The sequence below is a fragment of the Artibeus jamaicensis genome, unplaced genomic scaffold (genome assembly GCF_021234435.1).
Source record: "Artibeus jamaicensis isolate MK-2021 breed Jamaican fruit bat unplaced genomic scaffold, CSHL_Jam_final contig_444, whole genome shotgun sequence".
NCBI classification, from domain to species: Eukaryota; Metazoa; Chordata; class Mammalia; order Chiroptera; family Phyllostomidae; genus Artibeus; species Artibeus jamaicensis.
The window spans coordinates 760929-824059 of record NW_026521831.1 but is presented as its reverse complement, the minus strand read 5'-3'; the positions used below and the strand labels follow the sequence as shown (position 1 = coordinate 824059).

General features: G+C 68.1%; 1 protein-coding gene across 2 annotated transcripts; it reads left to right on the top strand.

The window, feature by feature from the left end:
• Positions 1-7552: 7552 nt before the first annotated feature.
• KIF26A (kinesin family member 26A) lies at positions 7553-39078 on the top strand. Of its 2 annotated transcripts, XM_053666109.1 has the most exons (16): positions 7553-7753; positions 8107-8352; positions 17991-18443; positions 23369-23559; positions 28304-28493; positions 31321-31536; positions 32021-32114; positions 32382-32644; positions 32771-32930; positions 33017-33158; positions 33362-33524; positions 33901-36604; positions 37112-37314; positions 37420-37440; positions 37790-37940; positions 38051-39078. In XM_053666109.1, exons 1-16 carry the CDS (start codon positions 7712-7714, stop codon positions 38230-38232), a joined length of 5421 nt encoding a protein of 1806 aa, XP_053522084.1. In that variant the 5' UTR covers positions 7553-7711; the 3' UTR covers positions 38233-39078. The 2 variants fall into 2 exon arrangements, with proteins under 2 accessions (XP_053522084.1, XP_053522085.1); XM_053666110.1 differs by lacking the exons at positions 7553-7753; positions 8107-8352; positions 17991-18443 and adding an exon at positions 21844-22003.
• The last annotated feature ends 24053 nt before the right edge of the window (positions 39079-63131 follow it).

The following is a 63131-nucleotide window of genomic DNA, read 5'->3' as shown; positions in this document are numbered from 1 at the left end:
ACCTCTATGGCCACGCACGAGGGGAGCGTGGCGAGGCCAGTGCCTGCGGACACTCGGGCTGGAGGGGCTGGAGGTGAGCGGCTGCTCCAGACGCCGCTGGAGGCGCTACCCGCCCCTCCCCCGCCCCCAACCCCTCCTCATTCACCCGGGGGACTGGCCAACACTGGGACCCTTCTCTGTGTGGCACCGCAGCCACACATAGGTGCACACCTGCTGATATCCACAAAGCCACCTGTGTACGGGGCTCCGATCTCCGCGGACCCCGAGCTGAGCCGGACCCCGCTCCTGCCCCGGACGGCGGTGGGCGTGTTTTGCATGAAAAATCCGCCCAGAAGGCTCCTTGGGAGGCCCGGAGGCCATTTCTGGCGCAGGGATGCGGCTGCCCTGAAGGCTTCTCCAGAGCGGTCCAGATCACCCCCGCCCGCACCGGGCCTGGGACTCCGTGGAGCGGCCCCGAGCGCCCCTCCGCCCGCGCCAGGCCCGTCCTCGGGCAGGAGGCTGGGCCGGGACTGAGACGTGAGGCCGCAGAGGGGGCGGCAGGAGGAAACGGGGAAGGAGGTCAGGCCTGTGGGGTGGGGTGGCAGGGCCTCTTGGCACTCCCCTCGCTCCCAGGGGTCTAAGAGGAGCCCCGTCCCGCCCCGCGCCTCAGTTTCCCCATCTGCACCAGAGGGAAACCGAGCCAGGTGATCTCAAAAAGTTTTCCTTTGACCGTGGCCAAGGCACGCCACCTGCTGGCCGCAGTTGGAAGTGTCCCCATTCCAGATGGCTCCCCAGAGCCCTGGCTCACCCTTCTGACCCTGGGCGGTTGGGGAGGAGGGGTCTGCTCCTGTTACCTGTCCACCCCCTGCCCAGGACCAGGCCACGAGTGGCAGGAGTGCCAGGATGGGGCTGGGAGCCTTCCCGGAAGGGGCGGCGCCTGGCCAGCTCTGAGGGAGAAGTCTCGGCAAAGAGGACACGCAGCCTGCAAGGGTTTGGGTGTTGGGGGCCTGGACAGGAGTTCAGGCAGCGGGACCCTCGCATGGGAGGGGGTGGGGGGCCATGTGCCCAGGGAGCAGGGGATCTGCACCCCAGGCCTCACAGGCTGGCTGAGGGCTGTGGCTTTAGGCTCAGAAGTTCTCCTTGGGGCTGGGCGCCCCCTGGGACCAGTGCCAGGGTCTGCCCTGTCACAGTGAAGGGGTTTGGGGGGGTAACCCAGTGCCGCACACTTCCCTTCTGACCATCTGGGAAGACACAGATTGAGCAGGAACAGCCATGTGGGCCAGGACGTGTCCTCGGGCGGGCCAGCTGCCCGGCCTGACCTGGGCTGGGCCGGCTGGGCCTGGCGGAGTCACCCCAGGGTCAGGGCCTGGCGCGGTGGCCCTGCTCTGGGGGGTGGGAGGGAGCAGCCAGCACAGAGACCTGAGCTGGGGGGATGCGCAGGCAGGGGACAGAGGGCAGGGGTCCCTGCAGTGGGAGCCCACACAGGAGCACCAGGGACACGCGTGCCTGGGCCCACTTTCCTTTTTCAACTAGTACCCGTGGGTTCTGGGGACACAGCGCATGCTCTGACCGGGACGGCAGGGGAGGGAATGTGAGGTGAGTCCCTAATAGGCCCCAGGGAGGAGGCCAAACGCCTGGAGGGGGAGGGCTGGGGAACGCCGTGGGGGCGGGGCGTGTAGGTAGGGTGGTGGGACGGCTTCGCTGAGGGGCCTTCTGGAAGAAGAGGACGTAGAAGACGTCGGGATGTCTGGGGAGCGGCACCCCGCAGAGGGGCTGCTGGGCAGGTTTAGGGACACCTTCCCAGGCCGTGCAGCGGTCAGGCAGCCTTGCCCAGCCCTGGGCTCAGCAGCTCCGGGCACCCGCCCGGACTGGGAAGCACAGGAGCCCAGCAGAGCCAGGGACCGACCTCTCCGCCTTCTCAGGTTTGGCCCTGGCTGCAGTGCGGCGACCAGCATGGGAGTGAGGCGAGGGGGTTGTGGCGGAGGCCCAGCTCCCGGGTGGGGCTGCTGCTCCCCGGCAGGGTTGGTGGCTGAGACGGGTGTGAGCCATGCAGGCTGTGCAAAGAGCTCCGACTCTGGACACACAAGAAGGGACGGGGCACAGGAGGTGCTGACGCGTGGAATCCGGGGGGTGGCGACAGCGAGCAGGAGCCAGGACGCCTCCAGGGCGATGGAGCCAAGCGGATGAAAGCCCCGTCCGGAACTGGTCCCACCGGGTCGAGGAGGGACGACGGAGGGCGCTGGCCGAGGTGCTGAAACCACGGTGCCCCTGGTGCTCTAGAGCTCGGCCTGGGGCAGCTCCTGGAATGCGGGCGGGCAGAGGCCAGGAGGGCCGGCTTGGTGACCGGCCCACGGAGGGACGGCCGGCCCTCCAGACTCTCTCGCCACTTGACAAGCCCTAATCCTGCTGCCGGCTGTGGGGCTGTTCTGCCCTCCACAGCAGCAGCCCTGTGGCTAAAGGGATGGGGATGATGCAGAGCGGAGTGGTCACCAGCACAGACTGGACGCAGACGCCTGGGGTGAATTCTGGCAAGTCACTTCACCCCTCTGTGCCTCAGTTTCCTCATCAGTAAAATGGGGGTCATGCAATGCCCCTCCTGGTGTGGTTGTGAGGGTTAAGTGAATTCTGTCGAGTGGGTGAAATGGAGCCCAGTCCATAGTAAATGTTCGTGGGTGCTGCCCTGGCAGATGGGCCCCCACCCCCAGCAGCAGACACCCCCGAAGAAGGATGGGTGTAGGCACAGCAACCCCCTCCCACCTGAAGCCTGCCCTCAGAGCCAGGGCGAGGGCGCAGCCAGAGTGGGAGGGGCTGGTTGGGATCAGGGTGGGCTTCCCTCTCAGACAGGCTGGGCTCCTAGGCGCCCTGCCCCCACCCAGCCCCAGCCCACTTCTGGGAGTGGGGCAACCGGGCGGCGGGAGGAGCTGACCAGACCCGAGGGAGTGTGGGCAGCCCCAGCCCTCTGGAGCTGAGAGCAGGGTCTCGTCCCCTCCCACCCTTGGAAGGGGCGGGAGGTCCGCCCCAAGCCAACTGTGGTCCTAGTGGGTGGGCTGCTTAGGCACCCGAGCCTTCCGATGGCCTTGCGGACAGTCCCACGACAGGCAGAGCCACGCAGGAAGATGCAGCGTGGAAGTGAAGCCCCTCCCTGAGCCCACCCCTCCTCTCCCCAGAGGGGACAACCCTCACCTGTGTCCCTGCAGCCCCTGGAAAGTTCTGGGCCTTCTGGGAACAGCCGTCTGCTGCAAACACAAGCCCCACGGTCCTGGGCCTGGGGTCCGGGGAGACTTTCCAGGAGCCCTCCGTTTTTGACCTGTGTCCACCGAGGACAGAGTGTGAAGATTGGTTGTCCCCTTCCCTTGTGGTCCAGTCTCTGTCCTCACAGCAATGACCGCTGCCCAGTGCTCACCTCCCACCTGCGCTGTGGCGCACGTGCAGGGCGCCTTCCCGGCTTCCCAGTTTGCTGGCTGCAAGGACTGGCCGCTTCCTGGGAGTGCTGGCTGGGGCAGGCCCAGGAGGGACTGGACTGCGTGTGGGGTCCCCAGTGTCCCCAGCAGGTGGGGGTGACGTGGTGGTATAAGGACTCAGGTATCCCCATGCCTGGTGCAGGAAAGCTGACTGCTCCAGCACAGTGTCCCCCTCCTTCATGAAACACTGCCCCCCACTCCGCATCTGATTGGAAGCGGAGTCCAGCGATTAATCCTGTCTGAGTTGCACTTTGCGAGAGCCTCTCCGTGGTGCTCCCTTGGCCTAGATTTCCCTGGGGACAGCGCTGACCACCGCCGTGGGCCTGGAAGATTAAATGTGAAAAAATCTCCACCATGACTTTAATCAACCCGCTGAGACGGGGAATGGCCTGCACCCAGGAGAGCCTGGTCAACCCTAGGAAGCCCCTCCCCGAGGCCCCAGGTCCTGGAGGAGAGGAGGGAGGGTCAGGACAGAGCTCCAGGGGAGCCCGTGGTGCAGGAGGGAGGGGGTGGGGGCCCCCGGGCGGGCCTCCTGGAGCCTAGCTCCTCCCAATCCGGCTGCAGGGACCTGGAGGAGGGGGCTGGAAAGGGACAGGGAAAGGAAGGGACTGGGGGGACTCTGGGTTCCCCTCACGGCTTGACCGGTCTCTGGCCCAGATCAGCAGCAGCTGAGGGGCAGCTCCACTCAGGGTCTTTCCTGACCTGAGGCCTAGGTGGGGACCCTGTGGCCCGAAGATGTGTTTATGATGGAGGTGGGGGGCAGGAGGCAGGTGGGTGGAGACAGTCCTTTCGGCTGCCGTTTGGGGGAGTCAGGAGAGCAGCCCGGTGAGTGGGGGTGGGGTGGAGAGGTTCTCCGGTCCTTCCCAGGGGACAGAAAGGGCGCAGGGCTGGCCCCCAACCTGGCACCCCTGCCGAGCCGTCACCATCCTGCCCTCTGTTCACTGCGCATGCGGCGCTGACCTCCAGGCCGCCCTTCTCCAGACTTGTCCTCGCCTTGACGTTTACCTTTTAGGGCCCGTTCAAGGCCCCGTTCCCCTGGGCAGTGCTCCCTGACACCCCCTTAACCTCCCAAGCCCCCGTGGGCCTCGGTTATTTAGGGTGACCCTGACTGTCTGCTCCCGTCTCCCCAGGCAGGGGGCGCCCGCCAGCACAGGAGACCCAGGGCCGCGCACAGCAAGAGCGCGGGATCCGGGTCTGAGTTGGTATCCGGTAAGAACGCCCCCATCCCAGATTCCTACCGAGATTTGGCAGCGCCAGGAGACTAGCCCGAATCCTCCAGCGGCGGAGAGTTACTGAAACGACCGGAAGGAGTCCCGGGCAGGGGCAGAGAAGGCCGCGGGTGGCGGTGGAATCCGGGTTTTGGAGTGGTGGCACAGAGAGGGGCAGAGGTCCCCTGCAAAGCTCTGGGGTCCTGGTGGGCCTTGGGGGTCCACAGGCTGAGGCTGGGGCGTCAGATGGGGGCTAGCGAGGAGCTCCCTGGAGCATGGGCAGAATTTGGAGTTCAAGGTCACTGTGCTCTGTACACGTGTTCAGGGACTGGGACCCCAAAGCGCAGAGTCCTCTGGACCGACTGCAAGGGGGGGGGCTCGACACGGCCCCTGCCGGTAGAGGTTTCTCGGGGTCCAGCTCAGCGGCTCAGACCCCTCCATGTGCCTCCAGGCCAGAGCACCAGGCAGAGCACGCGAGGCAGGGGAGTGACGACCCGCAGCTAGTGGGGCCCTTGTCCCCTTCCGCCGCACCTCCTCCCCGCCGCGTGTCGGGGTGTCTGACTCGCCGCCGGAGCGAAGGGGGCGCTGTCGATGCAGACGGGCGGGGCCGGAGAGCGGGAGCGCGCGGCGCAAAGCGAGCGCAGGTGCCGCGGGCACGGGCCGCGGAGGATTGGGGGCCTGGCGGGCAGCCGTGCGCCGTGCGGATCGCGGCGGCGGCGGGCACGCGGCCAGTGAGCGCGCGGGCGGGGAGGCGGCGGTGGCGGCGGAGGAGCTCAGAGCCGCTCCCCGCTCTTCCATGGCGCTGCCCGGGTCGCCGGAGCCGCCCCACGGCGCGCCCCGCAAGGCGCCCAGCCTGCTGGAGATGGGGGCGCTCTGCCTGGATTCGGAGATCATCCTGGGCTTCACCAGCCACCTCCTGCGGCGGCGAGCGAAGGTGAGGGCCGGGCGGCGGGACGCGGCTGGTGGCAGAGGCGCTGTCCCGCGACTTTGCGGTGCGTCTCCTGCAGCTCAGGGAAGGAAGAGCAGGTTCTGAGCAGAGTCCCACAGCCCAGGCCGTAGACTCGTTGGTTCACTTTCCCCCACGCGTGCTACTCCATCTCCTTCTCCCCCAAAGGCTGCGTCCTAGGAGGAGAGCGCAGCGCCCAGACCCCGGGTCCCACCACTGCGCCGTGCTGGGGTGGGCGAGGCAAGAAGTCGAGGTCTGGTGGCTGAGCCCGAGTCCCTGAGGTGACTCCAGTTCCCGTGCCTGCAGGGCTGTGTCCCGGCCCCCTTTGGGGACCCGGGTGTGTGGTGTGAGCGTGTGGTCTTCGAAGTGTCGCAGTGGTGAGGACTACCTAAGTTGCGGGTGTGGCTGGCCCTGGGCGTAAGACCGTGGCTCCGCGCCAGCGTTTCTGGGAGCGCATGTGGGTAGTGAGTGTGTGTGGCAGAGCGCCGCGATCCCGGGCCCAGTGTGTGCCTGTGTGTGGCCCGAAGCAGTTGAGGGGCTGGGCCAGTGCTGTCTTGCAGGCGATGGGGGTGGCGGCGCCGGTGGTGTCCTGAGGTACCTAGACCCAGAGTGGTCCTTCCTAAGGCTGCGACGAGACAGGAGATGGGAAGTGGGTGGAAAGGGGCTGGAGGCTGGGGGACCGCAGAGTGAGACTGGGGAGCCCTTGCCCACTTTATACCCCTAACCTCGCCACATGGCCGGTCAGAAACGACTCGGAAAGCCAAGGGCAGATGATCCGCCCCTCTTTTGGGGGGAGTTCGTACACGGGTGGGGGGGGGCTTTCCAAATAAAAGGGAGTTGAGCAAAGAAGGTAGTTTTGAAGGGCTCGGGAGGTGCGGGGAGCGATTCGAATCTGTATGAGGGTCTCGTGTGTGTGCGGGGAGCCGCAGGTCGCGCTCTCCGCCTGGACCACAGCCCGCCAGCGAGCCCTGCTCCGACTCGGCTCCTTCTGGTGCTCGGGGCGCGCCTACTCGCCTGGGACGCGTGGCGCCAGGTCTCTCTCCAGGCCCCTGGTGCGCGGTGGCCAGCAGGGGTCGCTCGCGTCACGGGAAGGCAGGCGGCCGCGCCCTCACAGCCTGACCCCGGTTTCGAGCTGACCCGGAATGGGGATCCAGAATCACCCGCTGCCTTGGTTAGCTGCGATACTTAGGGCTGGGTTGGAGCGGGAGCAACTGGTCGCCGGAGAGGCGGGGGCGACCTCCCAGTCGGAGACAAACAGGCAATTAATTCCGGAGCTGAGTTCCCATCTGCCAGGCCGGCCAACAGGTCCCGCGCACACCCCCGGGGCCGGCCGCGCCGCCTTCTCCCGCTTCCCGGGCCCAGAGCGCGCACACCCACTTTTTCCGCACACGCGCGGTTGCACAGACACGCGTGCCGCCCGCAGACACGCCTAGACGCAGATCCACGGCCAGGGGCACTGCACGGTCCGGGGCCAGACGGCGGAGTCACTCAACCCCGCGCGACAGTTATACTCAAAGGGTGGCCAGAGACACACGGAATGCACTGGATTTGTAGGGGAAAGAAACTGGGGTCCGGGGGCTGGGGTTCGGCCCCTTCCTCGCCCCCCCACGATGTGGGCTTTGGGCGAGACCTTCCCCGCCGGGGCCTCAGTTTCTCGCGTGTGAAGTGAAAAGTGGATTGGTGACTCCCAGGAGACGCGCAGACCCCAGTGTCCCGGCACAAGAGCAGGAAGGCGCATGCGCGAGCGCGTACCTTGTTTTAAAGGGGCCCCCTGCGCCCCTCCCTGGGGCTGTGACTGGCTTAACAAGTTGGGGTCCTGGGAGTGGGAGGGGCCGCGCCGCTGGGCTGGATCCCTTCCCCCAAGCACTGCGGAGCGGAAGGCTCGGGCGGGACGGTCCCCCGGCGCCCCGCCCCCACCGGCCCGGGCCCCGCCCCCCCCCCCGAACGCGCTGGCCGTCGCCTGCGCGAGCTCTCTGTCACTCGCCCGCCCGCGTCGCCAACTTCGGAGCGGACAGTGGGGCCATGGGGGCGCACCCGGGACGTATCACGTAGCCGCGGCATCCTCGGACCGCCCGCGCGGCTCCAAGCTCCCGCCCAGCTCTTCCTGCGTCTGGGCCATGGGCAGCCACGGCGCCCCCATGTGCGCGGCGCACCCCGCGGTACGCACGGTCGGGCCCGGAGAAGGAGCCCGGCGGCGGGCGCCGCGGAACGGGGCTCATAACGCCGAGACTGGCGAGGGGTGCGCGGCGCCCCCTAGGGGCCGGGCCTGGAGGGAGCGCGGGGCCAGCCGGGTCTCCGGCCGGGTCTCCGACCCGGAGGGACTTGAGCCTAACCTCCCTGGATTGAAGCAGAGGGCGGGCGGCGGGTCCTCGCCCAGCGCTCCTAACTTTGTGAGAGTGCGCCAACTCCGGGGCCTGTGGCCAGCTGAGGTCTGGAGCCCCCGGTGCTGGGCCTCGGGATGGTGCCGCAGAGGCTTAGGCTCACTGTCCTCTTCTGCACCTACTTCCTGCAGGTGGCCGAGGGTGGCCTGGCCCGGGAGCCGCTGCAGCTCCTGGAGGTACCGCCCCGCAAGAGGCTGCCGGTCGGGCCCGAGCAGGACCCTTGTGGCAGCCGCCCTGCTCCTGAGGGCGCTGGGGCAGGCTCAGAGCAGGGCCACTCTGCCGGTGGAGGCAGCTGGTGCCGCCACTGCCACACGAAGCTCGCCGAGCTCAAGCGACAGGCGTGGAAGCTGGTCAGCGGGTCCGGGACACCGCTTCGGGTAAGTGAGTGACCTTTCCCTGGGCTGCCCCTCTGGGCAGGGCCCATGTTGAGACTTGGCAGACCGTGGGTCCCCGAGGGAGGCGAGGTTTCACCGAGTGGCTTTAGCCAGTCCCTTCGCCTCTCCGGGCCTCAGTTTCCCCATCTGTAAATGTGTATGAGTTGGGGGGTGAAGTGGGGCGGCTGGAGAGGGGTTGGGTGGGCGTTTCTGCGAGAGTGCGGAAGTCCTGCAGCTGGACCCGCGGTCTGTGTTCAGGAGGGGAGGGACAGAGGGAGGTCCCCGGCGGGGACCCCACCCAAGGCAGGACAGTGCCTGTCGTGCTGGAGGCAAGGGTTACTTGGTCTGTTGTTGCCCTTGGGCCACCTGGGACTGCAGCCAGGTGTCTGGAAATTGTGCAGCTGGAGGGCTTGGAGACCAGAGGGTGGGCCCCGCCCCCCCTATCCTATCTTTGTGCAGTGGGGCCCAGGCGGTCCAGATCTGCCACTGTGGGCGGCGAGCAACCCATCTGGGAGTTGTGCGGCCAGGCCCCTGGGCTCCTGGGTGTCCCTCCCAGCTGCCAAGGTGTTGCCAGGGCGGGGGCGCCCTGCAGCCCGTGGGCTGGCCTGGGCCTGGGAAGGAGCAGGGGCCATTGTTGAGGAACAATGTGCCTGGAAGTCAGCGAGGCTGCGGAGGCGGGGTCTGCAGAGGAAGCCCTTCCCGCCCGACCTTCAGCCTTTCTGAAGGCGTTCCTGGAAGTCCGAATAATCCCTGCCGAATCTAAATATAGCTCTCCAAGGAGGCCCTGCGGCCGGAGGGTGGGGGGACCCTGGGCTCCTGGGGTCCCACCGCTCCCTGCCCAGAGCAGGCAGGGTGGTGGGAGTCTGGTTTCTGTCCTGGGTACTCTAGGGGGCAGAGGGAGGGGACACGGGGCCTGTCCTGTCCTGTGGTGTGGCTGGACCCTCTGCCCTGCCTGCTGTCTGCCCAGCCCCCGCCCCATCCGCCGGAGTCTGGTCGAGCAGACACCCAGGCCCTTGGGCCCTCAGGAGGATGTGGCTGGGGACGGACTCAAGGGCCTCTCAGTTGCAGGGCCATCTTGCCCCATCAGGCGAGACCGAGGTCAGAGAGCAGAGGGACTTCGTGACTGAGCTGGGCTTTGCCTTGTGGCACCAGGCCCGTGACCAGCTGGTTGCAGGTGGGCAGGGGATCCTGATGGAGGGAGCTGCAGGTCACACCCGTTGCTGGTGAATTCCAGAGCCCCTCTAGGGGGTCTGGTGGTCTCTTCCGGTAGCCAGCTCGTCAGGGAAGCCCCGGACCACTCCCCTCCCACCTCCCCTGGCCTTTCCCGGGTTTGCTGTTTGACCGTGCATACCCCCTGTGCCCGGTGGGGGCTCACCCCCTTCCCCTGCCTTTCCTGGCGCCCTGTGGCCGAGCAGCCCAGCAGGCCGGGTGTCCCCCTCTTCTTCCACCTTCAGTGGGTGTGGCCGCTTCGGGGCTGGGCTGGGGTGCTGTCCAGTGTGCAGGGCACTGAGTGAGCCGAGGGAGGGGAGGTTCACATCCACCGTTGGTCTAGAGGAGGTGGAAACAGAGCCGTGGGGACTTGGGGGTTGGACCTGCCACCCTGGGACCCTGGCGGGCGTCCCAGCCAACCTGAAGCCTGCCCCCCGAGCTGCCTGCAGGGAAGGCAGGGAAGGCAGGGAGGTGGCATTGGACCTCACGCAGCTGCTTCTGCTTTGGGTCTGGGAGGGAGGGGGGGCTTCGTGGGGCAGCAGGGGTGGGGCTGCTGTTCTGGACGCTCCCTGGGGGCCTTTACCCGTTCTCCTCGCGAGATGAGTTTCGGGGGGACGGCACCTCACGCTTACAGAGGAGGGTGCCTGTGTTTCCCCCCTTAGACCTGGGGGCTTGCTGGGTGCTGAGGCTGGGGAGGGGGTGGAGCTGGGGCCCTCCTGCCAGCAGACAGCTCCCTGCATGGGGCCCTGGGCAGATCTGCTGAGAGCCGGCCTCAGGGGTCACGGCTGTAACACTCCTTCAGTGGCCGGGGGGCAGGGGAAGTGGCCGTCCAGTGGCCTGAGTGCGAAGCCATGTCGCCCTGCACCTTCTCCTCCCTGCCTCGGTCCCCCTCTGGGCAGCGTGGGCGGCTGCGGTCCCTGCCCAGGGCCCTGTTCACATGAGGGTCGTGCCCCACCCCCTTTCTGAGCCTTGCCGCCCTGGCATGGGGGAGGGGCATGTGCTCTGCCCCCCGGGTTGGGGTCTGGGACACTGTCCTTCCTGAGCTGAGCAGGACTTGGGCGGGGGGCAGACACCCAGGCTGAGCGCCCTCTCCGGGCCCCCCACTGTGCCACCCTCTGCTCTTGCCAGGGTCCAGCGACCCCTTTAGAGCCCTCATAAGGCCTGGAGCCAGGCCCTCTGGACCGGCCTCCTGTGGCCTCCATGGGCCACTGTCCTGGGTGCTGCAGCAGACGTCCTGCCTCCCTGGAGCCCCGGCTGCCGCAGGCGATGCGGCCGGTGCCTGCCCCCTGCTCTGCGTGCCTCTGGCAAGTCTCTGCTGGTGCGTGTGGGGACCAGGGCCAGGCCTCCCCCTTCAGCGGCACCTGAGTGCCCAGCTTAGCCCGGCCCCTCCGCCCTCCGGCAGAGCCCGCAGACCCTCTCACTGTGTGCTGACCTGGCCCCTGGCCCCTGGCCCTGCCCAGCCGGCCAGGTAAGGGCTCCGTTCTGTCACCTCTTCCTACAGTGGTTTGTCACAAGTGCCCCTTTTTTGGAAGCCCAGGCCCCTGTCCCTCCCGTGTGCATCTGGCAGGACCTCGGCTGGGCCAGCTGATGCCCAGTGCGAGGGCGCCTGTGCGGCTGACCGCGCAGGGGACACAGGCCCCGCTGACCTGCGCGCTGTGAGTTCTCGGCACAGGGCTCTGGCGGCGCCCACCTGCATCCCGGTCCCCCCCTTCCCATCTCACCCCAACCCCCTCTGGGCGGCCCTCCCGGCCCTTTTCACTGGCCTCGGCCACTGTGTGGAGTCGGTGTCCAGTGTCCTGCCCCCAGGGATGTTTGTGAACGATGCAGTGGCCAGGCTCTTCCTTCCTTGCCCGCTGTGTCCCCCACGACTGCTGGGCTGATCCGGCTCCCCGACCCCCCCCACGGGGGGGTGGCCCCAAGGAGGATGCCGTCCCTGCTCCTGGCAGCAGCGGGGTAGGGGGTCCAGCTGCCACCGACGCGTCGACTTCTCCAGAGATCCGTGACGTTGTGACATTCGACTTTCTTTCGAGGTGTCAATACAGGTGCTGAATTGATTAGCGGGGGACGTGATCGATTCTCATTTGGCTGTTGCAGACCTCTGCCCCCCACACAGGGGTCTTGTCCTCCCTGCCCCTTCGATGGCCCCTCCCACCGTGAGGCCCACGCACCCGCGATGGGCCCGGCCCTGGGGCTGGAGGCCTGTGGGCCCTCTGCCCGTCTCTGGGGCCTGGCTGGGGGTGGCAGTCCCCCAGGGAGCCTTCCCAGCCCTCGGCGTCCACGGCTCTGGTGTGTGACGGTCCTGGCTCTGTCCCGTGACCCAGGGTGGCAGGGCTCAGCCCAGCCGGTGGGGGCCAGGTGTGGCCTGGGGTCAGAATCCCTGGGCCCAAGCGCCACCAGCTGCGGGGACCACCCAGCGGCAGGGCCAGGGTGGCTGCCTTGGGGCTCCTCAGCCAACCCCCAGCTGGGCCGGGTGCTGGCAGCTGCAGTGGCAGCCGGGGGGTGCGAAAGGGGGGGCACGCCTGGGGCTGGCTGCTGGGCAGCCTCCCAGCTGGCAGGGGACCCGATGACTCAGCTGGGAAGGGACCTGTCATCTGCCGGGCTTCCAGGCTCCCGGCCACTCTGGGCACTGAACCCAGCTGGGCAGAGGCAGCCGGTCAGGCCTGGCCTCCCACTCAGCCTCGGGGACCGTAGCTGCCCCCCCGCCCCGCCTCCCGAAGTGGATGGCAGGCTAGTCAGTGCCCTTGTTCCCTTGTGTCTAGTGACGAAAGTGAAGGCCTCTTGGGCTCGCCTTGTGTCTGCGTCGGTTTGGGTTCAGGCGTGGGAGTGGGCGGGGGGATGGGACGGAGCAGGAGGAGCCTGTGGGCCCCGTGGGAACGGAGGTGGGGCGTGTCGGCTGCTCTGGTTCTGGGTCCCGGAGCACTGGCAGGGCGGGGCCTGCATTGGGACTGACTAGCTTCACTTGCTGAGTGGTGGGGGTCAGGGAGGGGGAGGCTGCAGGGCACCCCCAAACCTCAGGCTCTTCACAGCCTGGCAGGGGTGGGGGGCGAGGGTGTGGGAGGATTGAGGGCATCGGCCTGGGCCCCTCTTAAGCGTGCCTCTGGCCCCCGCCAGTGTCCTGACAGGATCTCATGCTCGGGACCCTTTTCTGAAATGGCAAAGTCTAGTCTCCACTGTCCTTGGCCAGCGGCAGGCAAGCCCATGGCTCCCTGCTCCCGCTAAGCACTCGGGTCTCCTCGCGTGTCTCGTGGGAACCAGTCACTGCATCTCTGGGCACCGGGCTCTGTCTTTGATTCACGCCGCAGGTTCCTGGGAGCCACCGCGCCGGCTCTGGGCGGGAAGGCATGGGCAGCAGCCAGTGAACGGGGTAAGAAGTGGCCGTTCGGCCCCTGGTGTCTGGCCAAGAGCTTCTCTCTGTGTAGCAGAAGGCAGTGGCCCTCGGGGCCCGGCCGCCCCTTGTCAGGTTCCTGGTGCAACCAGGAGGGGTGGCTGGGCTCTTGTGGGCCCCTGAGTGCCTCTCAAGGTCCTCCCTTCCCTGCAGGTGACCGTGCCTGGTGAGCGGGCCTCCTGGGCTGGGGGGCAGTGCCCTGCCTTTCCTTTTCAGGGCCTTGGGCTCCCCATCTGTGAACAGGGACCTCAGGCTCACCGAGTTGCTGTCCTTGCTCCTCCAGGGCGGGGACACTCTCCCTGTTGGCCTCGCGGGCTGTGACGGGGCCCCGACGGGGCCAGGCGGCCTCAGCACTGCCCACGGGCTCCTGGTGCTCCGTGGGGGGCCCCGGTAGCGTCCCAGGCTTCCACTGCGGGGCAGGGTGGGTGGGCTCAGCCGGGCACCCAGGCTGGTGGGTTGTGGTGTGCGCCCGTGCTCAGGTGGCCGGCCCTGCACTGCCACCCGAGTGCCCCTCTGACCCCCGCCTCATGTCCTGGTGGGGGCGGGTGGGCCGCAGGGCTGGCCCTTCCCTAAATGTCCTGCCCTGGGCCACCCTATCCCAGTCCTCCTCCTCCCCCTCGGCCTCCTGGATTCCCCACCAGCCCCCTACACTCGGCCTGTTCCAGACCCAAGGGACTGCTGGGCAGCCATCCTGGCTTGGCCGGCTCGACCGCTGCCTTTTGCTCCACCACAGGCCCCTGGTCTGTCTCCGGAGCCCCCTCTGCTCAGCACCCCCACGCCTGTGCCTTCCCCACCTGGAGCCCCGCCTCTGCAGCTCCTGCTGAGTGGCCTGAGCCCGGCGCCTCGGCCTCTCTGAGCCTCAGTCTGTGAGGCGGGCAGGCTCATGGCAGCCAGCACCTAAGGTGGCCCCTGGGGGTGGGCGTCTGGAGACGGTGGTCCTGGTACTCTGAGGGGCTTGCCCAGCCAACACAGGGGCTGAGGGAGCCTGGGGGTGCCTGGTGGTGGTGAGTCTGGGTGTCGGGTCTCGGGATGGTGCCAGGGGCCCCTTTTGCCCGATGTCTGTCTGTCTTCTCTGCTGGCTGACCGGTGTCCTCCCACCCTGGCAGGGGGACCTGCTATAGCCCATGATCCTATGAGGAGGCTGAGGTCCCCCCCGGGGGGCCGCAGCCCACACCCACAGAGCTGGGCTGAAGTGTGTCTGGGGGAGGCCCAGCCCCCCTCTGAGTGGCAGGTGCCCTGTTGGAGCTGCCTCCCGGCCACCCCCCAGCCAGGGCCACCCTGCTGGTCTGGCCTTCAGTCCCCCCGGGGGCCCTCCAGTGGCACTGGGTCCAGGACAGGGAGGCCATTGAGGAGGGGAGGCCTCAGTGAGCTGCTGTCCGCCCTGAGCTGCCCAGCCGGCTGGCGCCTGGCACGGACCCTGGGGACCGGCGCTGGACGGTGCGGGTGGGCTGGGCCCCCGCTCCCCGCCCCCTCCACTGACAGAGAAGGGAGCCCGAGTCAGCGCGAGCCCTCAGACCCGGGGGCCGGACGGTCCCCAGAGTCCTGGCTGGTGGGGCTCTGACTGTGGGTCTGCAGGTCCTTCTCGTGGGACCAGAGGACTGGGGTGGGGGTGAGGCCTTGGGCTGGGTGGGCACTGGGGTCCTGGGCAGCCCAGTGGCCTGCCACAGCCTGGTGGTTTCTAGGCTGGAAAACTGAGCCCTGACCCCTGGCCTCCTCGACCCACGGCCCCCGTCCCGCCAGGCTGCACGCGACGTGGGAATGTCCCTGTCCCGGATGGCGGAGCCCGAGAGGCGGTGTCTGGGGGCCCTTCCTGGACCTGTTGCCAACTCCGGAAACAGCGGCTGCTCAGGGTCACGGCCTGCATGCTCCATGTGGCGGGGGAGGGGAGCCCTGGGCTCAGGCGTCGCCCCCCCCCCGCAGCACTGCCAGTGGGTGCTGGAGCCCCCTTTCTAAAGATGGGGTGATGGGGGGCCCAGGGAGGGTCCTCGCACAGCCCTGAGTCTTGGGGCTCCCCTAGTTGAGGAGAAGACTCCTCCCAGCCCTCTTGCGTTGGCCTCACTTGTGGGGGTCTGGTCGGCTCCTGTCCCGGCTGCAGGGCTGGGCCCTCGGGCCTGGGCTCGGGAGGGTCTCCTGGCAGAGCCGACGGCCGCTCGTGTCCGGCAAAGCCCTTCAGGGCCCTCGGTGCAGGGAAAATGGAAGGATTTTTTAAGGCCGCTTAGAGGCCCCGGAAATGCCATGAAGAATGGGACGTCACTTTCGAGGTGGGGGCTCTCCAGACCCCACGGTGGCACACTGGGCAGGCGCTGAGCAGTGCTGAACTGAGTCAAATTAAGAAAAACATTTTCCAGGTGCAAGTACAATATCTGTTCCATTAGCCCGTACAGAAGAAATTAAAAGCAGTCCTTTGCAGGGGCATAATTACTTTCGAAGGTGCTGGGCTCTGGGGGGAGAGGTGGGCGATGGGCCAGGTGGGGCTGAACTTTCAGGACCTGATGTAGCTGAGGCCAGGGCTGTGACCCCAGGGGGCTGGGACCTGTGGACCACTCCCCCCCCCCCCCCCCCACGGCTGGGAGAGACCAGGCCCCTGGGAACCGGTGGGGAAGGGCCGGAGGCCCGGCGCCTCCCCCGTGGGCAGTGCTGAGGCCCTGTGGGAGGCACCTCATGCCCCCCCCCCCGCCCTAGTGGGGTCAGTGCCAGCCCCTGGGGGAAAGCCCCGCCCTGAGAGCTGGGCTGTGGTGCTGGGTGGAGAGCCCCGCTGTCGCTGTCGGTCTGTCCAGCCCACAGATTGCTGGTCCCCCGGCTGGCGGCTCCGAGAGACTCCTGTGCAGTGAGGAGCCCGTGCCCCCCGGGGCCTGCTCCAGCCTGTGCTGCCAGCCTGCGGGGGGCTCAGGCAGGCCCCTCCTCTCCGGCCTCTGCTGTGTCGGGTGTGTGGGGGGGTCTCCTGGTGTGGGGTGGGGGCCCTGGCTTATCTGGGTGGGGCCTTCTGCAGCTTGTGAAGCCGGACCCAGTACCCCCGGTGGCTGTCGGGGAGGAGGGCTGGGGGCTGTGAGCGTGAACCCCCCCGGAGCAGGTGACCAGGCAGCCTTCGGCTTGTCTTTCTGTGACAGGGTGGGGGATGGGTGGTGGTGGGGATGGTGGTTTTGACCATCAGTGCCCCAGGCCTGGGTGGCCAGGCCTCCCTGGCAGCTGCTGTCTCAATTCCTGGGGACACAGATGGGGGGGGCTGCGCTGCTTCCCTGCCCCTCCCCCAGCCTCTGTGCCTGTGGCTGTGTCGGGTGGGGGTCTGGTGGGCTTCCAGGCCAGCCCCTCTTCCTGCCTCCCCCGGTGCAGCCCGAGTGGTGGGGCCGGGCACCCCAGAGGTCCGAGGTCCCCAGAGATGGGCGGATGCCCCAGAACAATGGGCTGTGGGGGCAGGGTCCCCGCCCTCCAAGTCGGCTAATGGCTCCGGCAGGCACTTCCTGCCCCTAGCAGGCCACCGTGCTCGGCCTCCCGCTGAGTGGAAAGACCGGAGTAATCAGAGCCGGGGCCTGGAAACCGGGGAGGGGAGGGAGGGACGGCGTCTGGATTCCATCTGTGGCCCGACTGCCAACCCCGTGGAGGTTCCGGAGCCCTTCCAGGGGCCTGTCCCCGCAGGGCTGTCAAGGGAGGGGTGTTCGCTGACTCGAACCAGGCGCTGGGCTTTGAGGGGGGGGCTCCAGCCTGGGCCCGAGGAAACCCAGGCCTCCCCACGCGGCCCCCATCTGGTGGCTTGGTCTGCTTGGCCCGGGGGGTGGGGGGGCCGTGAACAGGCCTGTGGCTTATGCTACCTGGAGTGTGGGGTGGTGCTGGGGACCTGGGCACAAGAAGGGACAGCAGGCTTGAGCTGTCCTGACGGTGTCCCCTCACAGCAAGGCTGCCCTGCTCAGTGGTCATGCACGCCAGCCTTCCCAGGTGCCTGTGGACTGGGGTCGGCCACCACCAGGCAGGCTTGGGGCACCAGGGTGGGTGCAGAAGATTCGCCCCCTCATCTGAGAACTGGTCGCATGGGGGTTTGGGGGCCCAAGGCCCTTGGTGGTCAGCAGGGCAGCTGGATCCCAGCAGGCCGACTCCTGGGTGGTGTGTCGGTGGCGAGCAGGCAGCCAGGGAGGGAGGGCGGGCTCTGCTCCATCTGCAGCAGGTTCAGACTGGGGGCAGGGGGTGGGGGCGGCCGGCCAGGCAACCGGCTGGCCGACGTGGAGATGCAGGCTGGAGTGTGCAGTCTGTTCTGTTGGGGGGCCCTGAGCGAGTCCTGGGTGGTCGTGGCGGTAGCTGGCTGGGCTGGTGCTCCGCCCCGGTGGTGCCCCGGCGGTGCCCCGGCGGGTGGTGCAGCAGAGTCGGTGGCGGGAGGGACGGGACGTGGACCCTCCAGTGAGGCTCCTCCAGAGCCGTCCCTTCCTCCAGGAAGCCCTCCTTACCCTCTGTGGGCACCAGGCTCTCGGGTGGGGAGACCCGTGGTCCCCAGAACAGGGCAGGTGCCGGGCTGCAGGGGTGGGCAGCCGTCAGCGCAGCCTCTGCGCCCTGTCTGTGCCCACGTTGACGGAGTGTGGCAGGTCCAAGCCGGGCCTCCTGCCTCCCTGCCGGCCAGCACAGGGGGCCCCAGGCCTGCGAGGTCACATGGCAGAGTCACCGCACGGGTCTCCTGCCGCCCAGCCCGCCTCGGCCGGGCCACACAGGGCGGCTCTGGAGGCTTTTCCCCAGGCCCTGGGGTGCTGAGCGAACCCCGCCCTGTGGGAGGCGGGCGTCAGGTCCCATTCCTCTCACCCCCCACCCCCTCCGCACCCTCGCAGCTTGCGGCCTGGCCGTCGGGCAGCGTGCAGGTGTCTCGTCAGCCGCGGCGAGTGGCGATGGTGGGCAGGCAGCAGAGTCAAGGCCGCCGTGGGCCCTGCCATTCAGCTCCAACGATTGCTCTCCTGTCGGGCACGTGCAGTGGAACCGCGGGGCCGGGTTAATCGTTCTGGGCTGGGGGGCGGGAGCGGGCGGCGGGTCCAGGCGTCCAGGCTCTGACCGCCTCTGTCCCTTGCTCCCCCAGGACCCCTGCCTCTCCTCGCTGCTGCTGGACCAGCTCCCGGCACCCGGCTCCTTGTCCTCACACCGCCCGGAGGGCGGGCACCGCTGCAGCGTCTGTGCCGCTCACCTGCACCAGCTCACGCGGGAGGCCCTGCGGCTGCTGCAGGCCCCCGCCAGCCGGGGGGACCCCGACGCCCACCCTGGAGGCCCGGGCCTGGCGCCCTCCGGCCCCGGTGCCACAGACAGCCCTCGGGATGTGCCAGTGGTGTTGGGCCTGGCTGGCAGGCAGCCAGGCCAGGCGGCACCGGACGGGAGGAAGGCGCTGGCCTGGCCCTCCAGGCCCAGCGTCCAGGTGTCTGTGGCGCCTGCCGGCCTGGGCGGGGCGCTGAGCACGGTCACCATCCAGGCCCAGCAGTGCCTGGAGGGCATGTGGAGTGTCTCTAGGGTTGGCGGCCTCCTGCCCGCCTCCTGCCTGGTGAGTGTCCTGAGTGGGCTGGCGGCCGCCTCCTGGATGCCGGGCGGGGTGTGGGCAGCATGGCCGAGGGGGTCCCCTCCTGGAGGTGCATGTCCACCTGTCATTGGCCATGTGGGGGCTGTGGGCATCGGAGGGCGCCCCCAGACAGTCCTCAGGCCCACGTCCAGTTCTCTGCAAGGTCACTGGTGGGCCGTGTCCTCTCCTGTCTCCCAGGGCACTGCACCCACCCCATGCCCACCCAGCACCGGCAGGTGTGGTCTGGTGGGGCGGTCTCTCCCATTTCCTGGACCCCTTGTGGCACTGGGGTCCCGTGGGCTCCTGGGGCGAGGTCTGATCTTCGTCATCGGGAGCACTTCCTGGTGGGGAAGACCCCAGTTGCCCCTCCCCCTCCGAGTTCCCCCGTCCACAGTGCAAAGCTGCCCCTCGGGGGACCCAGGCTGCCCCACCAAGGCCGCCCCTCTGGCCCAGCAGGTGGTCGTCACAGCATGGCCTCTGTGGGGCCAGCCCTGGGCAGCAGTGGGTGCTGTGGGTGCTGTGGGCACCACAGGCCAGGGGCCCAAGCCGGCCTTTCCCCTAGTCCAGAGTGAAGCCAGCTCTGGAGGGGAGGTTTGCTTGTGGGGGCCTCTCCCAAGTGTCTGCTGTGTCCCCCAGTCTGCCGTCCAGGAGAGGGGGTTTCCTGGGGCACCGGGGCGATAACATGGGCAAACAGCTCGGGAGCGCTGGGCAGCTTCCTGAAGAAGGTGGCATGGATCTGGGCCTGCAGGGAGGCACCAGGGATGGCGTGCCTGGTGTGGGGCATGGTGGGGACAGCGGAGGCCCCTGGAGAGAGACAGAGGCTCCCAACCTGGGGCAGGAGCCAAGGGCACGTCTTGCAGGGGTCTTGAATGCCAGGTGGGAAGGGTCAGGCCTTCAACCGGGGGTGCTGGGGTGGGGGAGGGACGAGGGGGGCGGCGGGATGCAGGCCGTTTGCTGGGGGGGCCCTGCAGGTGGCCCACACGCGTGGGGGATTGAGGCTCCTTCTCCGTGCTGTGGGTCGGCTGATAGTGTTCCGGCAGCTGGGAGAGGGTTTGTGACTGGACGGCAGCCCTGGAGATCGACCGGGAGATTGTTAGAGCCCTGGGCAGAACCCCAGGATTCGGATGCGGTGACTTCCCCGAACCCGTGCTCCGGTCCTTAGCAGAGGCCCTGGAGTGTCTCAGCGCTGGGAGTCGGGCCTCGGAACTGGAGGCTTCTGTGGGGACCTCGAGTCTCCTACTGCCCATCAGCGGCCCTGGGCACGTGGTCTCCAGGCAAATGTGGGTGTGGGCCTCGGGCTGGCGGCCCACCTGGTCCAGGTCAGGGAGAGGAGGGGCCAGACGGGAGGGCGCCGGCCCTGCCACGGGGGTGGCCTGTGGAGGTGGGACCAGGATCCCAGTGGCTGGGAGCCAGCGCTGTGGCCTGCCAGCGGCATGCTGGGGGCCGGTCTCTGGGGGAGGCAGCCCTCAGCCAGCTGCAGCCCAGTTCCCGAGACACAGAGGGTGGCCCTTTCCAGAGTGTTCTCCTCCCCAGTGCCTGGTGAGCCCTCCTGGGGCTGTGGGACCGCCCAGCGGGGCACCCCGCTCTCGCCTTCCAGACTGGGTCAGGTGCCCGTGGGAGCCGGGCGCTGGGCAGTGGCCATGGGACGCCCCGCAGGTCCCCTGCCTGGCTCCTTTCCCTGGGGCATGGCTGTGAGCCTCGGGGTGTCTCCCCCCCACCAACAGGGGGCCAGTCCATTGCTCATTGGACAGCCAGATGTCCTGGGACCGGGGCCCCAGCCTCCTGACCCCACAGTAAGCTGGAGGCGGCTCCGGCTGGGGCAGCTGGCCTGGGCCAGTGGTATTGTGCTGCCGCCAGGGCCAGGCCGGTGGGGCCTGTGACAGTCCTCCTGAGTCCTGTGGGCACGGGCCAGGCCCTGCCCGGGGCTCACAGTCCGGGGAGGACCCAGAGCAGGGGGCCTCTGCCGGCGCTGGGGGCTGGGCCATGGAGGCCCAGCCTGGAAGGGAAGGGTGGAGGGCTTCCTGGAGGGGGTGCTGCCTGCCACTTTGACGTGCAGAGTGGGAGGTGAGGTCCTTTCTGTGGAGGCCCAAGGCTTCCTCTGTCCCCAGAAGTTGGGTGGCACAGGCTTGGGGATGTTGCTCCTGCTGCCCCCCCCACGCCGGCCCCGCCTCCCTGCAGGCGTGGGCTGTGTCCCTGGTGGGTGCCTGCCGGGCCTCGGGTGAGGCTGGGACGGTGGGGGATGGGGAACACTGTGCTTGGGTTCTGGCCGGGTCTCTAACGCGACCCATGCTGCTGCCCCCTCTGGACTCAGTTTCCCCACAGTGGAGTGGAGGTGGGATAGGATGGCCCCTCTCCTGAGTGAGGCTGCAGCAAAGCTGCTTCTGTGACGGGGCTGGGATGAGGCACCTGCAGGCGCAGCACCTTCCTGGCTGGGGCCCCCGGGTCACCAGGCGGAACTCAGAGGGGTGGCTGGCTCTGCTTCCCTGGGGCCCTGGGGCCTGACGCATGACCGCCGGGCACTGCCCCCTGGGCCCCACGCAAGGCTGAGGTGGAGTCTGCAAGATGCCACTGGGCCGCCCCTCCCCCCTTCCCCTCCACTTCCCCCGCCCCCGTCCTGGCATGAATTGCCCGCAGGGCGGGGTCTCTCCTGAGGCTCTGATTCCCGCTGCCCTTCCCGCCCCAGAATCCAGCCCACCAGGGCTTCAGGCCTGGAGGGTCCCTAGGAGATGGGCTAGTGTGCTGCTGCCCCCCTCCTCCCCTGCCGTGGGCGTCCGTGAGACCAGGGCGTGGGCCCAGCAGACGCCTCTGCCAGGCAGGCCCCCCGGGTTGCGCCTCACGCTCTCCTCTTGCTTTTCTTTCGTTGCTGCCCTGGCACCTCCATCACATGTTCTGTTTGGCCACCCGCCCCCCCATCTCCTATCCCCATGTCGTGGTCATCCCCCCACGCCGCTCCCCCCGCCCTTCGGCTTCTTCTGGCGCGGGTCTGCTTCTGGCAGGAGTCCGCAGCGGCCGTCCTGGTGGCCGGAGCCGCGGCTCGGCAGCAAGTGGGACGGTGGAGCCGAGGCGCGTGCTGGACGCCCAGCACAGGTCAGTGTGGGCGCTCGGCCGCCGGCTCGCGGGGTGGCTGGTGCTGTCGCGGCTGCAGGCGGAGGTGTCTGCCTGAGCAGGCGGGTGGCTGGGCCTGGCGGGCACCGGGCCGTGGGTGGGGCACAGCCCTCCCCGCCGGTGGCAGGCGTGGCCGGACGCGGATCTGCTGCGCCTGCTGCAGGGCTGCCCCGGGTCGGAGCCGGCGTGGGCCGCAGGGCCTCGGCCGGGCGGTGGGCTGCGCACGGCGGGTCTCACTATGCCCTGTGCTGCCCTGCAGTGCAGGCCCCGGTGGTGACATCAACGTGACGTCACCGTAAGGCCCCTCCTGCACCGCTCTGCTGGACAGAAGAGCAGAGAGCGTTGCAGGGAGCAGCTGTTGGGTGGTGGAAAGGGAACTCGCTTCCGGGTCTCGTTGCCCAGGTCTGGGCCGGGCTGACCCTCCTTCCAGAACGTTCCCCGTGAGTTGCACCCCACTCTGCTCCCTCAGCCCCATGCCCCTCGGTGTGGGGCCCACCTCCCAGCTGCGGCTGGCTCTGTCTCAGGCCTGTGTCCCCACCAGGCCCTGGCCCCTGGAGGGCATGTTTATGGGACACTGGTATGTGCCAGGCAAGCTGCCAGGCATGGGGACCCTGCCCCGCCCTGCCCCAGGCACCAGAGAAAGCAGGTGGAACAGGAGCCTGGGGGCTGACGCATCCAGCACCTTGCTCTGGGTGAAACGGGAGCCGAGAGGGGCCGGGGGGCCCGCAGGAGGCGGTGGGGGGCAGACAGGGCTCCTTGGGCGAGTCTGGGGAAGGCCGGGAGGAGAGGCCGTGGCTCCGAGGGAGCCCCTGGGCAGGGGCCAGGCTGGCGTGCCGGTACAACTCCCAGTGAGGGCCTGGCCGCTACCTGCCTTCTGGAAGCCCGGGGGGCTCGGCTGGTGCCCTGGGGGGCGCTTGGCTTCCATCCAGACTAAGGTTAGGGGGCGTCTGTGGACATTCCTTGGCAGACATGTTGTTTTCTGTGTCTTGAGAGGAGTTTGGAAGCGGATGCTGACCACAGGCTGGGGGGCCCCTGCACTGTGGTGAGGAGTGGTGCCCCCCCGAGGTGCAGGGCCTGCTTCCAGAACATTCCTCCTGGGGTCTCTGTGACTTGTTCTGCTGATGTGCCCCCGGAACCTGTCACTAGGCCCAGAGGAGGCCGGACCCCCCCGGACAGGGCTGCCCCTGGGCTCCTCACCGCAGGCCCCCTGCCAGGTCCTCCTGAGGGCGTCCTGGGCAGTGGCTGTGGCCAGCATTTGGGGCTGGCCCGTGGTGCCCGGGGAGCTGGGGACGCACAGGGCCCTCGGGGCGGGCGCGGGGGTGGCCTGGCTGAGGCCTGGGGTCCGGGGCGCAGACGCATGACTTGCGGCGGCCGCTGTGCCGCTGGCTGGCGCCGTCCGGAGCGCGTAATCTCGTTTGAGCTCCTTAGGAGGCTGCCCTCCTCTCTGGGATTTACTTCGGCTAATTAGTGGGAAATGCCAGGATAGCATTTCAGACGCGGGCAGGTCGTGCGTTACATACTCGGGGTGATTAGCGCTTGTGACAAATATTTATTGTGGTTTCTTCCCTCATTATGTCTCAGGTCCTCCCGGGGGACAGCCCAGGGAGGGGCATGGGGTCCCTGTCCATCTGTCCTGACCAGCGTGGCCACTGCGTTTCTGGGGCTGGATGGGGGGGGGGGGCAGAGTTGGGCGGCAGGCATTTCTTACCCCGGGGCAGAGCGCCCGGCCCCCAGCTGCAGGGTCCTCTGCGCCCAGGACAGCGGGCCCCTGTCTGTCGCTCACACGGTTCCCTCCTTCCCTGCAGGCAGAAGCAGCGGTGGCCGCGGTAGCGGTGGCAGACACGGTCCGAGATGGCCCTCCCGCCCTGGGCCCTGACGGTGTGTCCAAGATGTGGGGTCGCGGCGGGGCCTGCACGACCGCCCTGGTCTCCCCGGTCCCGGGCACCCCGGCCGGGGGCTCCACTGGCCCGTCGGCCGCAGCCTCCTTCTTCATCAGGTACGAGCCCCCGAGCCTGTGAGCAGGGCCCGTGCCTGGCTCCGGGCAGCTGGGGCGAGGACGTCTGTGGGGACCCCGGCTCCTGGGCCTGGGGGCCTCCCTGGGAGAGCCGGGACCTTGCCGCTGCCGAGTTGGTGGAAGGAAGGCCGTGGGGGCCGTGCTGGGCTCCAGGGCACCCTGGTGATGGCAGGATCCGGCAGAGGCCTCGCACCCCAAGAGCGGGGTGTAACCCAGCCACTGGTCGCTGTCCCACGGGCAGCCCCTCGGCGCAAATAGGCTTGTCTGTGAATCGTGCCTGGTGGCGGGACTGGCAGCTGCAGGGGCCGCGTGGCCTGGCTGCGTGATGGGGGCGTTGTCAGGTGCAGGGCTGGGGAGCGGCTTGCAGGCAGAGCTTGCTGCCCCCATCAGGTGCTGGGATTCCGCTGGGACTGATTGCGGGGCTGGTGAAGGGCCTGTCTGGGCAGCCTAGGAGCCGGGTGCCGGGGGTGGGTCCGGCAGGGACCCAGCAGCTGAGAACACCCCTCCCAGCTGGTCTCTGCCCTGGCTGCCCACAGCGGCCACGCTCCGTCTGGCCCCAGCTGCCCCACTGTCCCTGCCTGAGACCCTCTGCAAAGGCAGCCGGCCAGGGCCCCAGGTTCAGGGGCCACCGCGGCTCAGCTGCAGCCCCGTGGCCCCACAGGGCAAGCACGCCTTTTGTCCTGAGCCCGACAAGGTTGCGCTGGCCTTGGGAAGTTACCATAGAAACAGGCACACGGGCCAGGACTGGGAGGCAGGTTCTCCGGGCGTCTGCCGGGAGGGCGATGCTGGCTGCCGTTCCTTCCATTCTGTTGGACGCCCCCGAATCGCAGCAGCTTCCTGAAGGGCTGTGGGCCCAGTGCAGGGGGCAGGCGTCCCAGCCGGGAATGCTGTGTGTCCCCAGCTCCGACCTGACGTGGGCCCGGGGCGCTGCTCTTGGGGTTGCGGCCCTTGGTCAGCAGGTAAAATGGGGCACTCTGCAGCTGACCCTTCCCATGTTTTGTGGGGGCCGCCGCTCAGAGAGGGAACTGGCTTGTCCAGAGTCCCCAGGAGACCTGGAGCTGCTGGGCCCCGCCCGGAGTGCCTCAGGTACCCCCCCCAGTTGTGCTCCATGACATGCTGGTGGGGGAGGGGTCTGGGCAGGTGGCCTGATGGCTGCAGGGCGGGGTCATGAGGCCAGTGCTGTCCTCGGTGCTGGGCTCCAGGAGGGGGGCTTTGAAGGGTGAGTAGGAGTCTGCCAGGGGAGGCAGAGTGGTGTGCGGTTAGGAGTTGGGTTCCCTGCAGGCCCTCCACGCCGGGAGACCGAGGAGGGGTGTGTTCCCTGGGCGCTCCGGTGCCGGGGGCCTCGTGGGCACCCGTGGGGGCCAGACGGAGCCCAGAAGGGAGGCGGTGCCCTGTGTGCACCACTCGGCTGAGTCTGCCCAGGAGCTCGGCACTGCGGCCACAGGCTCAGCTGAGAGTGCGGTGCCCTGGCCCTGAGCAGAGTCCTGGAGAGTGTGGCCCTGGTGGGCCAGGCGCCTGAAATAACATCTTCCCCAGAGGTTCTGGGGACCTTGACCTCCCCTCTCCTGAATGCTCCTGCTCCCGCCCTGGTGCCTCGGGCCTTCCTGCCCCTGCGGCCGCATCTGCTCCCCGACGCCTCCCTCAGCCCTCTCTCCCGCCTGCCCCTCTGGGTCGTTCTGGGGGTCACTGCTCTGCATCTAGACGCCCCAGCAGGTGTGGGGCAGGGGCGCTGCTCTCCTAGGCCCCCTCCCCGCCCCAGCACAGCCTCGGTGGGCCCCTCCCTGGTGTCTGCCTGGACGGTGGGCCTGGCACCTAGCCGAGGTCCAGAGCTGGAATGGGTGCTGCCCAGAGGCGTGTGGGCAGCTCTAGCTGGGCACCCAGGGCAGGAGGGCATCGCTCCCCCGCGAGGTGGGGCTGAGAGGCCCTCCCCACCTCTGGGTGACGTGGGAAACGCCAGCTGTGGCAGGCCAGGCTCCGGGATGCTGGGGCCTGGTCCCTGGCTTCAGCAGAGCCCACGAGTCTGAACAGGCCCGAGTCTCCTCAGGGCCATCAGGGCAGGCGCCTGGACGTCCCGTCTGGTTCTGGAAGAGGCAGTGTGTCTGTGTGTGAAGAGTAAAACATGTCTCTTCCCTTTTCCATGAATCAGTGACCAGGGCTGGCGAGCGGGGAAAGGCCGCTGGGATTGACCTGAGGTTCCGGTGGGCGGCCTGGGGGCCCACTTGTGTGATCACCCGCTCACGGCCGGGTCCCATCTCCCCGGGGCCCAGGCCTGGCTGGGCAAACGCCTGTCCTCCAGAGTCCCTGCCGGGGGTCCTGGAGGGCAGGGCCTTGTGAACCAGGTCTCAGGACTGTGGTGCGGGCGGGTTCCTGCCGTATGTAGTAGGGGTTATGGGGTCCGGGGAAGCCCTGCATGGGGCATCAGGGCAGGCTTCCCGGAGGAGGTGTTCTCTGAGAGTGAGGAGGGCTCTGCATGCAAGTGAGCTCCTGCTTTCCCAAGTGCTCTTTTCAGAGGCAGACGCTCAGGCCGGCCCGGGCCCCAGCTCGTGTCTCTGCTCCCCGCACTCCGCACCTCCGCGGGTCCGCCGCCGCGAACCCCCTCTCCCCAGCGTGCAGCGGGCAGTCGTGGGCCCCGGAATGGCATCGCGTGGCCTTCCAGTTTCTGGGAGGCCTGGTGCCACTGCCGCCTCCACCTCCATCCACCCCCACTGCTCGGAAACGGGGTCTGTGCCCCCAGAAGGCTGGGGCCCCCCAGGACAGCACTGGCCCGCCCACCACAGGCCCCCAGAAGCCCCACCAGGCTGGGCCAGAAACTAAAAGACCACACGGCACCAGGTGGCTGGAGGGTCTGTCCCAGCTCCCGGGGGCCTGGGTTCCGTCAGCCGGGAGGGTGCCTGGGAGCCGCCCCCATCGGGTGAGCCTGTGGGGGCAGGGCCCCGGGGGCCAGGCCCAGGACGGGACAGGGTGGGGAGCAGAGGCGCCCTGAGTTAGGTCAGACCTCGGGGCGGAGACGGCTGGCTGCTGAGATTCCAGACCCTGGGGCCAGCCTGACCTCAGAGGACTGGGCTGGAGTCCACCCAAGTGGGACTGGGCGTGTCCAGCACCCTCCCTGCCTGTGTCCACGGGGCGTGGCCCACCCTCTGGTCTTGGCTTCTGCAGAATGGAGGCTCCAAACGGTGTCACTTGGCACCTTTCCCCGGCCCACCCCTCGCCTCCCCCATCAGCCCAGGCCCCGTGTGCCCTGAGGCTTGGGGGTGTGGGTTCAGGATGCTTTGCCTCCCACAGCCTCAGGGTCCCTGGCCGACCCCGTGCAACTTGGGGGACAGGGAGCCAGCTTTGGGGCTGGGGGCACACCTCCGCCGTGGCTGCTGCTGATTTCTACTGTAGACCCAAGGCTGAGCCGACGCCCTCCAGCTCTGGCTGGTGCGCCCCCAAACCCCAGGACCAGGTCCTGCTTCTGGCTCACAGGCGGGGCTCCTTGGCCTTTGCAGGCCAAGGTCAGGCCCAGGCCCCTCTTCCTTCCCTAGCTGCCCTGCCCCATCCCAGTAGGTGCCCCCCACCCCACCCTGAGCAGAGCCCCCCAGAGCGGGTGGGGCCACCCTCTGGACTCAGCTGTCCTGCAAGTCGGGCCACAGCCCCTCCCCCCGGGGGTTGGTGGAGGCTCCCTGAAGCCCACAGGGGCTGGGCCCGGGGTGGGGGGCGGGGGCCAGGGCAGGCTCTGAGACAACAGCCTGGCCTCCTCGGTCCGGCCCCGCCCTGCTGGCTGCCCCCAACCCCCGCTGCTGTCACTCATCACGTGGTGGTTGAGTTTGGCCCTGCCCTGCCCGCCCCAGAGCTGGCCCTGTGCCAGGGCGTGGACCCCAGCAGAGTGGGCAGCAGAGGGGGATGAGTGGGGACAAGGGGCTCTTCTGTGCGGGGAGTGCAGGCAGGCATCGGGTCGGCACCCACTGTGGCCAAGGGTGCCCCGTGCTGTCCGGGCCCCTCCTGGGTGCTGGCTTGCAGGGTTTCGCTTGGGGACTGCACCCCACCCCGCCTGCCCGGCCCCAGTAGCGTTGCCGCCACTGCTGCCATTCTATTAAGTACCCACCACGTGTCGTAGATTACTTTTATTTTCCACGATGACACCTCACCAGGAGGAGAACCGTCCCTGGGGTCCCTTAAAAGACACGTCCTATTAAAGATGAAAGAACTTAAATAAGACGCTGGCTGTAGATCTCACCGCGTGGGAGGCGGCGCCAGGCGGGTCAGCCCTCCCGTGGCCCTGGCCAGAGGGCAGTGTGGGCTGAGGACTGGGGCTTTGGGGGGGCAGCAAGCCCTGCGGGTGCAGGGAGGGGGGAGCCTGGCCGGCAGGTTCCCTTTCCCTCCCCCAGGGCTGAGCTCCTTCCCTCCAGCCCTTTCCTGGCGGGGCTGTGGGGGCATCGGGGGCTGCACCCGTGTGGAGGGGCCCCGGGTGGTCAGGTCAGCCCGTGTCACGGGAAGGGGAGGCACAGAGCAGCTGTGTCAGCACGCCTGGGTCACACAGCCTGTGAGCAGCTGGCGTGTCCTGCTCCCCACAGGAGCTGCAGGGTTGGGGACCCAGGGCAGAGGGAGGCGCTCTGTGGCTGTCTGTCCCCTGGCTGCCGTCGGGACCCCCACCTCACCAGGGGAGGAGCGACGCTGGGGCTGCGCGGCTGGGGACGGGCAGGGACAGCCCTGAGCCCCGTCCGCCCTCCCCCCACCCCCTCCCCAGGGCTGTCCAGAAGCTCAGCCTGGCCTCCAAGCGCAAGAAGCCCCACCCTCCACCAGCCCCTGCCAGCCGGGGTACCTCCACCTACCCCACGGACTTCAGTGGGGCCCTGCAGCTGTGGCCGCCCCCTGTGCCCCCCTGCCTGCTCAGGGCCTCTGCCAAGGCCAAGGACAACCTCAGCAGTGTTGGAAAGGTAGGCCCAGGCCTGATTTGAGGACGGCCCCTCTGGGGTGGGGGAACGAGGCCAGGGGTGTTTGAGCAGGTGCGGGGGTGGGTACACAAGACAGAAGACCCTTGCTTCCTTCCTCCGGGTTGGATGAGGTGGTCAGCAGGGCTGCAGGTGGGGAGACTGAGCCCAGCCAACCTTGGTGGCTCAAGGTGGCCGCAGGGAGCCTGGGAGACTGGGGCGGGGGTCCCGGGGCTGGGTGCTGGTCTCAGGGTGGGCTGGGACAGCCAGGGGCTTCCTGGGACTAGGTGTTGGGGTCTTACCCAAGGACCCCTCTCTGCCTCACCTCTGCGGGCATGCGCCCTCAGGTGGGGCTGGGGGCAAGGGCGGGACCCTTGGCTCTCCAGAGAGCAGGCAGACCCCAGCCGCAGGTCACCCCGGGAAGAAGGGGGAACGGGAGTTGGTTCAGATGGGGAAACCGAGGCCCACAGGGACCGAGGGCCTCACCCAGTCTGGGGACAGCCTGGCTGGGTCCGGGCCACCCTGGCTCTGGCCCCCACCGCCTGCCTCCAAGGCTGCGTTTCATCCTCGCTCTGAGTTGGGTGCTGGTAACTATTCCGAAACCTGGGTCAGGGCCCCGGTGTGTGTGGGCCCGTCTCGGGCTGGGCTCTTCGTGCCCACGGAGGCCTCTCGTCGGTGCCCCCAGGAGCTTGCTGCGGGCGGTGGGGACCTCCGCTCTGCCCCGGCCAGAGGGGGAAGCTGCCAACAGGACAGGGCGACTGGCTCTGGGGAGTGGCTTTCGACAGCTGCGGGCCTGGCTTTGACCTTGGCCTGGTCACTTGGCCTGCCGGTGTCGTCTGGGCTTCACCTGCAGGCGGTGGGGACAGGGCGGGCTGGTGTCCGGGGTCGGTGGCTGGACGGCTGTGCACTGCAACCCACACTCGGGTTCTCGCAGGGGGACTTGGGGTGCGGGTGGGCCCTCACCCAGGGTGGGGTGCTGCCTTCCTGTGGGAGACGCTCCCTCCGCCCCGGGCCACCAGTCAGTCCTGTCCCCACCCACCCAGGGCCCCTCTCTGCCTGCTGTTTGCAGCAACGTCACAGGCAGACATGCCTCCTGAGAGGCACGTAACATTGTCACAGAAAGGAAGTCAGATCACGCTCGGTTCCTGACACGAATGTGCTGCTTAGAGTAATTCATCATCTTGCCGTCTTAAAAGACCCCGTGTGGTGGGCGAGGGTGCCCCTCCCCCGGCGCCTGGGCCGCCTCTTAGGAGTGGAAGCCCTTTTTTCATGCAAAATATGTCTTTTCCTAACCAGCAGCTGTTCAGTGGGGCTTTGCGACATCTGAACAGTGACAGGGCGGGGAGACTGCTGAGACTGTCTCGTTCGAGGACTGGTTTCCCTGAGGCCAGGGCAGGACTCGCGCAGACAATGGCCTGTGCATTCGGCGCGGGCGGTGCAAGGGGCAGGCTGGCCCGGGACATCCCCACAGCGGCTGCTTTTCCTGCCAGCAGCTCCCCGCTCTTGCATCCGCAGGGCCCATTGGGCTCCTGAAGTGGCCGAGAGTTCACGCAGAAAACAATAGCCCCACATGAGCGGCCAGGACGCACGCCGTGAGCGTGGCCACGGTGTTTGGACATGAAGTCGTTTTGCTCGGGCTTCGGGGAAGAAAAGAACCGACTCGGGGCAGTGGAGCCAGCGGGTGGGGGGCGAGGTCGGGAAGTGCTCTCCGCGCCCCGGGGGCCCACGGCGTGCTGCCCCCGGTGAACCGATCCTGCGGGTGTGATGTACCTGCCACCTGAGTGGGTTCTGTGAAACTGAGTCTGTGAAAGTCAGTGGCTCTGAGACGGGTTACGCGGTTCACACGGGGGACTCGGGGCCGGACAGAGGGGCCCAGCCCGGAGCCACGGCTGCTCCCAGGAGGACTCTCCCCACGGCCCTGCTGCTTACAGGAGCCGCTGTCTCGGGTCGTTTCGATGCAGCTTTGGGGGCGTCTTGGTTCCTGGTCCCCTGGTCCCCTGGTCCCCTGCCTCCCGCAGCCTCCTGTCCTCATGGCCCCAGGCAGTGGGGGTGGGGGACCGGACTCCAGGAAGCTGAACCTGGGGGGGGGAGCACATTTCTGTGTCTGTTTCTGTGTTTTGTGGAAGTGAGAGCAGAGCCGCCTGTTGGCTGACTCAGACGCCCCCTCCTGCCGGGCTCTGTCTCTGCCCCTGCCCCGCGCCCCGGCCGTCCTGGCCCCCGTGGCCTCCCGGCCTCTCCCCGGCCTGTCCTACCGGAGGCCTGGAGTCTCTTCTCAGGCAGGACGATCATCTCCCTCCGCCTGTCTTTCCGGCTCCCCAGGCCCAGGACCCTGGCGTCTCCTGGGGTTGGGGACTTGCTCTCCTGGGGTGTCAGGCCCCAGCCTGGCCCCCTCTGGGCCTCTGTTTCCTGCTGCCCGCCCCCCCCCCCAGCCGGGTTGCGGTGGCAGCTGTGCTCTGGCCCTGAGTGTCCCTCTGCCGTTGGGTCCGCGTCCCTGCCCCAGCCCGGGGACGCCCCTCCCCGAGCCCAGCTGCACTTGGTTCACTGCGCTGGAGGGGCCCAGGGTGGTCAGGGGGCCTGCCTTTGGGGGGTCTGGCTATTCCCTCTGTTGGCCCCCGCCCCTCCTCGCCCTGCCCTCAGATTCGGGGTGTGGGGCTTCAGGAGACCGCCTCAGGCCGGGCGACCTCTCTGACCACATTTCCTGTGGGCGGTGGACCTGGGGGAGGGGCGGCTGTGTGGCCACTCCACCTGGGAAGATGGCAGAACTGTGACTGCCCTGGAATGTTCCATGCCCCTGGGGTCCACTCCCTGTGTCGCCCCCTCCCGCCGCCTCCAGGTGAAAGTTGTGCTGCGCGTCTGGCCGGCCCAGGGGGCCCCATGCTCGGCCGAATCGCCACCGTCCTTCTTGAAGGTGGACCCACGGAAGAAGCAGGTGACCCTTTATGACCGGGCCACTGGGCCCCCGGGCGGCACAGGTTCCCGGCTCGCAGTGACCCCCGCAGTCCCTAAGATGTTTGCCTTCGATGCCGTTTTCCCCCCGGACTCGGAGCAGGTGAGGGTGAGGGGGCCTTGGGGACACAGGTGGCGGGGGCAGGTGCAGCCCTCGGACGGGGGGCGGGGACGGGGGCTGGGAGTCTCCCTCCCTCACGCTCCTCCGCCCGCCCTTGGGGCGGCTGCTTGGGCCACAGCCTGGTTCTCAGGTCGCCTTTGGGGCGGGAGGAGCTTCCGCCCAGAGGGGCACTGGCTTCAGGAAAGTCCTCTGCATCGTCCTGTGGGAGCTGGGGCCACGCGTGTCCTGTGCTTGGGGCCCCTGGGCATCCGTGACAGTAGTGTGTGACTCGTGTGTGTGCTGCATGTGCCATCAACGTGTGTCTGGCTGGTTCATGCATGTGTTGTGCACATCCGTGTCCTGTCCATGCGTGTTCCGTGTGCACACAGAGGGAGGTCTCTTTGTGTCCTTGGTCCTGGCTACCCTGTGAGCCGACCTGCTTACCCCTCCTTGACCCTGGTGCGGGCCTGGCTCTGTCCCCCCCCAGGCTGAGGTCTGCTCGGGGACGGTGGCTGATGTGCTGCAGTCAGTGGTCAGCGGGACCGACGGCTGCATCTTTTCCTTCGGCCCCACAAGCCTGGGTGAGTACCCTCCATCGTCCGCTCTGCGGTTCCTGGGCCCCGCGTCCGAGTGGGGGGGGACGCGGGCATGTCCCTCCCCGGCAGTGGGTGGGAAGCTGGAGCCCTGCTGGCCTGGCAGCCAGGGGTCCTCAGAGCAGGTCCGAGCTGGGGCCTGGGGGCGCCCAGTTGGCTCTGAGAGCCCCGGCTGGGCCAGCGAGGCGGCGGTCGGGTCAGGAGCTCCGTGGCATTTATGGTGAGCGTGGGGCCTGACCGCGCTGCGGCCCTCAGGGACATCTCACACCATGATCGGGAAGGACAGCTCGCCCCACAGCCTGGGCGTCACCCCCTGTGCCATCTCCTGGCTCTTCCGGCTCATCGGGGAGCGCAGGCAGCGGACAGGCACCCGATTCTCCGTCCGCGTCTCCGCCGTGGAGGTGTGCAGCCGGGACCAGAGCCTGCGCGACCTGCTGGCCGAGGTGGCTGCCGCCAGCCTCCAGGATGCCCGGTCTCCCGGTGTGTGCCTGCGGGAGGACCCCGTCTGTGGGACGCAGGTACGCCCACACCTCCGCCTGGCCTCTGCGTGGTGGGGAGCCGGGGCTGCGGGGGTTGCTGGGAGGCTGCGGGGGCCGCGGCTCGGCCTGACCACTGAGGCACCGCTGTCCCCTCTGCCGGCCCAGCTCCAGAACCAGAGTGAGCTGCGGGCGCCCACGGCGGAGAAGGCAGCCTTCTACCTGGACGCCGCCCTGGCGGCCCGCAGCCCCAGCCCAGCCAGCTCCCACCTGCTCTTCACACTGCACGTGTACCAGTACCGCGTGGAGAAGTGCGGCAGCGGGGGAAGTAGGTGACCCGTGGCCTGCGGCTGGGGGCGGGGGCTGGGCCGTGGTCCTGGGGCGAAGCCTCACCCGCCCGTCCTGTGCTTGCAGTGTCTGGAGGCCGCAGCCGCCTGCACCTCCTTGACCTGGGTGGCTGCGAGGGGGCTCCTGGCGGCCCCCTGGGCCTGTCCCTGTCTGCCTTGGGCGCTGTCATATTGGCCCTGCTCAGCGGAGCCAAGCACGTGCCCCACAGGTAAGCGGTGGGTGTCTCGGGGGGACCAGCAAGTGCAGGTTGGGCAGGTCCCGTGTGTTGCCCTGGACTCTTCCTTCCTCATTGTCCCTCCACCTCACCCCCCAAGGCCTGGCTGGGCAGTGAGACAGGCGCTGTGTCTGGGGAGGGGCCCACGCCCTCCCTGCAGCCCAGCCTTGCGCCCTGACCCCCACCCCCACCCCCAGGGACCACAGGCTCACCCTGCTGCTGCGGGAGGCCCTGGCCGCCGCCACCTGCCACACCACCATGATCGTGCATGTCTCCGACGCGCCCGCCCACCACGCCGAGACACTCAGCGCCGCACAGCTGGCCGCTCGCGTCCACCGCCTGCGAAGGAAGAAGGTCAAGGTGGGTTCCCTCCTCCGCCTGCCCTGCCCGCCCCGAGGCCCAGGGGCTTGTGTTCGCCAGGCTTCTGCCCTGCGCTTGGGGTGAGCCCAGACTCCCCGAGCCCTGCCCCGCCCTCCCGGCCCCGCCCAGAGCAGGTGGGCGGCTGTGTCCGAGGCCACCTGCTGTCCCAGCAGGACCGGAGTAGCTCACGGGGCCTTTCCATAGCCTGGCCTCCACCTGCCTGGCCCAAAGGGGAGGCGGTGGGTGGGGGCTCAGAGGGGCTTGGTGGGGCCCCCAGGGCTGGGACGTTTACCTGGAAGCTGCCCGGACCTGAGAGGCGGGGCGGGCGGGGGCGCTGGGGGGACCGACGCTCACCCCGGGCCTGCTCTGCCCTCAGTGCGCCTCCAGCTCCTCCGGCGGTGACAGCTCCTGTGAGGAGGGCTGCGCCCGCCCCGCCGCCGCCCCGCCTCTCTTCCACCCCCGCCCCGGGGCCCGCCTGGCCCCCAGCCCGCCCCGAGACCCCGACTACTCATCCAGCAGTGAGCAGTCCTGCGACACGGTTGTTTACGTGGGGCCCGGCGGGGCAGCGCTGTCGGACCGCGAGCTCACGGACGGGGAGGGCCCGCCGGACTCTGTGCCCATCGTCCCTGCGCTGAGCCGCCGCCGGCCCTCCGGGGGCCCTCGGGACGCGGACCACTTCCGCTGTGGCACCTTCGCGGAGCTGCAGGAGCGGCTGGACTGCATTGACGGCAGCGAGGGCCCCTCGGGAGCCCTGGCCAGCCCTGCCCGAGGCAGCAGGAAGCCCTCCCCACCCGAGGCTGCTGCCCCCAGGGTGGCTGCGGACGCCCCACTGGCTGTCAACGCACCTCACCCCAGCCCCGGCCCAGACGCCCACCGGGCTGCCCCAGAGCCGGATAGCGGCGCCGGACCTGAGCTGCTTGGGCTGGACAAGGCCCCGGGCGGTGGTGGCAGGAGGCCGCTTCCCAGCCCAGCCCCTCCGCCCCCTGGACAGTGGGATGGGGGCCAAGCCCCCACTGAGCCCGAGGGCAGGGGTGCTGATCCCGCAGTCCGGACGCCCCCGGTGGGCATGAGTGGGGTGGGGGGCTGCTCCCGTTTGCCCACGAGGGGCCGTCTGGAGCGGGGCCTGCTGACCACCACAGTGACCCTGCAGCAGCCCGTGGAGCTGAACGGTGAGGACGAGCTGGTGTTCACGCTGGTGGAGGAGCTGGCCCTGGGCGGCCGCCCCGCCAGCCTGGCCAGCTTCAGCAGCGACTGCTCGCTGCAGGCCCTGGCCTCGGGCTCGAGGCCGGTGAGCATCATCAGCAGCATCAACGACGAGTTCGACGCCTACACCTCGCAGGCTGCCGGCTCCTCCGGGAGCTCCAGTCTCTGCGAGGTCGGCGCCTGCACCGCCGACAGCCCCCGCCCCGCGCCGCAGCCGTGCTCACGGGCCAGCCCGGACCCCCTCCGCCCCGACTCCCCAGCGGGGCCCAGCCCTCTGCGCCCCCGGATCCCGGACAGCTCCCCGGGGCACAACTCACCAGACGGCCTTGGCGCTGTGGCTGTGGCAGCCACCGCCCGAGTGGGCAGGGAGCCCCAGGCCACGTCCCCACGCAGGGCAGCCCCTTTGCAGACCATCCACTCCAGCCTCCCCCGGAAATCCAGGACCACTGCGGCGGCCAGTTGCCCAGGCGGCCCTCACCTGGCCCTGATCCCACCTGGCCCTGCGGGGCAGTTCGAGGACCCCTGGCTTCTCCAGGCAGATGGCCGTGGCCCCCTCCAGGTGACCTCTGCCAGCAGGTCCCCCAGCCCGGCCCCGGTGCTGGCTTGTGCCCAGAGGGTGGTGGATGGCTGTGAGGTGGCAGCCAGGGCGGCCCCCGCGCCGGAGGCTGTGGCCCAGGTCCCAGTGCTGCGAAGGGGGGCCACCACACTGGGGGTGACCACGGGGGCCGCGCCCTGCGGGCATGTCCCAGTTGAGTCAGAGGCCTGCTTGGGTGGCCCGAGGGCCACCTCCAGCAGCAAGAGGAGTGTGGGCCCCCGGGGGGGTTTGCTCCTGAGGCCTGGCGGGTCGGCGCCCCCAGCCCCGCCCGTGCGCAAGTCCAGCCTGGAGCACAAGACCGGCCCGTCGCCCACGCCTCCTCCCCCCGGGGGTCTAGCCTGGCCCGGGGCTGCTGCCCCCGTCCTTGGGGAGGAGGAGGCCAGGCCCAGCGGTCGGGCCGATCACTCCGTCTCCAAGGCCACGTCCAGCCTGAAGGCCCGAGCAGGGAAGGCGGAGGCCGCGTACCGGCCTGCCGCCCACGGCTCTCTGGAGCGGGGCGAGGGCCTGGCCCCCGGCAGCGGCAGGGCCAGGGAAGCCGGTGGAAGGCCCACCCGGGCTGTGCCTAGGTTGGGAGTGCCACCCTCCAGCCCTGCACCCGGGCCTGCTCCCGCCTACAGGGGCAGCCCTGCCAGGGGTGTGGGGGCCCCTAAGCCCCCAGCTGGTGGGGGCAAGGGCCGTAGCCTGGTGGGTGGCGGGTCAAGGGCTCTGGGCCCTTCTGCAAAGCCTCTGGCCCCTGCGGCAGGCCGGACACCCAGCGGTCCTGCAGCGGGTCCCAGGGCAGCACCTCGGGCCAACCCTGGCATCGGGGCCAAGGTCAGCCGGGGCACCATCATGGGCACCAAGCAGGCCCTCCGGGCCGCCCACAGCCGCGTGGACGAGCTGGCGGCCGGGGGCGCCCGGGGCAGAGGCGGCCCCTCCTGGGGCTCGGCCGACTCGGACAGTGGCAACGACAGCGGCGTGAATGTGGGCGAGGAGCGGCCCCCGGCCGGCCCCCTGCTGCCCTCGCCCTACAGCAAGGTGACAGCCCCACGGCGTCCCCAGCGCTACAGCAGCGGCCACGGCAGCGACAACAGCAGCGTGCTGAGTGGGGAGCTGCCCCCGGCCATGGGCCGCACGGCGTTGTTCTACCACAGCGGCGGCAGCAGCGGCTACGAGAGCATGATGCGTGACAGCGAGGCCACTGGCAGCGCCTCCTCCGCCCCCGACTCCATGAGCGACAGTGGAGCCGCGTCCCCGGGCTCCCGCGCCCGCAGCCTCAAGTCCCCCAAGAAGAGGGCCACAGGTGGGTGGGGCTGCCTCCCTGGACACACCCTCCGCAGCTCGCAGCTCGGAGGTGCCTGGTGGCTGGGCGTGACCTTGGGCAGTCCTGTCGGTGCACCCCCCATGGTTCATAAACATGCCCTGGGTGCACCCCTCTGCCGGAGAGGCTGGTCTCCATCCCCGCAGGGTGGACAGGCCAGGGCTGGGGGCCAGGGACCAGCTGCCTGGAAGCCCCCTGCCTTCATTCCCTGAACCTCCTGTCTCTGGGACCGGGCGGGGTGGGCTCATCCTTCATGCCGTGTGTGGTTGTGAGGCCCCGGCCGTGGGCTGATGTGCAGGGAGGGGCTGGCACACTGTTGGGCGGAGCTAGGGTGGGGTTGCAAGCGGGGAGGTGGGGGCCAGGCTGAGGAGTCTGCCCCCGCCAGGGGCTGGGAGTGAGGGTTGGTGGGCTCCACGGGGCAGTCGTGGTTCGGAGCCCGTGCCCTTTCCCCCGTCCGGACCCCGTCATCCAGCGCCCGGCTCTGCTCAGGTCTGCAGCGGAGACGGCTGATCCCAGCCCCGCTGCCCGACGCTGCCACCCTGAGCCGCAAGCCCAACCTTCCTGGGCAGTGGGTAGACCTGCCCCCGCCCCTGGGAGCCTCGCTGAAGGAGCCCTTCGAGATCAAGGTGTACGAGATCGACGACGTGCAGCGCCTGCAGCGACACCGGCCGCCTCCTCGGGCAGAGCTGGAGGTCAGCGAGGGGGGCAGGTGTGGGGGGGGGCCCTGGCAGGGCAGGGGCTGCCCTGGGGGTGTGGCCGGGCAGGCCTCCGAGCTCACCCTCCCCCCTTGTCCACAGCCCTCCCAGGACGTGGAGAAGGTAGGGACTGGCCCTGCACCCGCGGTGACCCCGATGCTCCCCTTGGGCAGAGAGCGGGCGGTGGAGAGGTCCTGAGGCCGCCCCTGTTCCCCGGAGTCCCACTTGGGGGAGTTCCCACCACTGTGCCCACCCATCCTGGGCCCAGGTTCCACACTGTCGGGGTGCTCGGGAGCCCCACCTGGTGCTGCACAGCCTGTGGGGCCCGGCGCCCACTCCTGCCCACCTTCGAGGCCCCCTGCGTGTCTGCCCAAGCCAGTAGGGTGGAGGGGCTCCCGGGCAAGGCCAGGGGTGGCGGGAGCCGCTGGGAGTCCTCCATGCCTGGGGCCCGCGTGCCGTCCCCCATCCCCAGGGCCCAGTGTGCGCCAGCGTGAAGGTGCGGCTGGCGGAGCGTCAGCAGCAGAAGCTCCGAGATGTGCGGGCCAAGCGGGAGCTGCTCTGTGCGGAGCTGGCTGCGACCCAGGGCCGGCTGATGCTGGAGCCCGGCCGCTGGCGGGCACAGTGTGAGTCCCCCACCCACAGGCCCCCTGCCCCCCTGCCCCTGCCCGCCCTGCACCCGGAGCCCGGGGCTCCAGGCCGCCGGGCCTGACCAGCGGTCGCGGTCCCTCCCCAGTCGAGGTGGACCCCACGCTGGAGCCCGAGTCCGTGGAGCACCTGGAGGCCCTGGAGCGCGCAACGGCCGCCCTGGAGCGGCACGTGAACCTGTGCAAGGCCCACGTCATGATGGTCACCTGCTTCGACATCAGCGTCACCACGCCAGCCGCCACCCCGGGGCCACGGGAGGTGGACGTCTGAGGCTGGGGACTTGGGGAGGGGATGTGTGGGGCGGGAGGATGGCAGGTGAGATGGACGGTGGATGTGTCGGGGGCTGGAGGGACGTGGACGCAGAGGCCCCGGCGCAGAGCCGGGCGCTCGGAGTGGCCGGGACATGAGGGAGCGGCGTGGATGGAGGGTGAGTGAGCGGGAGGCGAGGGGACTGTCCCCACCCAGACAGCGACGCAAGTGCCTTTGACCTGGACGAGGACTTCTCTTCCTTGTTCGTTTGGTGCTGAGAACACGAGCCACCAGCAGCTGGAGGCCGGCCTCGTTCCTCGGGGTCCAGGCATCTGACACAGCAGGTCTGGGCAGCTGCGGCCGGGCCCCCGGCCCCTTTCCACCCCCAGGATGGCTTTCCTGGGCACGGGATGCCCCGACCTGCTCGGTCCCCAGGACACGGGAGGGCAGTGCCCGGGGCTGAGCCCAAGCCACACAGCGCCTTCTTCTGCGGCAGGAACTCTTACCAAAACCACGCGCAGAAACGAGAACTGACACACAGGAGGGGTTGCAGGTTTTGGCAGGTCTTGTCGGGTGTGTATTTTTATACTATTTTGCCTACAAGTGCGGCATTTGCAGCGGGAGTTTGAAAACAAACGGTTTATGTTTCTACAGTTTTCTACGGAAGGTGTCCCTCCGCTCTTTCTGGGGGACGCCCTGGGCGGGAACCAAAGGGGAGCCTGCTGACGCTCCGTGTTCCCGCCTCGGCAGGCTCTTTTCGACCACTGTGCGTTTTTTGGGGGCGTCTGCATTTTTGTACAGACGTGCGGACGACATCCTGCCGTGGCTCTTACTTGTGAATAAACGGTGCATCGATCGTCCTGTGGCTCTGAGTCGCCGGCCACTCTGCCCTCCTCTGAGGGTCCCGAGGGAGGGGGTGGTCCGGGTGCCCTCAGGGATCCTCCGGCTCCCCCTTCGCCCCCCAACCGCCTTTTGCAAGAGGTAGGTGTGTGCACACCGCAGGCGCTTCAGGCTTCGGGTCCCGGAGCCAGCGGCAGGCCGCCCGGCACGGCTGGCCTCTGCTGGGGGCTGGGCCCTCTGGGGGTCCACCGGGGTCCTGGACCCTGGTGTCCCTCACCTGGCGTGGGTAGCCTTCTCGTCTCCGATGGCTGCCGTGGGCCCTTGTGATCGGCGTGACCCAGCAGCTCCACTCAGCCTCTCCGCAAGTCCGGGTCCCTGCTCCTGCCCCACCTGGTCCGAACACCGCACCCGGGCGCCCTCCCCGCCCCGTCCTCCTCTGGCCACAGGCTGCTCTGACGTTGGCCTGGCCCTGGGCACCACGATGCTGCCCACGGCCCGTCTGAGTCCTGTCCCCAGGCTCCAGGCCCCTCAGGGACCCCCAGCCCCTTCCGGGCAGTGAGTGTGGGACTGCTCCTTGGTGGCCCTGCTGCCCCCTCCACCTGGCGGCCACACCTTGTGCGGTCTAGCCCATCCCCCACCCGATGGGGCGCTGGGAGGTGGGGCGAGGTCTGAGTCGGCACTGCACCCCGACGTGGGCCGCGGGGCTGGGCACCAGCGATGGCTCTGGTGAAGAAGGAAGGGGGGAGGGAGGGAGGGGGGAAGGGGCGAAGGACCGAGTCTTCGCCAGGGGGCTCCCAGCCGCGGGCCGAAGCAGCTCCGGGACCCTGGGCACCGATTTCGCGCTGCCTTCCTGGACACCCCTTGTCATCCTCAGATGGGCCTGGTGGCCCCGTGGCCCCCCGTGGCTCAGGCCACAGCCACCAGTGCCGTGTCACCAGCCCCAGGCTGCCTCCTCGCTCTGCTGCCGATGGCACTTGGGCCCCCAGCCTGTGAGACTGGGTGGCATGTCAGCTGGTCTCTGGGAGGACCCTCACGCCCCCAGCTGTCCCTCCCTTGCTGTTCCGAGGCCAGATGCCACCCCCGCCAGATTTGGGGTGGGATGGAGAGATGGATTCTATGTGGGGACATCAGACGTTGGGAACAGGACTCGACATCTGAGCGGAGGGTCTGGGAAGCCCACTTCGTCCAGCCTGCTGTGACCCAGCGTCTGGCTAGGGCCGTGCAGGGGGCTGTGGAGGCCCCTGTGAGCCCGGCTTCGCTGTGAGGGCTGTGACCTTGCTCTCGGCGAGCCCCACGCCGCCTCACTGGGCCTCGTGGGGGCTGGTGTGGGGGCTGACTGGGTGGTCTCTTCCTTCACAGGGAACATCCCCTGCTCCCTCCTGGGCCCCTCAGTCGGTCACTGGCGGGCCCAGAGCCTGCGCCTCCCTGGGGGCCTTCTCCGGCACTGTCCTAGTCTGGCCTCTTGGGGCAGCCGCTGGCCGATCGGGGCCAGACCAACGGGGCTGGCTCCCCACCCTCAGGCACCGGTGCAGGGGTGGCGGGTCTGCTTCTCTGGATGGGAACCCTGCCCCGCGGTGGCCGGGAGCCTGCGCTGCCTTTCACCTGGGACATCAGAGCCCTCAGCCGCATCGTGCAGGCCGGGGCCCCGAGGGGAGCGGCCTAGATGCCCGTGGATGGGAAAGGTGCGGGCCCAGCTGTGGGCTGGGAGGGACCCAGGCCGTCCCACTCGGGGCCGCCTCCTGCTGGCTAAGGTCTGAGAAAACAGCCCCAGAGTGGCTCTGTGGGGCCCTTCTCCTTGGGACCCCGGTGGGGCCGGGGTCAGCCCAGGCCTGGGGGCAGGGGTGGGAGCCGCGGCCTGGGAGCCGGAGGGAGGAACCTTCCCTGGGCGATGGGGGGACCAGGTCCACACTGGCCCGGTGGTGTCTCTCACAGCCGGCCTGCTCCTTGGCAAGGTGCCCTCCCTGTCTCACTCTGCGCGTCTGGCCCACCCCCGCCCTGTGCCCCTGGAGGCCATGTGGGGAGGCAGCGTCCAGCCGGGGTCAGGCCGGGCTGGGTGAGCAGGGGCAGGGCACACGGGGCCCAGGAGGTGTCTGGGACCAGGCGGGCACCATGCGCTTGCCCTGCGGGACTAGAGTTGCCCCGCCGGCTGGCTCCCAGGTGCCCACCTGTCCTGGGTCTGGTGTCCTTCAGGGCCCTGGGGAGCAGCATGGAGCTTTCTGAGTAGGGGGTTTGGGCCCCCTCCCGTGGTCACTGCCACACAGGCTGGGGAGGGGCTGGCAGCCATGACCCTGGAGACGGTGATGTCTGTGTAGTGTGGAGACCCTGGTGTCGGGGACGGGGCACAGAGGCAGTGGGCCTGGCAGGCAGCCTGGGGACCCTGGAGGCTGATCCACACCTCCTCCCTCCTGGGCGCGGGCCTCTCCTGACCCATGTCCCCCGGGGAAGTCAGGTGGGGCTCCCTCTGGGCCTGAGCCCTGCAGGCGTGGGGGCGGGGAAGCCTGGGGAGGCCGAGGTGAAGGGTCCTAAACGAACAGAGGGTCCAGCACCAGTGCCCACCCGCCCTGCCCCCCTCAGGACACCTGGCACTCCCTGAGGTCTGGGGCAGGGGGCCCAGGAGTGCAGTGGCCTCGTTTCCTCCTCTGTCCCAGCCCCAGTCTTCCCCCAGTGCCCCTGGGAGTGCTGTCCTGCTGTCTCAGGGCCCCAGCCCCAGGGTCCCAGGGGAGTCTGGGGCCCTCGGGACCTCCCTGCAGCCCTGGGGTGGGGACCCTGCTCCTAGACGCAGCCCCTGACCGCCACCCCTCACCCCAGCGGGGCACCAAGGGGCCCTGGGGGTGGGGCTGGGCCCTGGAGCCTGCGCCCAGCAAACAGGAAGCTGGAGGGTGACTTCTCCAGACATTGTGCTGCCCGGCGGGACCCAGGCCCCACGTCCACACAGGAAGGGCAGGGCGGGGTGGGCGGGCCCCCCTGGCTGGGCAGGAAGCGCTTCCTCTGGCTGGGCCGGCAGCGGGGGGTGGGGCGGGGGTCCGTGCAGACCCGGAGTCCTTGCACCCCCACTTTATGGTGTGGCTGGGGACACTGAGGCCCAGTTGGGGGACGATCTGTCCACCAGACGGGACAGGGCAATGCTGTGTCCCCTCCCCAGAGTCCCTTGTGGTCTGGCATGAGGGCGGGTGAGGGCACGGGGTTGTGTGAGGTCTCGGGAAGGGCCTTATGGGAGGGGTGGGAACAGAGGGGGGAGCCCGTGGGGAGGGGCCGCCAGAGCCTTTCCGACCAGGCTGAACCCACAGGTGCCCTCCTGGGCCTTCTCCACACAGGCCGGCTCTCAGTGCCACTGGGAAGCCCTCGGGCAGGTCTTCCTCCTTCCCCTCCCCTCCCCCCCTCACCTTCCAAAGGGCCCCCACCCGGAGAAGCAGGGTCAGCAGGCAGCCACCCCCGGCCGCGCCGCGGTGACTGTGTCTATTTCACGGCCGTCTGTCGAAAGCGACTCTTAGGTGGACGGGAAGCTTGTGCACCCCAGGCGGGGGTCCTCAGTCGCCTTGTCCCACGCGAGTGCGGGTGGAGGCCTGTGGTCAGTCAGAGGCCTGCGTTGGGTCCCTCTCATGAGCTGAAGCCCAGGCTGTTCCCGTGTCCCCTCGGCCCGTCCACTGGCTGGCGTCTCGCTCAGGCCTGCCCCCGCCTCCCGTGGCCAACGCCCCCGCCGGCCTGGACTCCTGGGCAGCTGCCGGGCAGCAGGGGTGTAACTTGATACCTCGGAACCGGGGAACGGCGTTACCGCGTTACCGTGGCTGCTGGCGGCCCTTGCAGCTGGCTGGAGTGGAGTTCAAGTCCTGTCCGTCCAGCACAGAGGTGCCTGCCCAGGGCGGCCCAGCCCAGACGAGGTGCCCGCTTCCTGGCCTGGCCCTTCCGCTGTACATGGCTATTCCCTGCCCTCTGGGCTCCCCCTGGACATCAAGCCGCCCTGCGCCTGGGCCTCCTGCGCTGGAGAGTGTGGCCTCAGGGCAGCCGGCCTGGGCCTGTCCCGAGGGGGCTCGGGGCACAGGAACCCCTCATCTCTGAGTAACACCCCCTAGAGGCTGGGGTCTGAGGCCGAGCAGGTCCCCTCGTGGTCACAGACCTCGTAGTCACAGGCCTCGTGCTACCTGAAGGGGAATGTGGGTACAGGAGGTGGCCGCAGTGCTGACAATGTCACAGTAATTGCCAGCATGACCTGGCAGCCTGGCCCAGCCCCGGGGCCAGAGCAGGGGCAGTGACGTCCGAAGAAGCCACAGGGCGGTTCCCGAATGAGGTCACCCCGTACCTGCCTTCACACTGTCATCACCTGGGAAATGCTAGGTCAGCGGGGACACGCCACCTGCCTCCCGGCAGCCAGGCCCCTCTCCTGCCGCCCTGCCACCCTCCTGTCTCCAGGGACGGCCTTCTGCTCAGCCCCAGCAGCTACCACTTCTCCCCGCTGTCCGGGAGGGAAGACGGGGTCCAGGTTAATAACCTGCTTTACCTGCCTCTGAAGCGGCCCCTCTCCTGCCACGGGACCCCTGCACAGCTGGGGGCAGGGACCAGGGTTCTGGGGGCAGGGGGTCGTGCTGGACCCCTGGGGGTGGGTCCTGAGCAGGCCCCCGTCCTGCATCTGATGTCCCCTCCTGCAGAAGGGGGCTCGGCCTGGCTGCCTCTGCCTTGGCCCCAGACGTGGGGGCTGGGCCTCTCTGGTCCCCAGTGAATCCCTCCTGCTCCCCCCACAGTGCAGAGACCAGGCCGTATTTCTTGCTGCCTCTGGGGCGGTGGGAGAGTGGGCCCTCCTGGCAGAGGGGTGATGCTCTAAATCCAGCGCCAACACTGATTTGTGGGCCTGCCCGTGCCGGCGCCGGGCTTGCTGGCATCTTTATGACGCAGGCTGAGCCTCGGCCGCTGCTGGGATGGTGTGGGAGTGATCTACAGCCTGCCCGCCCGCCCGGAGCCAGGCCCGACTCAGGACACGGCTTCTGTTGCTCCAGGAGCCTTAAGATGTAGCTTCAGGGAGGAGTTTTCAGGGGACACATTCATCCGTGGGGGCGTCCCAGCTCCCTGTGTCCAGTGCTGGGCTTAGCCAAGGGGCACAGATGAGAGAGACCCAGGCTTCCTGGGTGTAGGAGGTGATGCCTGTTGGCTGCAGCAGGTGGGCTCGGGGCGCTGGCCTGTGGTCGTTCCACACTGGGATGCTTTTTTCTTTTTTAAATTTTTAGAGAGGGGAAGAGAGGAAAAGAAACATCAGTGTGTGGTTGCTTCTCAAGCGCCCCTTATTGGGGACCTGGCCCACAATGTGGGCATGTGCCCTGACTGGGAATCGAACTGGTGACCTTTCGGTTCTCAGGCTGGTGCTTGATCCACTGAGCTGCACCAGCCAGGCCTCACACTGTGCTTCTGAAAGCAGCTGCCGGGTCCAGCTCCAGTCTGCCTAGGTTCGAATCCTGGCTCTGCCTGCTCACCCAGGAAGGTGTGGCACTGAGGCAACTGGGCGGGGTCGCTGTGCGTGTCTCGTGTTTGGTGGGCACTGCCTCCGTTTCAGTGTCAGGAGCACCATGAGACCCTGCCCCTCCAGGGCGTGCAGGCGCCTCAGTCCTGAGGGTCAAGGCTCAGCCAGGAGCAGGCGGGGCCCAGGGCCCAGTGTGGCCAGCAGGCCGGGCGGGAGGGTGGCGCTCCCGGGCCTGATTTGCTGCACATCACGCTGGTCTGGGGGAGGCTCCGTCCTGGGAAGACTCCAGTGAGGCCTGCGGTTGCTGACGAGCCACGAAGGACAGACCTCGGCAGGAAGCGTGCCTCTCCCAGAAGGCCAGGCACACCCACACCCAGGATCCATGCACACGCACAGACGTGCACACCGTGTATGTGCTCACATGGGTGCACTCACGCATCCACACACACGTGCACATAGGTGCCTCCGGGCACTTGGTGCCCTGGCCCTTTGTCCCCAGAGCAGCTCCGTGCCTGAAGCTGGGCCGGCCAGAGCACCTGGGCCCGGGGGTCAGGGAGCGACTGGGGAGGCAGCTTGAGGTGGGGGAGGGCCAGGTACGGAGGGAGAGAAGGGGGTGGTGGAGGTGGGGAGAGAGGTCCGCCCACCCCACTCCTGCAGGAAATCCCGAGCCACACTCCGGCCTAGGCCCCTGCCCCGCCTTCCTGCCTGACCGCGGGGCTGCCCTGGGTGTCCCCCAGGGCCTGGAGGGAGCTGGGACAACCTCCAGTGCTGAAGGGGGGTGAGGGGCCTTCCTTCAGGTGAAGGAAGGTGTGAGCTCGGAGATGGCAGCTCGCCCAGATGGCAGGCATCCTGCTCTTGGTGCCAATGTATGGGGCGCGAAGGTGGCGCGGGGGCAGGGTGCTTAGACGGTGCAGATGGGCCCACCGCCCGCCTGTGCCGGGCTGCAGGAGGGGGTGGACCGGGTGCTCTCCCCGCTGCCGGGAAGGTGGCCTCCTGCTGCCCCCCTGGAGTCCGGGGCCCGCCCCCTCCCTTCTCCTCCTGTCCGGAAGCCCCTTAGCACCCCCCCAGGCCCGTCCCGCCCCAGGTGTCCCTGCTCTGTTCCTCCGGTGGCCCTCTTCCCTCTACACTCTCCCTCAGGACCACCTCCTTCCTGCTGGCTATTCATGGCCACTCGGGATGCTGGGGCCCCCACACCCCAGATCTTTGGTTCCATCGGCACTTCCATCAGGTCCCTGGACTCCCCAGACCTGCGGGGTCAAGGTGAGGGCCCCCTCTTCCCTGCACACCCTCTCTCACTATGAGACCTTCCCCCATGGTCCCCCCTTCCCCTGCCGACTGGGCCCCACCCCCAGGCTCTCAGCCTCTCTGTCCTGGGGAGGGAAGAGTGGAAGGGTGTCCCTCCGAGGCGTTCAGGCCAGGTGCCCCCTTGTTCACAGAGAACTTTGTCTCGTGAGCCCTGCCTGCTCCTTTCAGCTGGTTCCGGGCCAACACTGTCTGCCTGCTGACCTGCCTCTGACATGGGCCAGCACGATCCCGGGGTGAAGGCCGTGTCTCTGCGTCTCCCACCGGCCACTCTGCCTGGTGTGGACCCCCCCACTTATGGACTGCCTGGCCACAGCCCAGACCCGGTGTCCAGGGTGGGGAGCGAGGAGGTGGGCGAAGCGGGAGGCTGGACTGTGGGGCTGCCAGCCGTGTTTGGGGCTTCAGGTGGCCCAGGGGACATGGATGGCCATAGGCGGACACTGTGGGTGGAGCCGGGAATCTGTCCTTCACTCGGTGGGCCCGGAGGTGCGGAGGTGGGGGCTGTGCTGGGAGCTGCCCCTCCCCAAGCAGGAGTGGCCGAGTTTGCGGGGCCTCTTGTGAGCTGTTGTGAAGCACACTTGTCCTGAAACGCCGTACGTAGAAGAAGGCGACCCGGTTCTGTCCGCTTCCGGGTGCAACAGGCTGAGGGGACCCCAGCCCAAGGGGCTGACTGAAGGGGCTCCTGGCGAGTGAGTAAAATGGCCCCCGGTTCGCCCCGGGGCGAGAGAGACGGGGCAGCAGTGGCCACACCCAGACTCTGTCCTCATCTGCCCAGTGTCCCGGATGGCGGCTGCGGTGTGGGCGGTGCACCCTCCAGGGGCGACCCTGCAGGGCTTAGTGTCGATGTGCTCTGGTGTGACTTGCGTGCACGTCCCTGGCAGTGGTGTTACAGCAGACCGTGTGTGTGTGCTGTTCCTCTTCACCAACGCATCTTGGGCCAGGCGGGAGGAAGAGAGAAGATGGGGTGGGGGGTGGCTAATCAGGGACAGAACTTGCCAAGGAGAAGGGCCAAGAGGTGGGGGAGCAGGCGGGGAGCCAGGGCCCTGGAGCTGGGCAGCGGTGGCATTTCCTGTGTGGACAGAGTGGGGCTTGCTCTGTCCGGTTTCCCTCCAGGCCATCTCTGTCCATCCCTCATCCTTTGGTGTGACAGGGGACAGCCACCAGGACCCCTTTATGGGCACCTGCCCCCCAACAGGCTGCCTGCCTTTGCCTGTCCCCACCGGGCCAGGCACCCCCACTGGGCACCCTGCGAGGAGTGGGCGTCTGGCGTGAGCGTCCTCTGCACAGCTATAACCCGCGTGTCAGTGTGGAGCGGGCAGCACCCAAGGGCTCTGACTCTGGGGGTCACACAGGCCCCCGCTCGCCTGGAGTCGGGTACCTGGAGGGCGAGCGAGGTGTGCGAGGCGTCACACTGTGGCGGAGCCCCCGGGGCACCAAGGGGAACCTGAGCCACAGGAGGGGGGCAAACAGACAGGCAGGGCAGGGCCGGGCGTCGCTGTCCGGGCGGGTAACACAGGCCGGGTGCTGGCCCTGCGCCTGGTGGGGCTCCGCCTCTACCGCGCTGGAAGGGCCGCAGGGCCGAGCTGGGAGCCTTCTGTCCTTCCCTTGCCGAAGAGAGGGCGCGGCTGCTGTTTCCATGCCTGCCTTTCATTCATTCATTCATTCATTCATTCATTTGCTGGTGCGACCCTTGCCCTCCTGGGGCCACGCCCCCGCCCGGTGCCCGCCCACCTAGCCGCCCTCGCTTCCCCTCCGGGGTCCACAGACACCCAGTCGGACTCTCCTGCTTCCTACCCGCGCAGCTCTGCGCCCTGCAGCCTGCCGCGACTCGCCTCATCCCCACTTGTCCCTGCAGCCATTGGCTCAGTGAGCCTTCCGTCCTGTCCTCCGGTCCTTCCGTCACCCACCAGCCGACTCACTCCCCCATCAGTGTATTCATTCACCCACCCGTTCACCCCCTACCCCACTCCCGTCTCACCTGACGGCACTTAGAGCTACTTGGCGCTGGGGCTGGACTGGGCTGCGCCCCGGTGTGAGGCATCCCGGCCCTTGGAGCCCCTTGGCCCACCGGAGGAGCGTGTGTGGGAAGGGTGATCGCAGGGTCTGCGTGGACCACAAGGTGCTCAGGCCTCCTGTGCGCACGGAGCAGGGTTGGGCTCTGCCCCCCCCCCACCTCACCGCACCGCAAGGAGAAGCAGGGGTGAGTCCCCAGTGGGTGGTGACTGTGGCTTCCTGTGTGGTCAGCTGAGGCTGCATTTGAGGGGGTCCCGGCCCGAAGCCCGCCTGCCAGCTGCCCAGCTGGCCGGGCAGGCCCAGGGGGAGGACCAGCCCAAGGCCACTCAGAGAGCCGGGCCCTGGGTGCCACCCTCTGCCCAGAAGGCCAAGAGCTGGCTGCCACTTTCTACTCAGAACAGATGTCCCTGGTCCCTGAAGGAGCCTGACGTGGTGACTGTGTCCTGGGCTCCCTGCCAGGTCCTGGAGGCCTGGCACTGAGTCAGCCTCCCCTACGCGGAGGCCGGGCGCTCAGAGCGGCTGGGTCAGCCGCAGAGGGGCTGCCAGCGTGGGCGACCCTGGGCCTGGCTCTGCCACCTGGTGTGTGACCTTGGGCGAGTCCCCCAACCTCCCTGAGTCCCGGTTTGCTCACCTGTCCCGTGGGGGTGGTGACCACGGGTTTGTGTGCTCACGGGTTTGTGACTCTGTGTGTGTGTGTGTGTGTGTGTGTGTGTGTGTGTGCGCGAGCTGGCGGCTGCCCTCCGGCCTGCGGGACCAGAGTCCATGGGCGGGGCCGGCCAGGCAGTCGGGCACAGTGGCCTGGCCGCAGGCTGAGCTGGCTGGGGCACCGGCAACCTGGCCCCGCGCGGGGTCCCGCCTGCCCTCGCAGGGCCTGCGGAGGGGGGGTGGGAGCCCGGCGCCATCTGTCTCCCTGTGATTTGTTGGGAAGCCGCCGTGTAACTGGTCCTGAATCATGTCCGGGTGTCACGCACGCGTCTTGAACAGACTTCTTCCTAAATTATCTTTTGTGATCCCCGGTGACTTGGCGGCGGGGGCGTGTGTGCCCACCCTCCTCGGCGGTGTGCGGCGGCGGGCGAGGCGTCAATTATTGACACACGGCCCCCTCCTCGCCGCCTCCCGTGGACACTCACGGTCCAGCCCCTCGGCAAACATTGATTCTGACCCGAGTTGCTGCCTCCCCTTAACGTCACTATAATGAGGGATAAAAATCCAATTGCCGCTGCCGAAACTCAATCATTCTTGTGCTCGTTCCTCATCGATCTTTCTGTCCCCAGGTTTTACCATAAATTATTCTATTCAATTAAGTAAACTCGCACATAATGGCGTTTCGCAAACTGAATAATTTATTGACTGTGTTTGGCAAAAGGCTGGTTTGGGGTGGGCTGGGGAAGGGGGGGATTTGTCTGGGCAGAGGCGGGGGGCACGGTTGCCTCTGTCCCGGCTCCCCCCAGGGGCTCCAGGGCGGTGGGGGCAGAGCACGGAGCACGGAGGGGGAGGAAGCTTTGGGGGCTGGGCCCAGGTGGGTTTCTGGAGGCGAGGGGGGCAGCGGGAGGGAGGGGCCGTTTGGACCGAAGGCCTGGGGTGGGGTTCTGGCAGCAGGCTGAGGAGCCCGGAGCCTGACCGCCTTACTCCTCGGTACAGGGCGTCGGCGTGGTTGGCTCGTCACTGCGACCGTGCCCAGACCCGTCGGCTCAGACAGCAGGCGTGTGCCCTGCGCAGCAGAGGCTGGAAGTTGGGGATGGTGGTGCCGGCGGGGTGGACCGCCCTGTCCTTCTGTCCGTGGCCTGTGCACGTGACCCCTGGTGCCTCTCTGTTCAGACCTCCTCCCTCAGAGCCTCCCAGGGGCGGGGCCCCGGCTCTGCCGCACCCCAGGGCTGTCGTCACCTGTTTCTCTCCTTGAGATGGAATTGGGGGTCCCCCCCTCAAGAGCACAAGGCCGGAGGAGGGTGTGGGAGGGCCCTGAGGTGCAGAAAGTGCTGGAAGGCGTGGAGGTGTGTGGGGCGTGGCAGCCCCATGTGGTTGGTGGGTGGGGGGTGGAGCGGTTGGGGGTCTATCGAAGGGCAGGGTGGTGCTTCAGCCTTTCTGGGAGGTGCCTTCCCTGCCCCCCTTTTCTACCGAGAGAGTCCAGCCCCACAAGACAGGCCATCTGAGGCCAGAGAGGACAGGGACCTGCGGAACCCAGGCAGCGAACCAGGCCCCTGCTGCAGCCGGTAGGCGGGGAAGGCGGCGGGGCGGGGGGACGCCTGCAGCCCTGCCTGTCTCCTCCTGGGAGGGGGATAATTAGGGTTAATCGCTCCTGGACCAGCCCTGCCCAGGCCCTCAGCAAGGCTGCTGGTGCTAATCATGGACATGATGTGCCTGGGCTGGTGCGTCTCCGGCCTGGGGGGCTGCCCTGCACCTCCCCACACAGACGGAGCCCCTGCAGGGAGGAGTGTGCAGGGGGGACCTGTCGCTGCCCGTGGGAGGGTCGAAGGAGCCGAGTGAGTGTGTGACGAGGCCTGGGGGGGGGGGAGATCCCACTGGGCTGTGGGCGGGGTAGGGGAAGGGGCCGTCCCCTCCTGCAGGCAGAGGCCCCCGCTCTGTGCCGCGGGGCAGCTCCAGTCCTGGCCCCCTTGGGCCCTGTGCCCAGGCCGCCGGGGGCCGGGGACTCGGCGAGCTTCCCGAGCACACGTTCAGGGGCACGTGCCGTGCCACAAGCCGCTCAGGCTGACAGACGTCGGTGAGACGCTAATTACGCAAACATGGGGTCCTGGGACCGCGCTTCTCCCAGACGCAAACAGGTGACGGGAGTGAAGCTCCCTCTCTGGGGCCCCGCTCGGCCCGCGGCCCCCTCCCCGTGCGGTTCCCAGACAATCGCTGGCCACGGCGAGTGTGCAGGTGGCCCTTCCCGACCTGTGTGTGGCCGTCCCCACCCTGGCTCCCTGTGTGGCCCCAGCCAGAAGGGTCCCGCGCTGTCTTTTGCGTTGTCACCTACTGCTGGGACAGATGTCCCTGTGGCCACCGGCTCTGCTCTGGAGTGAGTGGGGCGGGGCCAGTTCCCGCCCTTTGCGTACAGTGCCGTGTGGCTGGGCCGTGGCCCGTTGTCTCACTGTGTAGGATGCAGCCCGGGTCCCGGGTGCCAGGCCCACGGGGGGGGGGGGTTAGGGGCCCAGGGACGCGGATGTCTGCCGCTGTTTCTGTATTGGTTGGGTTTTCCACAAGGGCCTCCAGCTGTTTAGAAGCAGACAAAAACAACTTAAAATACCCAAGTGTAAGGAATCACATCTCAGGATTGGATTTGTAGGAGGTTTTGTCTCTGACGCCCGGGAACCTGGCCGTGGGTGCAGGGCCGGCGGGGGCAGCCCCCAGACCCTGGTGGGCAGCCGTGGCTACAAGCCCCACTCTGGCCTCAGACCTGAAGCCACAGGTGGACGACGGACGGACACAGGGTGCCGTGAGGGGCTGGGTGGTGACCAGGCTGGAAGGGCCAGCTGCCAGGCGCTGAGATGGCCGCATACCTGCTGACCCGAGGAGTGGTCTGCGCCCCCAGCCCTGCCGACCCTCAGGTCAGCTCGGGAACACCGCACTGGGACGGCGTGTCTGTGACGGTGTATTAAGTGGAGCGGGGGCCCCGACACCCACCGCCCGGCGTGGAGAGGCGAGCCAGTGCTGCCGATGCCGACGTCCAGCTCTTCCTTCGTGGACTCAATCACACGGCAGACTCAGGCCCACGGATGCAGCACCGGGCAGGCTGGCCTCGTCCCTGGGCTTTGCAGGAGCAAACACTCCTGGTGTCCCCGGTGCAGGGGGCACAGGGGCAAAGCCCGGGCTGCTCAGGGGTGGGGGTGCTCCACGCACCCCAGCCTCTGCCTTCCTCTGGGTACGGGCCAAGGAGGCAAATTCCTGGGGAAGTGTTTGTTTTAGGCGTGCAAAGGCTGTCTGGGAGGGGTGGCCCTGACGGGCATCACCTGGCTCAACCTGGCCCGTGATGCCGGGGCTGGGGGAGCTGAGAGACATTCCTGGTTCTGAGCTGGCTGGGTGGAAGGCCGGGGCCCCAGCATGGAGAGCGGGGCTCAGCGAGGGGGCGCTGGGCGTGGACTCCTGTGGAGATGGAGGCCCAAAGGCAGTGGGCTTATGGGGCGATGATCTGAGAGTCAGGGGTCTGAGCCGGGCAGGGGCCCTGGTGTGGGGGAGCCAGGCCGGTGGACAGAGCAGGAAGCCACAGATTCTGGAATTCTGTCTCCTCCCTTTGCAACTTAGGAGGAAGGGGCTTAGGGACCAGTGGGCCAGACCACAGCCATCGTCAGGGGTGAGGTAAGCAGGCCGGTGTCAGCCGCGGTAACCAGGGCAACAGGCAGAGGACGGGTGAGGGCTGGCCCCTACGTCACAGACCCCCTGGGTGTGTGGCCAGCCCGCAGGTCAGCATGCCAGCCTCCCAGCGGGCAGGCAGCTGCATTGTGCCCGGCTGGTCGCTCCTGGGCCTGGAGCTGGGGGGCGGTCTCCAGAGAGCACCAGGATGGACTTCCAGGGCAAAAGATTAAGTCGTTCATGGCCATCTAGCCCCGGCAAAGCCGTTAAGTGAATTTTACTGGGGGATCAATTGCCTAATAGCTTCTGGGCTGGCTGGTGGCCCAGCCATTCTCCCCACGCCCCCCACGGGGGCCCCTGCTGTGTGGCTTTTGTTCCACGGGAGGGAGGGGTCTCGGGGGCCGCAGCCCAGGAGGTGATTCAAGGGGACCTCCTGGCCGGAAAGATCATTAAAGAAAAATGGGTCTTGGGCCATCTTTTGGTTTTTCCATTAAATCCTGTTGGTTTCCATTTCAGGAAATGGCTTTCTAATCCTATTTGACATGCCTGTAAGCCCCAGATAAAACCAGGACATTTGCATGGGGGGGGGGTAGTGCCGAGCAGCAGCCCCAAGAAGATAACACTGGGCTCTGAGTGCGCCCCTGCTTCCGAGTCGCGGCTCTCACACGGGGGCTTCAATACTCAGAACCAGGTAGGGCTCCCCTCTCCGCCGACTTGCACAGACCGGCTGCAGTTAGCGAGATTGAATTTGTCAGCTTGTCTCCGCATTAATGGAGGATCAATTATGCGTGCGAAGAGGGACGGGTGGCCTTTGTCTGGCCGAGCGAGGCCGTTGGGGCGGCAGTGGACGCAATTAACAGGTTAACATCACGCTTGGCCCACGGCTCCGGCTGCCCGTTAGCTCAGGGACGCCGACTTTGGGGGCGCACGGGACCGTGGCCCACGGAGCTGCCGGGCAAGGCAGGGGGTGCTCGGTCCCCATGCTCCCTCAGTCCGTGTGGGGACCCTGCATGGGGGGGACACGTGCAGGTCACACGGGGGGTCAGGGTGGGGCCGGCCCAGGGTGTTGACCCGGGGCTCTGTCTCCTGTGTACCCTGGAAAGCCGGGTGTCGACGGGCCGCTCTCAGAACCTGAGGCCGAGCTGGGGCCACCAAGCTGGTGGCAGTAGCTGCTGGCAGGTGGGGTTGGGAGCCCCCGGGCTCCCAGGCTGTGCCCAGGCCTCGGGGAGCTGGGCCCTGTGAGCCAGGTGGGCCCCGGTGACCAGTCAGCGCCTGGTCTGCACCCAGCTCACTCTCCCCACAGCATCCTGGGGCGCCTGGTGGCCCCGCCCCACGTGGAGGCAGGGTGTCTGTTCCTGCTGGGGCTGGGTGGGGGTGTCGGTGTGGGGGTGACCTCAGAGGGATGCGTCTCTGCCCCGAGAGACTGGGCCCTGGGCAGGGGCACCCGGGATGGAGAAAGTTCTAGAAACAGTAAGGAAGGCACTTGGCAAAGAAGGCACACATGCGCCCCAGGGTCTCCTGTCCTTGGTTCCCTCCTGGCCTCTTGGCAGAGGCTGGGACTCTCGCCCCTCGGTGGCCCCCACGCCCCGCCCACCAGATGGTCACCCAGGGGCTGGAGGGCCCCAGAGTGTGGCCAGGCAGAGGGAGGGTCTGCGGCCGCAGGGGCACAGCCGGCCGGGTGCCGGGATCCACACCGACCACAGCGGGGCCTGGCATGCGGCCGGGTCACCAGACACCCAGACACCTGGGGTGGCACTGGGGTTGGGGCTCTCCTCGGTCCCCCAGAGAGCAGCTGGGACGATGGCACCGGACAGTGAAGCCGGGCTCAGAGGTCGGCTGGTGGCTGGACGCCGCGGGGGGGCAGCGAGAAGGCCGTGCAGACCCGCCTGGTTCCCATCTCCTCGCCTCCCCTGCGGGGCGCGTGCGGGCCCTGCCCTGGGCCGTGGCACCACAGGGCACTGTCTTCTCGGGCCTCTGCCCCTCAGAGCCCTCTATCAGTCCGTCTGCCGGGCCCTTTACGGTGGCCCAGCCTGCTCTGTGTGGGGAAGGTGGGGGGCTGTGAGCAGCGCCGGTCCCACCAGGTTGGGGGTCGGAGACCCCCCGGAGGCCTGGGAGGGGCCCTGGGGGCGGCGAGGCTGGACCTCCACCCCTGGAAAGCTGACCAGCCCAGTAGCCGGTCTGCCCGCCCCGGCTCAGTGGGGCCCCCGCCGGCCGCCCCTCCTCTGTCCACAGCCCGACAGAGACGGTGGGGACCGTGAGCCTCCTCCTGTTCCGACTGAAGCGATCTCCATAGAAACCCAGTGAGGTCTAATTAGACACAAGCAAGTGCTTCCCAAACGCATTTTAATTACAGCTCTGCTGAAAGGGGTGTCAGACTGAGGGCTCGACGGCTGTGGGCGCCTCTGCCTCCCAGCAGCCCCCTCGTCCCTGGCGCTGTCCTGTGCGCTGGACCCGTTGGGACCTCAGAAACTCACGGGGAGGGTTCCCCTTCTGCCCACAGGGGCCGGGGCCCTGGGGCTCAGGGAGCAGGGGTGGGGCCCTGGGGTGTGCAGAGCAGAGTCTTGATTCTAGGAAGCAGGGTTTGCAGGGGTGCCGGGCAAGGACCCCAGGAAATGCCAGGGCCAAGTGGCTGGGCACCCGTGGGGTGGGTCCGGGCTACCTGGTCAGAGCCTGGTGGCCGGCCAGGTGGCCAGCCTGCATGGGGCCAGAGGCCTGCACTCTCCTGAGGCTGGTCTCCTTCCTGCGTGGGGTCTCCAGGGCGTCACTGGAGAAATGACCCCCTCAGTTCATGCCCAGGGTCCCTTCCCTGCAGGCGGGGTGCCCAGTCCCCAGGCCTGGGGGTGGCTCCCCGCGCCGCCGTGATGCCCACTGTCCCGGCTGGGGTCCCGGGGAGAGCAGGCCCTGTGGGAGGCAGAGTGCACTGTGGAGAGACGGCTCAGAAACGCCATCGGCTTGGCAGTCGCCTTTCCAGGGCCCAGATCCCAGGCTCCGCCTCCCCGGTGCGCCTGGCCCCTGCTGCCTCGGCTGGCGGACAGGACGTGCTGGGCTGCCCTCCGGGCCCCGGCGGAACCCAGGCGGACTTCCACTTCGTGACCCTCAGCGAGATCACGTCTGCACAGGCCCTTTTACCGCAAGTCACGCCCTCCAGTTTGGGGCGGGGGCCGCCACCCAGCTTTGGGGCCACTGTGTCCCCCCGAAAGACGGTGCGATTTCCCTTCCGGTCTCTGCGGGAGCTCGGAGTCCCAGTCCCCCCTTTCTCTGTGAACGACCCCTGTCCCGACGAGGTCCTCGGCTGGGACTTTCCAGCACATTCTCCGGCCTGTTTGGCTGGAGGTCGCGCTCCCCTGCCTGCCGGTGCCATTCTCTCCTGCTGGTTGAACCCGGCCAGTGCAGTGGCCAGTACGTACCTGTGGGCAGCTCTGTCCCAGGAGTGTGTGGGCGTGGCCCTGAGGTGTGGTGGTTTGTGGCCACGGCGCTGGGGGCGGGGCAGAGGGTTCATGGAAACGCTACGTCCCAGCCTTCCGCGCCCCTCCTGCTGGGCTGCCTCTGGACGCCTCCTCGGAATGAACCGGGGAAGGGGGCTGGTACTCCCGCCCCCAGTGCGGGGGCCACAGGATAAGGGGCGGAGTGGGCTGCCAGCGGCACCCCATCTCGGTCAGCGGGCTCACGGGGCCTGAGTTAGCTGTGGCACAGTGGATGGAGGGGCACTGCTCTCCTGGTCCCTGGGGGGCCCAGCTCTGCCTCCGAAGCCCCCTGCACTAGGCTAACCAGGGCTGGGGCGGGGGAGGGAGGTGGGAATGGGTGGGGACCAGCTTGGACCTGCTGGGTCAGTGACGACTTGGGAGAGTGGGGGGCGGGGCAAGGCCAAGGCCGGGAGGGGGCGAGAGGGGGGTGCTGCCCATCTCCTTCCGGCCGCCCCCGTGGGCCTCACCGCTCTGACCACTGAGCCCGGGCAAGAGCCTGGGCTCTCTGCAGGGCGGAGCCGCCCAGGGCAGCTCACTGAGGGTGTGCCGCTGTGTGCAGTCACTCAGCCCCGGCCTCCCTGGCAGCCGAGGGGCCGAAGGGCCTGTCGTGGGGGCCCTTCCAGCGCAGGACCCGGAGTCAGGGGCGGGCAGCAAGACCCTTGTCTTTCTTGCTTCCAGGCCCTGGGGGGGGGTGGAGAGATGCCGCCAGCCAGCCTGCCCCCCGACCGTCAGCCCCATGACTCACATCTGCAGCCCTGCTGGGCCCCACATTGCGGTGACCCCTGACTGAATACACAGGGAGGCTGGGGACCCGGGGAGCCCCCAGAGCCCTGTGCTTCTCTGGGGAGGTGTTGGCCCCTCTCCCTCCTGCCTGGGTCCCTGCCGCCCTGAGGGCCTGTTCCACCCCGAGGAGGCACCCACCCCGCTGTGGTTCATGTGGTGGGGACCCCACTGTCCCACCCTGGTGGCGGGACAGAGGCCCCCATGCCCTGGCCCCCCTCAGTCAGGGAGCGTGCCTCCCTGGCCCCGTGGGCAGGGCCCGGTCTGTCCTGACCCTTGGGAGAGCCCCGGACTCGGTCCCCACACCTTGTACCCTGTCACCATCGGGGTGTCTGCTGGGAAATGGGCCGGCCATGGCGGCTTCGATGTGGACGGGACATCCTGGCCGGGACGGCTGTGTGTGGATGCCGCAGGTCTGTGGGAAGCCACCTTGAAAGGCTTCCTACAGAGTCTCTCTGCGGTGAAGGGTGGCAGGAGGCACCAAGTCCTGGGGGGTCACCCTGCGGGGGCCTGCGGTCCAGCAGGTGCTGGTCTGCAAACCGGCCGGTCTCAGCCAGGAGCGGAGGTGGGGGTGGCGGGTCAGACGCCGGCTGGTCTGTCTGTGGGGGACACGGCACAAGCACAGCAGGTGCCCGGGGCCGCCTTCGGGGATACCCCGGGCTGTCGGAACGTTCCAGAAAGGGCCTTCCTGCTGCCCTAACGGTCCCACCTTCCTGTCTCACCTTCTCAAGGGCTGGAGAGCCCTTCCCACCCATTGGGAGGACTTCCCAGTCCTTGACAATCGGACCATGACTGTCCCTTCCTCTTTAACTCCGCTCTTTGAGGTCGCACGGGGTTCGAGGGGTGGGGGCAGAGCAGGCTCGTGCTGTGAGCTCGAGAAACAGCTCATTTCCGTAGCGTTGTTTGTTAGGTACAGACCCCCGCAAAACAACGTGTGCCGCTCCCCGCCCCCCCGTCCATGTCGCCACTGAGCCGTGGACATTTGCTGGGCAAACTGTTTTAAGGTAAAAACCAAAAAGTCATTCCTGACTGGTGTGGCTCAGTGGATTGAGTGCTGGCCTGTGAGCCACAAGGTCTCTGGTTCGATTCCCAGTCAGGGCACATGCTTGGGTTGCAGGCCAGGTCCCCAGTAGGGGGCGTGCAAGGGGCAACCACACATCGATGTTTCTCTCCCTCTTTCTCCCTCCCTTGCCCTGTCTAAAAATAAAATCTTTGAAAGACGTCAAATGCTTCCATTGAAAATAAATAACAGTGAGACGGCCGCAGGCAGCAAAGCCATAATTCAGAGCCCGGCGAGTGGGGTCTGTGTCCCTGGAGGTGGCCCCCTGGCGATGCCAGGCCTGCCCTCGTTATCTCAGCCCTGCCCGGGAAGGTCAGTGCCCGATCTGCACACCGCTTTTATCAATATTTAATGACAGGCTGCAGGACGCTGTCGGTGGCAAATCCGTCCACTGCCCCTTCTAATGTGACAGCCACAGAGGTCTCGGCAGGTGCCGGAGCTCCCCGGTCACCCCCTCGCTGCCGCCATGGCGGCCAGCGATTGGCCAGGCCAGCATCTGGCCCCGAGTCTCGGAGCAGGGAGCGTGGTGATGAATTCTAACAAAGCAGCGGGCTGGTGGCCAGCACTCAGGGCCCTGCAGTGTCTGGGCGGCCGTGGCCGGGGGGCTGGGCAGGGCCGGCAGCCGGGTGCCGGCTGGAGAGGCTCCCCCGCCCCCCGACCCCGGGGAGCACTTGGCGGGAGGAGGGTCCCCACGGCCCCCGGGCTCTGGGCGAGGCTCTGCCGGAAGGAGCACTTTCTCTGGCCAGGCCCCCCACCCCGGGCCCTGGCACACACCAGGGCTGCACACAGGTCCCTTTGCAGGCGTCCCCACATGGGGACCGCCCTGTAGACCCCCCCAAACACAGCCCCTCCCGGTCACATCCTGTGCAGGGGGCCAAAGCTGGAGACCCAGGGCTGTCGTGGATGAGGCTCCGGATCAGGGACAAACGTCAGCATCCGCATCGGGCCTCATCCTGGGTGAACCTGGGTGATGCCTGCCTCCTGGCTCCAGTGGGTGTCGGCCCCTCGGGTGGTGGGGGAGCCCCTCCCTTGAGCCCTCCACCTGGTCCACTGCCCTGGCGCCCCTGTTCTCAGACCCCCCAGGAGGAAGTTGGATGAAGCTGAGGCTGATGGTTCACTGCACCGATGGGTCTCCACGGACTGGGGGAGCGGCTACGCCGCAGGGGCCCAGCGGGGGCTGCACGCCTCGTCTCCCCTCCAGGAGCGAAGGCCCCTGGGACTCGAAGTCACTTCATAATGAAGCTGCAGTTATGCCGCACGTGAACCCCGAAGGCCGTGGGGACAGCCTCAGGCGCACATGTGCACAGGCTGAGGTCCCCTTCCTGGGGCCCGGGCTCCCTCCCCCGCCTGCCAGCACCCCTCTGCCCCAGGGGAGGCATGGAGGCCGGGTGAGGACCAGTCCTGGCTCCGGGTGCGAGCTGTAGAGTCCCCCCTGGTCGCTGAGTGACCCAGCCCTGCCTTGCCAGGTGCACGTTTGACCTGGAAACGCTGGGATCCCCACCAGGCAGGAGGCAGGAGCAGGCTTGGGCAGGCCCTTGGGGCCCAGGTGTCCCGCCCACCCCTTCCCCATGGGGCCCACTGGGGGCACTTCAGGGAGGGGTCTGAGAAGCCGGAGGGGTCTGCAGATGGCTGAGGGGGTCCCTGGTGAAATCACCCCTCCCCAGACCCCTCCCCCACCCCAGCCTGGGGAGGAGGACACTTGAGGCCCCGGTCAGTCTGACCTTGCTGTGTGACCTTGAGCAAGGCTCCAGACCTTCCTTGACCGAGTAGGGCTGAGGGGGAAGTCACCTGACCTTCACCGATGGACAGCAGTGTGCAGCTTCCCTGGGGGCCTCTGCCCACCATCATCCTGGCTCGGTTCCCCCTGGGACCAGGGCTCTGTGGCCGCTGGGCAGGCGGCTTCAGACGCTCGTCTGAGCCTCGGTCTCCTCACCTGGGAACTGGGTTAATGCTCATGATTCAGGGCCATGGTGGGGTCACACGGGATCCCCCCAAACTTCACATCCCATCGATGTGTCCTCAACACCACTGTTGTCGTGGGCAACCCGGGTGCTCATGTCCCTGCGACCTCTGTACCACCTCCCCGGGGCACCCCCGCAGGCTGCCCCGTGACCACACAGTGACTTACCGTGTCCCAGGCTGCCTCCCCGAATGCAGACGGCCCTTGTCCTGTTGACTCGTTCGCTCTGCAGGGCTGGTGCGTCCCAGGGGGGTGAGGGAAACTTCTCCCGTTCGGTGCGGTGGCAGGAGCCCAGGTGAGCAGGGTGCTTCGTGCCAGTGGTGACAGGCGCCGGGCGGGGTCCTTGGCTTCTTCCCAGACCAGGGGAGGCGGCCTTTGTGCAGGCCCCTCAGGGTGCCCGGGCAGGGGTCTGACGGGAGGTCCCGTAGGGCTGAGGCAGACACAGCTGTGCTCATCTGGTCCTTGCAAACGACATGTTTCTGTTAGAACAGGCCTGCTCACTGTTCGGTGAGAACCGACCCACTGCCGCCATTGCTGCCTGCAGTCTCCACACCTGAGAGTGCGGGTTCCCCGCAAAGGGAGGCCAGGACCCCAGGGACCCCGATGGGGACCTCGATGGGGACCGTGCGTCTCCTGTGTGCTGGGTGCCAGGCTGGGAGACAGTGCTGAGACCCTGGGGACGCCTGTGGCTGGGTCCCGTGAGGCCCAAAGCTTCTGCAATTTGGCTGGGGGCAGGGGGCGTTCAGGAAAAGAAAAGACACATTAGTTCCAGGGCCTGGCGAGAACCTGTGTGAGTGAAGGGCGGGGTGGACCACCCTGCAGGGCTGTCTGCCCGGAAGGGCCCTTGAAGTCCATCCTGAGGGACAAGGACAGAAGCGCTCACGGTGGCCGGAGCTGAGGGATTTCCTGAACCGGACCTGAGCACCGCGCGGGACCCGAGGGTGGCAGGGTCCCTGGACCAGAAGTTCCTGAAGTCCCCAAGGCCCTGGCTCCATCCCCTTGCCATGGGCAGGGGCCAGGCCTGGGGGTTCAGCCAGCTAGTGGAGACCGGCCTTGGCAGCCACCGTGTGCAGGCACCGTGCCAGGCCTCCCGAGTGTGAAACCCCCACCCACCATAAGGGCGGCGCTGTTTGTTCCTTTATGGAGGATTAAACAGAGGTCGCTGGGTTCCAGTTCCTGGCAGAAGTTCTTGCCCTGAACAGACAGAGCTGGGACTAGAACCAGCTCTGTCTTCTCCCGAGCCCGGCCTCTGCCCCTGGTGCTGCCCTGACCTGCCCCTGGTGCCTGGAGATTCTCGTTCCAGGACTTTGACTGGGGGCCCTCGAAGAGGCAGCAAGCAGGTCAGGCCCACGATGACACTGAGACAAGGCAGGGGCAGCGGCCCGGGGGGGGACCAGGGGGCCCTCGTCTGTGGGGACAGCCCGCAGCCATGGGTGGGCCGCTGTGGGGCTGCAGGGACGAGACAGGTGGCAGGGTGCTGGGGAGACGTGGCCGACACCCTTCCAGGTGCCGTCCTGGGGCCTCCACGGTGCTGCCGTGCACAGACCCTCCGACTGCAGCCACTGTGAGGGGGGCCCGGCCACCCTCACCCTGACCCTGGGCAGGAGCCGCCCCTGGCCTGGGCCTCCGGCTCGCTCCTCAGTGCCCGGCTGGCCAGGTGTAGTCCATGGGGTGCTGAGGGCTCCCGCTGAGCCCGAGACCACAGTTAGAGTGGACCGTGCAGGGGGCCGTCCTCTGGCACACTGAGGGGGACAATGGGACACATGGGGAGGTGGTGGGCTGTCCTGGGATGGACCTCGTGCTTGCTAAAGGGGGATCGGCCCTGTCCCTGTGGGGTGTGTCCCCACGGAGCCCCGCCCTGCCGGTTGGGGTCCTTGCTTTCTCTCCCACCTCGGCCTGTTAGTCGGCCGATGCCTCCACGGGGATCTGACTGTGTTTCACGGGGGAGGTGGGGGGACCCGGCTCTGGGTTCTGTGGGGCTGCTACTCGCTCACCGGGTGGCGAGGGAGTTGCAGTCCCGGCTGCCTGGTATGTGTGGTACCGGATGGACTTCCAGCTTGCGGCGGGGCCCAGAGCCGGGGCGAGGTGCTCTGTGCAGGCCGCGGGCGGCACCCATTGGCCCTGAACTCCATGGTGGCCTGCAGGGGCACCTCCAGGTGGAGGGGGCCTGCCAGCCCGGTCCCTGGGGCTGTGACAGTGTGTCTGTCAGTGTGACATCTTCCGTGTTACAGGGCTGGAAGCAGTGTCTCCTGTGGACATGGATGAAGGTGGCCATGCCGGCTGTCCTGGGGGCCAGTCATAGGCCCTTCAAGTCGGTCTGTCCTCCTGCTCACAGCAGCCCGTGAGGCAGGTGTCCGATGGGCAACCGTGGCACAGGGGGCCGGGGACCCACCCCAGGGGCCTGGCCTGGGACGCCCCGCTGCCTTTTCCTCAGCCCTTACAGTGGAAGGTCATGGCTTTGCACTTGGGTGGCCCCCTCCTCTCTGCCCCTTTGTGTGTCTGTGACGAGGGAGCCACCTTCTAGGAGCCTAATGGGGCTTTTGTTCCCAGCCTGGAGATCTGATCGTGGTGATTCCACGGTTGCATGTCTCTGTTTACCCCCAGTTCAGCCGCCAATGGGCGAGGCGGACGGTCAGCGCCAGGCTTGATAAATGGGACAAGGGGCCAAAAGGGGAGAGAAACGCTGTGCCTGTTACTGCAGACAAAGCCGGTGGGCGGCAGCCCCTCCCTGCGACGCGGCCTCGCTGCAGTCAGGGCCTTTCAAAAGGCCCCCAGCTACTGGGGCGGAGGGGCCCCCAGGAGCTCGCTGGCCACAGGAGAGAGTGGACAGGTGTCAGAGGCGAGGGGGGAGAAGAGGTGATCAATGGGGTCGATCGACTTGCTCCGGAGCAATGAGGGGATGAGGCTGGAGAGGATGTGGGGCCCCGGGAACAGAGGCTTAGCAGGTCTTTTGTGTCTGGGGGCCGGGGCGGGAGTGAGCGCCTGGCTCTGTCGGGCAGGCGAGCTGGTCGGTATTAGAAATGCTAATAAGCGGGTGGGGCGGGGTGGGAGGGAGGCCTTACCCACCGCAGGGCTTGCTGGCTGTCCCAGGAGGGTGCGGGGCGAGGCCTGGCCCGAGCTCTCTGTGGGCCTGGAAGTCTGGCAGGCGCAAGGGACAGGAGCCATGAGGCCGCCCAAGCACCTCCCGGCTGCCCGTCAGGTCAGCTCAGACTATCACTGAGGCGGTCAGGGTGACGCCACTGCTGACTGGCACTGTCACTGTCACTGATGGGTAGTGGCCTCTGCCAGGCACTCGGGCCCGGGGCCCACTTGCCTCCCCGTCGAACTGGCCCCATGGGAGTGCACACCAGAGCGTGTCCTAGGGCCTGTCCCTTGGTGACCGTGAAATGGCTTTCACCTCTCTGCACGGCTGTGACAACCGAATGAGCAATGCATCGCAGGTGCCTAGCATGCAGTTGGTGCCTAATAAAGGATGGCCATCATTATCGCCATCATCAGAATTGGCATTTTCTTCAGCATCACTGTCACCACCACCATCCTCACCACTACTACCATAGCTGTGGTCATCATCATCGTCATCACTTGGCAGGTGACCCCTTGTGAGGAAGGAGCGTGGAGAGGTGGAGGCCACACTGAAGACCCGTTGGGAGGAGGCGAGTGTGGAGGGAACTGTGTGTGGGTGGATGGAACGGGGGGGGGGCAGTCGCGGGGGCAGATGGGGAGCCAGCCAGGCGGGGGTCGCTGCTCCTGCGACTCAGAGGCCGTCTG

What these genes read in the sequence shown, in the direction of transcription:
- KIF26A (XM_053666109.1), top strand. Translation starts at nt 7,712, where the DNA reads ATGGGCAGCCACGGCGCCCCCATGTGCGCGGCGCACCCCGCG. An exon ending in GCAGCCTCCTTCTTCATCAG is followed by an intron (nt 23,560 to 28,303) that starts GTACGAGCCCCC and finishes CCCCCTCCCCAG; the next exon opens with GGCTGTCCAGAAGCTCAGCC. An exon ending in CCTCCCAGGACGTGGAGAAG is followed by an intron (nt 37,441 to 37,789) that starts GTAGGGACTGGC and finishes CCCCATCCCCAG; the next exon opens with GGCCCAGTGTGCGCCAGCGT.